Genomic DNA, 72089 nt, shown 5'->3' on the forward strand with positions numbered 1-72089 from the left:
TTCAAGATTTCAACTGTGATCGGGCTTTAAACAGGTGGCTGACCTGTTCAGATGAGTGTAACTGCTACTGGTCAAATAATGTGAAATAGCATTTAATTTTACATGTATGCAATGCCATTTAAATGTATTTATAGATAATAATAATAATAATAATAAATACTGTGTAGTGTTGTAAATAGTCAACGGGAAGAATTTTAGTAAGATATAAGCCATGAGCACTACACAGCCAGAAAAAAACCTAGGCAGGACAAGTAAAAATATTGGGGCAAGTAGATTTGAGAAGTCAGGCAAGTAGAAAAAAACCTTAACGTTGAACCCTGCATGTGTTGAGCTGCTGCCGCTTAAGGTTAGACGGCACTGTACATAGAGCGGTTCTGCTCGTTAGTAATAAATTCTAATGTTGGATGTTCACTCCTTCTCACAGATGAGTATAGAAAAATATTTTCAACAGCCGAAAAGGGCTCGACTTGGAGAGGAGGTAGGCCTACAGTCCGGACCACAGGTGCGACCAGTTCAGCAGCAGCAGGAGGAGGAGGAGGAGGAGGAGGAGGTTGACTGACTGTGGCAGGACACCTCTGCCTCTGTTTCACTTCATGTTGCTGGTAAATAATATGGTTGTAGTAGTAGGCTAAAGTTAAATTATTTAGTATTCACTAATTAAAGGGGCAGAGCTTTAAGAGACATTTTAGCTTTTATATTTTATAAGATATATTTTTTGTAAGAACCACAATTAATAAATATATTTCAGCAAATCACTAATTGTTCAAATCTGTATATAAATATGTACATACAATGTTGTAATTATATTCCAACTCCGCGTTCTTCTTGGTCATCGCCGCTGCCGCCGCCGCTACCACCGCCGCTGCCGCCGCCACCGCCCTCAACCGCCGCTGCCGCCGCCACCCCCCGCCCCCTGACCACACCACCACAAATAGATGCCTGTCCTGTGGGAAACACTGTATTCTAACAAATATTTTTTGAGTATTTACATGACACTTTATAACAAAAACGGCTCTTTAAGACAAGTCACAAGGAGAATAGAAAAAAAGAACACATACAAATATATGTATCAACAGAATTTCTATTTTTTGTATGTACAAACAACATTTAGTGTATTTGTATGTGCAATTAAACAATGGAATGACAAAAGCAAATACATGACACATTGTGCAGCTAATGAGTCACCCAAGTGTTTGCTCTTACAATAACAATGTCGTTACAGCTTGGTCATTATGCAGATTCCGGAACGAAAATGAAGTATTGTTGGCAGTTTTTGGATATATTTTTAGACAGATTTAGAGGCAGAATTAATTGCTACGATTAGTAACATTGCTAAACACCTAGAACAAGTCAATTTATATTATAAATTAGAATGCAAAATAATTAAAAATACATATGTGTTCTTGTCTCTCATAAGGATTGTGAAAAATAGGCTTTTTTTTTTAAGTGTTGTTTCCCTTTAAGTTCACCATTAAAAGTCATGATTAACGCAGCGATGATTCTATGATTATTCAAAGCAACTGTGGACATAAAAGTTTGTCTTTGTTTATCCAACTGAAAGTGAGCTTGTGTTATTGTGTGTTTATGGTGAGTAGGTCAAATAATACAGTAAAATATTATTGGACTGAAGTGAGAAATTAATACTGCCAGGGCAAATGCATAAGTTTGAATGCCTTAGTTTATTTTTTAAATGTTAAATCATATGTTCTTATTGGCCAACAGGTAAAAAAAAAAGTGGAGAAATGACATGAAATAAAATATTTTAATTTAGGTGTAACTCCACCCATAACGCACATGAAAGAAGCTGAAAACAATTATCTCTGATTTATTTAAATTATATTTGATGTGTAAAGTCAAGGAAAATGTAAAGTAAATATCATTGACTGTTTATTTTTTTAACCAACCTGTTAGACCAATAAATATTTTGTACTAAAATATACTTTTTCCAGGGTTTTTTGTATGGTAAGTGATCTAGCTCATATTGTAGTTATATTTACAATAACGAAATACCCAACAAGTATACTATCAGAATGTAATTATAAGACACATTAAATATCGTGGTTAAAATATATAGTTTTTTCATCATTATCAAGTTTATTTTCTTGCCAGTTCAATTTGTTTAATTGAAGTAATAGTCTCCTGGTTCAATCCCTGCTTTTTTTGTTCCGCCCGGTACTCAAACCTGGGTTGCCGACATGACAGACGAGCGTGTTAGCTACCAAGCTAAAAGCTTAAGCTATCAAACTGATAGCTAGCCCTGGTCTTGAGATCGTCAGGGAGTGAGGTTTACGATCATACATATGGCCCATCATACATATGGCAGGCCTCTGTTACACTTTCCCCCTAAACCTCACGCTCATCCGGATCATGGTACGAACTGTAATGGGCCTGGGCTTTAGTTATTTTTTAAATAATAATGAAAACATCAAATTATTAGACTTACCTTCATTAAATGTTTTTATTCCAATTCAAACAAATCCAATATTTTCTTAAGTACCTAAAATCCAGTATATTTTTTTAATTGGCTAATAAGATATTTGTATACAACGAAAGTATATATAACTAGCCATGGCCTGAAAATCCTCTACCTACATAAACTGTCAGTAATTATTTGTTTGAACTATTTCTGATTGTTTGCTTCATGTTCATCAGGAGGGAGGAACCATAAAAAACAGGGTTTGTTCAAGGAAACCTGCCAGTGAACAGGTAAGGTAGAGTTCATTACCATGGTAACTGACATTGACTAACCTCTCTTTTTTCGAATAAAAAACCCTCAATTTCCCTCATCTCAGAGGTTTTACTTAACCTGCTTTCTGGAATATACCTCAGCACACTACTGACTTTTACCCTGGCACGTATCAGAGAATCTTTAACACACACTGCAACTCAACACATTCTCTCACTGTGTGTTCTCATGTGTTTTTTAAATTTTACTTTTTGTTCAAAACCTTCACCACACAGAGAACAGGTAAGCATTTTCTATTGAGTGTGTATTTTAGTGTGCGTTTTCAAATTTCCTTTCTGAGTGAAACTTTTACCACAAACTGAGCACACAAATGGTCTGTCACCAGAGTGCGTTCTCAAAGGTTTTACACACCGTTTCTCTATAGTGTGTATTTTAAAGTGTGTTGTCAAATTTCCTTTGTAATAGAATCTTTTACCACAAATTGAGCACATGAAGGGTTTCTCGCCAGTGTGTGTTATTGTGTGTCTTACAAAACTTGATCTGTCAGAAAAGCTTTTGTCGCAGCTGGAACATGAAAAAGGTTTCTCTCCAGTGTGTATTCTCATGTGTTTTGTTAAAGATCCTTTCTGAGCAAAACTTCTACTGCAAACTGAGCATATGAATGGTTTTTCTCCGGTGTGTATTGCCATGTGTTTTGTCAGATGGGATTGTTGTACAAAACCTATACCACACACTGAACAGGTAAACTGTTTATCTCTTGTGTGGATTCTTGTGTGCTGTGTCAAATTTCCTTGATGAGTGAAACCTTTACCACACACAGTGCATATGAATGGTCTTTCACCAGTGTGTATTCTCATGTGCCTTCCAAGATTTGTTCTGTCACAAAAGCTTTCATTGCAGCTTGAACATGAAAAAGGTTTTTCTCCCGTGTGTATTTTCATGTGTTTGGTCAAACTTGCCTTCTGGGGAAAACTTTTACCACAAACTGAGCACATGTATGGTTTCTCTCCAGTGTGTATTATCATGTGTGTTTTCAGTAGGCTATGATATTTAAAAGTTTTGTCACAATGAGAGCATTTAAAATGTGTGTTGTCAGTGTCACGTGTCATACCAGCTTGATAGTCTTCATCATCGGTGTCAAAAGAGTGTGATGTTGTGTCCTCACTCTCTGATAGTGGAATTAAGAGGTTATCTGCTTGTGATCCACCACAGTGGTCTCCATGAGCTTCTGTTATGTGTCGAGTTGAGCTGCTGCTTGAAGGCTCCACCTCTCTCTTCTCACTTTCAACTTTGATCTCATCACCCTCACTCTTCACAATGTCACCAATCACCCGGAACTCCCACAACCTATGCTCTCCCTCCTGACTGATGCTGGGTTCCTCCTCTTCCTTTTTGGTATGGGGGGGCCATGGTTCATCCTCTTCTTCTTTAATATGGGGGGACTGTGGCTCCACCTCTTCAAAGTAGGGGTTCTGTGGCTCCTCTTCTTCCTCTTTAATCTGAGGGGGCTGTAGCTTCTCCTGCTTCATGTTGGAGGTCCACTCCTGCTGCTCGGGAGGAAGATGTTCTTCACTGACGTCTGCAGGACACAAGAAGACAAAGACATACTTAAGAAAGTTTTGCTTAGTTACATGAGACATTGTCCTGCACCAGCATACATTCTCTCAATGTCAAAGAGGATTTCACAAATCACCACATTGACGTTCACTCTATGGGGTGACAAGGGGAGAAATTTTACTCCTGTACTATCCCACAGAAAAAAAGTTCCCCGTCAAACTCCTGTTAAAATGACAACCGCTTAGGGATTGATATTGTTCTGCCCTTTATTTTCTAAAGGTACAATTTGTTTATTCTTTTTTTACATGCACTGTGACATCAAAGAGCTAAGTGGTCATCCTAAAAATTGACATCAAAGAGCCTGGTAGCCAAGTTGAAATCAGTTTCTCAGTCAAATGTCTGCTGAAAGCGGCATTTTTCAACTTTTTGTAAGCTTTGTGCTTTTGCCCCTTCAAAAGCATTGTCTGTAAGTATTTGTATGTGAAAGTAAAGACATATATACTTCATTTTCTGTTGTGCTACCTTATGTAAAATTGTGAAGTTTGTAAATGTTTATTTCCATCACGATTGCTTCATGTTTTGTGCCTTTGAGGAGCTTCCAAATGATTTACCTTTGTATTTCACTTGTATATAAGAATTGTACTTCTATGCAGTCATTTATCTGTGTGTATTTGTTAATTTTCTTTAGTTTCACTCTGATTTATACTGGATTTGTCAGTGTCGCCAAATAAATAACTTTGATGCTACTTCTAAATTCACACACAAGGGGAACAGTACAATGAAAATATGTGTACGCAGCTGGTCTGAACAACACTCTGTAACATTACATACAGGCAATCCAGCTAAGTCCACTCTGAGTTCTTGGCAGCTTGTTTGCCCACCAAGTGTTTGAGCCGGTGCGGAGTCTTCAACAGGACAGGATGTCACGTGGAACAAAAAACTCCTATTTATTTGCCTTAGTCGGTTGGTAATACATTGACTTTCTTCTCTTTCTTTTTTTGAGTACTTTGTGTTCTGTAGTTGTTATTTTTGCTCAAAATATATGGCAACAATAAGAGATCATCTGTGGTAAAATAGGATATATAATGACACAGATTTGACAACCCTAGTAATAGTTAAGGCTGTCAAATTTAACGAGTTAACAAATGATCTCATTACTCATGTATAGTTGCAGATTAATCACCCAATTTATTTTGACCGCACATGCTCTTTTAGCTTAAAGGGGAACTGCACTTTTAAAAAAAAATGTTGCCTATCGTTCACAATCATTATGAGCAGGGGTCACCAAACTACGGCCCGCGGGCCGGATCCGGCCCCCCAGCATCCAAAATCCGGCCCACGGGAAGTCCCAAGTTAAATTTGTATTTATTTATTTTTAATTATTTTTTTTTTATCTTTCTTTTCTAATCCATTTTCTACCGCTTGTTACTCTCAGTGTCTCCTAGCCGCTCAGGCAAATAATATTGTCTAAAAATGAATTTTCCCATCGATAACGTGACAACGTTAAATGTTGATGAACATTAATGTTAATTGATGTCAAATGACAAAACGGATTAACTCGTTGGAATATAAAGACAATGTATAAATGTATATACACATATATATATATATATACACATATATATATATATATATATACATACACATATATATATATATATATGTATATATATATATATATATACACACAGGTAAAAGCCAGTAAATTAGAATATTTTGAAAAACTTGATTTATTTCAGTAATTGCATTCAAAAGGTGTAACTTGTACATTATATTTATTCATTGCACACAGACTGATGCATTCAAATGTTTATTTCATTTAATTTTGATGATTTGAAGTGGCAACAAATGAAAATCCAAAATTCCGTGTGTCACAAAATTAGAATATTACTTAAGGCTAATACAAAAAAGGGATTTTTAGAAATGTTGGCCAACTGAAAAGTATGAAAATGAAAAATATGAGCATCCCAAACCATCACTGATGGTGGAAACTTTACACTAGACTTCACTGATGGTTTGGTTTGCATTTCCTTTGGAAATCGAGGTCCCAGAGTCTGGAGGAAGACAGGAGAGGCACAGGATCCACGTTGCCTGAAGTCTAGTGTAAAGTTTCCACCATCAGTGATGGTTTGGGGTGCCATGTCATCTGCTGGTGTCGGTCCACTCTGTTTCCTGAGATCCAGGGTCAACGCAGCCGTCTACCAGCAAGTTTTAGAGCACTTCATGCTTCCTGCTGCTGACCTGCTCTATGGAGATGGAGATTTCAAGTTCCAACAGGACTTGGCGCCTGCACACAGCGCAAAATCTACCCGTGCCTGGTTTACGGACCATGGTATTTCTGTTCTAAATTGGCCCGCCAACTCCCCTGACCTTAGCCCCATAGAAAATCTGTGGGGTATTGTGAAAAGGAAGATGCAGAATGCCAGACCCAAAAACGCAGAAGAGTTGAAGGCCACTATCAGAGCAACCTGGGCTCTCATAACACCTGAGCAGTGCCAGAAACTCATCGACTCCATGCCACGCCGCATTAACGCAGTAATTGAGGTAAAAGGAGCTCCAACCAAGTATTGAGTATTGTACATGCTCATATTTTTCATTTTCGTACTTTTCAGTTGGCCAACATTTCTAAAAATCCCTTTTTTGTATTAGCCTTAAGTAATATTCTAATTTTGTGACACACGGAATTTTGAATTTTCATTTGTTGCCACTTCAAATCATCAAAATTAAATGAAATAAACATTTGAATGCATCAGTCTGTGTGCAATGAATAAATATAATGTACAAGTTACACCTTTTGAATGCAATTACTGAAATAAATCAAGTTTTTCAAAATATTCTAATTTACTGGCTTTTACCTGTATAATGGTCAATGCTGGCCTTGGGGGCGGGCGTTGACCTCTCTTCATGCTCCGGACTAATGGGCTACTGGCATTTGTTGAGCTTCTGGACATCGCTTGTCTTTCGGCTCGGCTTCAAAGTGTTTGGTAGAATTCGCAAGCAATAGCAATTATCACTTGGCAGGGGTTGCGACGTGGACGCTTCTACCATGACCACCACCGGCCAATCAAAAGTGGTTAAAGGAAACAGCAAGTTTGTGTGCACCAATAACAAACAACACGAACCCGAGAGGGACAAGTGGTAGAAAATGGATGGATGGATGGACTTCAATGTGTCATGGGTCATCCTCGATGAAAAGTTGACATGGAAAGCTCATATATTGCGTGTGAAGTGAAGTGAATTATATTTATACAGCGCTTTTTCTCTAGTGACTCAAAGCGCTTCACATAGTGAAACCCAATATCTAAGTTACATTTAAACCAGTGTGGGTGGCACTGGGAGCAGGTGGGCAAAGTGTCTTGCCCAAGGACACAACGGCAGTGACTAGGATGGCGGAAGCGGGAATCGAACCTGGAACCCTCAAGTTGCTGGCACGGCCACTCTACCAACCGAGCTATACCACCCCATGTGAAAAATAAGGTATCTAAAAGCTTATTTATTTTCAACAAAGTTAAATACAGTTACCCATATAATACAATGAGAATGTTATATTGCTCAATTATTCTACCTTACTTAAATTACTGTGTATAAATATGGGGAAATACATATCACAGCAACATAATGCCTTTATTTCTTTTACAGAAAAGAGCAATTTGTATTATTTTTAAAGTAGGATATAGATCACACAAATGCACTCTTCATTAGGTCAGGATTATTAAAACTAAAAAACATTGCAGAATTGCACACTCTATTAATGATGTTCAAAGCTAGAAATAAAGTTCTTCCGAAGGACTTACAAAAGTTATTCGTTTTTTATTTATTTTTTAATATATTTTATTAATATTATTTTTGAATTTTCCCCCTCTCTCAGGGGGGAAACTCGGCGGGGCGGTTGCTGGTTGTTCCATCTCCATCGTTGGGGTCCCTGCAGGTGGGGTGGGTGGTTCACGTGGCCCCGTGCCGGGTGGTCCTGCGGCGGCCAATTTGGGTGGGGTGGCCGGGGGATGGCCTCGCCGCGCTCTCCGGGGGTGGGGGGCAGGCTCGTGGGGGCCCGGTTGCCGGTGGGGCGGGGGAAGTCTTCCCGTCTGGGTCCCTCGGGCGGGGCGTCTCGCCTTTCTACCCGTGTGGGGTGTGGTCTCTCGCTGGCTTGGGGTCTGGCTGTCCCCTGCTTTTCTCGTGCCCTGTCCTCTGCCGGGTGCGTCTGTCTGCGGCCTGCTGCTGGCCCTTGTGGGCGGTGCGGTGGGCCGGGCTCTGGGGTTCCTGTTGCTGGCCGGCTTGGCTGCGTGGGGGCGGTGGTCCCTGGTTCCCTGGGCACCACACCTACTGTTTGTGGGTTGGGCTCTCGGGTGGGCTGGGGCCGTGTTCTGGCTCCCACGCACTCTGGGAGTCGAATATATTGTACATACAAATTCACATATGCTCACATACATATATAGGTACCTACGCTCCCACATACATACACAAATACAGTACATATTTACATACTTAAAGTTCGTACACCCACACGCACATTCAATATACAAACATACACATACTGTACATATACACTCACTGTACAAGCACATATACACATTCTGTACATATACATTCACTGTACAAACACATATACACATTCTGTACATATACAAGTACATATGCATACATACACTCATGCACATAATCACGTTTCATCAAACATATATTAACGTTGTTGCCCTAGGGTAAACTGGGTATAACCAGAGGTGGGTAGTAACGCGCTACATTTACTTGAGTAACTTTTGGGATAAATTGTACTTCTAAGAGTAGTTTTAATGCAACATACTTTTTCTTTTACTTAAGTATATTTATAGAGAAGGAACGCTACTTTTACTCCGCTACTTTTACTCCGCTACTTTTATTTACATTCAGCTCGCTACTAATTTTTATCGATCTGTTAATGCACGCTTTGTTTGTTTTGGTTTGTCAGACAGACCTTCATAGTGCCTGCCTTACTGGTGACGTTTCACTTCGTTCCACCAATCAGATGCAGTCACTGGTGACGTTGGACCAATCAAACAGAGCCAGGTGGTCACATGACCTGACTTAAACAAGTTGAAAAACTTATTGGAGTGTTACCATTTAGTGGTCAATTGTAGGGAATATGTACTGTACTGTGCAATCTACTAATAACAGTTCCAATCAATCAATCAAAAGTGTGAAGGAAAAAAGATAATTTTTTATTTCAACCGTACATCCTGTCAAAAGCCTAAAGACTGACCGCACATGAGGACGTTCCTGTCTTCACAATAAAAGTGCCACTCCATCGCGCCTGCGCTTTCAAAATAAGAGTCTCCGAAAGCCAGCGCAAACAAGCTGGCAAGCTACGGAGTTTGACGCCAATATATTTATTGTAAAGTATATAAAAACGAATATGGAAGCTGGAAACTTTCATGTGGTATTAGACAGAAAGGAGGAACTTTTCTTCTCCTCCATTTGAAAACGTGGACGTTATCATCACTGCTGTCTGATTACAATCAACGCAAGTCATCAGAATCAGGTAATACACCAACTTATATTCTAGTCTTCATGAAAGAAAGGAATCTATATGTGTTAAACATGCATGTATATTCATTAAAACACCTTTAACATGTAAACAAAAACAGCAAAATAAATACATATAAATGATATACTGTATATATCAATGTATATGTATCTATGTATATATATATATATATATATATATATATATATATATATATATATATATATATATATATGAGTGTGTATGTTACTCATCAGTTACTCAGTACTTGAGTAGTTTTTTCACAACATACTTTTTACTTTTACTCAAGTAAATATTTGGGTGACTACTCCTTACTTTTACTTAAGTAATAAATCTCTAAAGTAACAGTACTCTTACTTGAGTACAATTTCTGGCTACTCTACCCACCTCTGGGTATAACACATGGCACACGGACAAAGCTTAACCTATTGATACTATAACAATCTACAAGGTTAATGTAGGTTGCTTCTCTTTCTCCCCCTCCATTTTTCTGCATTCTTTCATATCTCAAGTTATCATTACATATATGTATTGTTGCATTTGAACAACTGTATTGTTGATAATAAAGGTAAAGTATTGGTATTGTTCATTATCAATAGCGCTATTTCTATTGGTATTTGTATTGCTCCATTTGTAGTGTAATAATGCCATTGTCATTTCTGTATTATTTTTTATTTTCGCTGACTGCTTATTTGCTATTACGTTTACCATCATATTTGTACATATCGTATTTGCTGATGTTGCTCTATTGTTGTTGTTGTTGTTGTTGTTGTGTTTGCTGTTGTTGTTTTTCTCTCTCTGTCTAATCCCCCTCTTGTCCCCACAATTTCCCCCTCTGTCTTCTTTTTTTTCCTCTTTCTATCCCCTCCTGCTCCGGCCCGGCTGCACTAAATGATAATATAAATACATTTAATAAAGTCAAATACAAATAAGGCAACAAGAGAAGTATCCTACACTTCTCTTTTGTAAAGTAAATCTGAACAGCCCACATGGGCATCTACATCAACTATATGATTTGCCTGAGAAGCTGGAGAGGACAAAAAAAATAAAAATAATAAAAAATAAAAAATAAAAAGTTATTCGTGTTCACGTCTGAAGATGAGAATCACAGAAGGCCGTATGACTTTAAACATCCAAGAGCGCGAACAAATTTGAAACAAATGCACGGATTTATCTAAAGAAAGACTTAAAAAGTTGTAAGAATAGTTTTGAACTTAAAAACAGTTACAAAAAGAGACGACTGGCAATATATATCAAACTGACCCCAAAGGGGACAAGCGGTAGAAAAAGGATGGATGAATGGATGGATTTTTGATTTTGATTGGTGTCATTGTGAAACTGCTTAAACGAAAATTAAAAGTATGTTGGAGTTCTGGTGTTGGTGGAGGGAACAGTGATAAAGTCAACTAAAATAATTTGTGTTAAAAAAGGGGGCAGATAAATATAAGAATATTATTCTTCCATTTGCTCCTTTTTGATCATGGAAATGTATAAGAAACAAAAAAACAATGAAAGTGTGAACTGTACGTGGCTTGTATATATGCATTTTCATGAAAGGAATAAAAAGAAATGATGATGATGATTGTAGCAATAGGAATTGCTTGTATGTGTGTTGTTCCTACCGGGAGGGTTTAGAGCAGGGGTGCTCAATACGTCGATCGCGATCTACCAGTCGATCGCAAAGGTAGTATTAGTAGATCGCATTACCATATTTAAAAAAAAAAAAAAAAAAAAAAAAAAAAAAATTATTTTTTTGGTGTGTCCTGTCTAGCTTCTCAGGCAAATCATATAGTTGATGTAGATGCCCATTTCGGCTGTTCAGATTTACTTTACAAAAGAGAAGTGTAGGATACTTCTCTTGTTGCCTTATTTGTATTTGACTTTATTAAATGTATTTATATTATCATTTAGTGCAGCCGGGCCGGAGCAGGAGGAGATAGAAAGAGAAAAAAAAGAAGACAGAGGGGGAAATTGTGGGGACAAGAGGGGGATTAGACAGAGAGACAAAAACAACAACAGCAAATAACAACAACAACAACAATAGAGCAACATCAGCAAATATGACATGTACAAATATGATGGTAAAAGTAATAGCAAATAAGCAGTTAGCGAAAAATAAAAAATAATACAGAAATGACAATGAGCATTATTACACTACAAATGGATCAATACAAATACCAATATAAATAGCGCTATTGATAATGAACAATACCAATAATTTACCTTTATTATCAACAATACAGTTTTTTAAATGCAACAATACATATACGTAATGATAACTTGAGATACGAAAGAATGCAGAAAAATGGAAGGGGAGAAAGAGAAGCAACCTACATTAACCTTGTAGATTGTTATAGTCACAATAGGTTAAGCTTTGTCAGTGTGCCGTGTGTTACACCCAGTTTACCCTAGGGCAGGGGTGCTCATTACGTCGATCGCGAGCTACCGGTCGATCTCGGAGGGTGTGTCAGTCGATCACCAGCCAGGCATTAAAAAAATAGTCCTAAAAATGAGCGATCATAAATCTTTACAATGACGTCATTTTCGTCACTTGATTGACATTCACGGCACCCGAGGGTCTTCTGAGATGACGCTGGCTGCTGCCAGCTCATTAAAATTACCGACTGGAAGGCGAGAAACACTTTATTTCAACAGACTCTGGCGCCGTACCTGTCGTCAAAACTCCAAAGACCGACTGCACAGTTGCACAGTTGCGCTAACAAAATAGGAGTCTCAGAAAGCTGGCGTGCACAAGCTAGCAAGCTACGGAGTTTGCCGACAATGTATTTCTTGTAAAGTGTATACAAAGGAGTACGGAAGCTGGACAAATAAGATGCCAAAAACCAACCACTTTCATGTGGTATTGGACAGAAAGGAGGACTTTTTTTCTCCTCCATTCGAAAATGCGGACCTTATCAGCACCACTGTCTGATTCCTATCAATGCAAGTCATCAGAATCAGGTAATACACCAACTTATATTCTTGTCTTCATGAAAGAAAGGAATCTATATGTGTTAAACATGCTTGTATTATCATTAAACACCTTTAACTTGTTAACAATATTAACTATATGTATTTAACATGCTTGTATTATCATTAAACACCTTTAATTTTTTAACAATATTAACTATATGAGTTAAACATGCTTTCATTATCTTGAAACACCCTTTACTTGTTAACAATATTAACTATATGTATTAAACACACTTGTATTATCATTAAACACCTTTATTGTATTAACAATATTAACTATATGTGTTAAACATGCTTGCATTATCATTAAACACCTCTAACTTGTTAACAAAAACATATATTTCATAAATAAGTAAATATAAATTATATATATGAATGAGGTAGATCCCCACGACTTGATCAATTGAAAAGTAGCTCGCCTGCAGAAAAAGTGTGAGCACCCCTGGTTTAGAGTGACGCACCGGGAGAAGCGTGCCGTATATGTTGAATGGCAACAGTTGAATAAAAGTTCCCTGTGAGTCGGGTAAAGTTCAACCGTCCAGTTTGTATAGTCATTGAAAGACAGAACAAGCTGAAACATGGTGGCAGCGGATCGTTTTGAGCGGTGAGGACAGACAGCGCAGGTACCGAAAAAACAGAGATCATTTTTCGAACGAAGCTAAAGGAAGCTCAGTGCTGTTAGCATAACAGTGAGCTACGCGACATGACCACTGAGCAGGCAGAAAATACAAGCTCAAGAGGTACGAGGATGGATGGATTAAAACCCCCTCAACAATGGTGTATGTATGGACTCTGTGAATCTTGCCAAGTCATGGAAGACCGGATGCAGAAGAAACCGCGCGGGTAAAACTTTTTTACTACCTCATTGGAGAATGGGGCAGAGAACTACCGTATGTGGAACGCTAACAGGCTCAAACACAAGAGTGACTGTTTCCAGTTTGATCACCAAGCTAGATGGACATTGCAGCCCCAAAGTGAATGAAACCGTGGAAAGATACAGATTTTTCGCACAAAACCAAACTGCGGGAGAATCAATCGACACATATGTGACCGACTTGAGATCGCTGGCAAGTTCCTTCAACTTTGGGCAATTAAAAGATTCGCTAATAAGAGACAGGATTGTTTGCGGCACGCATAGCTCCAGTTGGAGAGAAAGACTACTCAGAGAGGACAAGTTAGATCTGGACAAATGTTTACTAATTTGCTGGTCAATGGAGATTTCACGAGAGTTCAGACAGCAAAGCAATAGAAGGACATGGCACAGATGATGTACACGCAGTGAAACATGCAACAACCAGAAAAGTCAGGATTAATGAAATATCTTGCAAATACTGTGGAAAAACACATGAAAGGCTCAAGCAAAAGCGCCCAGCTTTTGGGGAAAAAATTTAAGAAATGTAGCAAGGACAATCATTTTGCAGTGGCATGCAGAAGCAGTACAGGTATGAAAGAATACTACCGTATTTTCCGCACTATAAGGCGCACCTAAAAACCACAAATTTTCTCAAAAGCTGACAGTGCGCCTTATAACCCGGTGCGCTTTATATATGGATAAATATTAAGATTCATTTTCATAAAGTTTAGGTCTCGCAACTACGGTAAACAGCCGCCATCTTTTTTCCCCGTAGAAGAAGCGCGCGGTGCATGCTGGGATATGTGACGTTTCATTTCCATTTGTGTGTTTATGTAAAGACCCCAAAATGGCTCCTATTAAGTGTGTTGTTTGTCTAATTATAAATAATGCAGACGAGGCGTGTTAACTGAGTTCTCAACGTTTTCTCACAGCGTGCTCATAACCACATTCGAACTCCCAGCATACAACAACGCTTCTCAGGGCTACCGCGCATGCTCGTAACTATCGTTGCATGCTGGGTAGTGTAGTTGTTATATTTGCTAGCTCATAACAGCACATTGAGAGACACGCTTACGCGCTTAATTCAATACTCGCCGTCATTCCGGGTGGATTGACAAAAGACCTCCAGCCGCTAGATATTGGTGTCAACAGGGCATTCGAAGCTAGACTGCTAACTGCGTGGGAACTTCTCAGGGCTACCGCGCATGCTCGTAACTATCGTTGCATGCTGGGTAGTGTAGTTGTTATATTTGCTAGCTCATAACAGCACATTGAGAGACACGCTTACGCGCTTAATTCAATACTCGCCGTCATTCCGGGTGGATTGACAAAAGACCTCCAGCCGCTAGATATTGGTGTCAACAGGGCATTCGAAGCTAGACTGCTAACTGCGTGGGAACAATGGATGACAGAAGGCGAACACACCTTCACTAAGACGAGGAGGCAGCGCCAGACGACGCCAACATCTGCCAGTGGATCGTAAATTTGCCCAACTTTTCACTTCGGACACCGAAGACGAAGGATTTACGAATGAAGAATAACTTCAGAAAGTGAGCGCTATGTTTATTTTGTGTGTTGTGACATTAACGTTCGAGCAACATTATGTTGCTATTGCTCTGCACTATTTTGAATTTTACTATGTTTGTGATTGCACATTTGCGTACATTTTGGGAGTGAACAGAGTTGTTAGAACGCTGGTTTTTAATATATTATTAAAGTTTGACTGACCTATCTGACTGTTTTTTTGACATTCCCTTTAGCGCAGCGTAGGCGCGGCTTATAGTCCGGGGCGGCTTATTGGTGGACAAAGTTATGAAATATGCCATTCATTGAAGGTGCGGCTAATAATCCGGTGCGCCTTATAGTGCGGAAAATACGGTACATGAAAAAAGTTCACACAATAGCAGAGACTGATTCAGATTCATGTGAAGAGATAATGACTGTCACAGCAGTAACAACAAAAGCAGCAGAAGTGAACCAAATAGAGAAACAAAACGGCAAAACAGAGCAACTGTTTGCTGGGATGAAGATTAAAGAAAACATTGTGAACTTCCAGATTGACTGAGGTGCAACTTGCATCGTCATTTCAATCAACCTGCTGTATCCAGATGTGAAATTGGAGCACACTGACAAGGTGTTGGTAATGTACAATAAGTCTAAGTTGTGTCCGTTAGGAAAATGCAAAGTTAAGATGACAAATCCAAGAAATCAGAAGAAGTACAAAGTTGAGTTTCAAGTTGTAGGAGCAGACTGTAAAACTGCACTTCTTGGCCGCAGCGCAAGTGAAGACATGAAACTCATTCAGGTCCTATACGACAACATTTATGCAATGTATAGTATTGTGACAAAAGAGCCGGTGACAGGAGACACTTGGCAGCTGGACGACATAAAGACTGAGTTTCAGGACGTGTTTACAGGCGACGGCTGCTTACAAGGTGAATATAAACTGGCTGAATGTTGCACTTAACTGCTCAGCAATGCATGATATGTCCACGTTCATGAAAGGATTAGAAATGAACGACACACATGGCTCAAGCTGATCCAGGTCACAAAACCTGTTCCCAAACTCTTGCTCAACTCTGTTTATGACCTGAGAGTACTTTTCTGCAACTTTGTCAAAAGCCTCAGATGCAGAAGCATTGTCTTTCAGCACCATCTGCACAGAGGGAAAGTGCGGCACTTTTTTTCTCTGTAAATGCCAGCTCACTGGTAAGTGCTGCTATTTGAGCTACAGTATTTTCCGCCCTATAAGGCGCACCGGATTATTAGCCGCACCTTCAATGAATGGCATATTTCATAACTTTGTCCACCAATAAGCCGCCCCGGACTATAAGCCGCGCCTACGCTGCGCTAAAGGGAATGTCAAAAAAACAGTCAGATAGGTCAGTCAAACTTTAATAATATATTAAAAACCAGCGTTCTAACAACTCTGTTCACTCCCAAAATGTACGCAAATGTGCAATCACAAACATAGTAAAATTCAAAATAGTGCAGAGCAATAGCAACATAATGTTGCTCGAACGTTAATGTCACAACACACAAAATAAACATAGCGCTCACTTTCTGAAGTTATTCTTCATTCGTAAATCCTTCGTCTTCGGTGTCCGAAGTGAAAAGTTGGGCAAATTTACGATCCACTGGCAGATGTTGGCGTCGTCTGGCGCTGCCTCCTCGTCTTAGTGAAGGTGTGTTCGCCTTCTGTCATCCATTGTTCCCACGCAGTTAGCAGTCTAGCTTCGAATGCCCTGTTGACACCAATATCTAGCGGCTGGAGGTCTTTTGTCAATCCACCCGGAATGACGGCGAGTATTGAATTAAGCGCGTAAGCGTGTCTCTCAATGTGCTGTTATGAGCTAGCAAATATAACAACTACACTACCCAGCATGCAACGATAGTTACGAGCATGCGCGGTAGCCCTGAGAAGCGTTGTTGTATGCTGGGAGTTAGAATGTGGTTATGAGCACGCTGTGAGTAAACGTTGAGAACTCAGTTAACACGCCTCGTCTGCATTATTCATAATTAGACAGACAACACACTTAATAGGAGCCATTTTGGGGTCTTTACATAAACACACAAATGGAAATGAAACGTCACATATCCCAGCATGCACCGCGCGCTTCTTCTACGGGGAAAAAAGATGGCGGCTGTTTACCGTAGTTGCGAGACCTAAACTTTATGAAAATGAATCTTAATATTTATCCATATATAAAGCGCACCGGGTTATAAGGCGCACTGTCAGCTTTTGAGAAAATTTGTGGTTTTTAGGTGCGCCTTATAGTGCGGAAAATACGGTATGTTTAGAACAGGCCAGCGGGCGACTCATCTGGTCCTTACGGGCTACCTGGTGCCCGCGGGCACCGCGTTGGTGACCCTTGGTTTAGAGTGACGCACCGGGAGAAGTGTACCATATATGTTGAATGGCAACAGTTGAATAAAGTTCCCTGTGAGTAGGGTAAAGCTCAACCGTCCAGTTTGTATAGTCATTGAAATACAGAACAAGCTGAAACAATGACGACTGTACATTATTATAAACAGAGATTTAACCCAGTTCTTGACTGTGCAGCCTAAATGCTACACAACGTGCAACGCTTTAATGACCATTTCAAAGACGCAATATTGTTGCAAATCGCACAGAGTAAATACCACATTCATTTAGATAAAATATTATCACAGGTCCTCGTGCTATGGTCAAGATTGCACTATGACGTCACTCCTAAGGCTGCATGGACGAGATAATCGCCTTTGCCACCACAATATACAATACACGCAATGAATAACACCAAAAAAAGATAAATATCAGCCGTTGATAAGTATTTTTACTCACCGTCGAGTCAATGTATGTGAGTTGTATGGCGTCTCACCTCGCCAGCTCGGTGGAAATGTTCAGCACGTACGTTGTTCTACAATTTAAACACAACACATATAGCGATTGTCGATAGCCAAATATCATCCGGAATGCGTAAACATATATTCAATAACTATGTTGTCTCTTACCCAGTAACTGGAATAGATTACACCTTTCCTCATCGATCGATATGATTAGCACAGCAACACGGAAATAGCAATAGCAAGACGTGTCGACAGGAGGTGACGTAGACCATGAGATGTACTACAAAAAGACACGTTACCGCGCAAGCGCAGTTAATGTATGCGACATGCCTACGTGTCGGCCATCTTTGCAGGGGCCACTTTACAGTACAATGTGTTGTATATTGAAAATAAATTATGACTTTCTCATTTCCTCACGTTTTCATGCAGTTTACTCTGTTTACAGCATAAATAACAATGTATTTTTGGAAGAAAATAAAATCTAAGTAAGATTGTGTTGTATGTAAGTACATATAACCACAAGAGCATAGTCCATTAAACTTGAGAGCGAATATATGAAATAGGAATAATCTTTCAACCTATGAAAAATGAATTCCGTTGTCGTTTTTTCTGATACCCTGACAATAGCCTGACAGTTTGCCCCTACTAGCTTAGGCTCATCATAGACATGCAGGTGATGATTTTTTTAAATTTAGTTTGGGATATGCTCGAGAGGGACAAGCAGTAGAAAATGGATGGATAGTTTACTTCCATTGTGGAAGAAAGTAAATTAATGAAAAAAGATGTAAATATATCTCAGTAAGTAAATGAAAACAGAGCACATTGGTGGTAGAGGGCTTGGGCTTTTTGGTAAAGTATCCCAAAATGCATTGCTGGCAGCCATATTGAAAGGCTAGAGTCATGTAATATTTCCGAACTGCAGATTTTTCTACATTTCCCACCAATGCATTTTCGTTGGCTGTATTAGATAGCTTTGTTTGTAAACATGCTTATTGTTGCTGATCATTCCCCCAGCGACACTGATAATGTCGAGGATGTCCGCGATTGTCAACTGCCACAATCAAAGTGGGAAAAGTATTACTAGCTTTTATCAAATTCCCAAGCGGAATTCTGGACAGACAAAAGCGACTGAAAAGAAAAGTGAACAGCAAAGGCAAGCATGGATTGCTGCACTCCACCAAATGATGACGTAAATTCAAATTCAAATTCAAATTTCTGTTTGTTCAAATTATTTCATTTCAGGTAATTAAGAACATTTTTGTGGTGATAGTTGTTGTACATAATGGAGCCACTAGATAGCACACTAGGAGCAAGTGTGTGGGTGACTGCTTTAGTAATATATATACAGGTAAAAGCCAGTAAATTAGAATATTTTGAAAAACTTGATTTATTTCAGTAATTGCATTCAAAAGGTGTAACTTGTACATTATATTTATTCATTGCACACAGACTGATGCATTCAAATGTTTATTTCATTTAATTTTGATGATTTGAAGTGGCAACAAATGAAAATCCAAAATTCCGTGTGTCACAAAATTAGAATATTACTTAAGGCTAATACAAAAAAGGGATTTTTAGAAATGTTGGCCAACTGAAAAGTATGAAAATGAAAAATATGAGCATGTACAATACTCAATACTTGGTTGGAGCTCCTTTTGCCTCAATTACTGCGTTAATGCGGCGTGGCATGGAGTCGATGAGTTTCTGGCACTGCTCAGGTGTTATGAGAGCCCAGGTTGCTCTGATAGTGGCCTTCAACTCTTCTGCGTTTTTGGGTCTGGCATTCTGCATCTTCCTTTTCACAATACCCCACAGATTTTCTATGGGGCTAAGGTCAGGGGAGTTGGCGGGCCAATTTAGAACAGAAATACCATGGTCCGTAAACCAGGCACAGGTAGATTTTGCGCTGTGTGCAGGCGCCAAGTCCTGTTGGAACTTGAAATCTCCATCTCCATAGAGCAGGTCAGCAGCAGGAAGCATGAAGTGCTCTAAAACTTGCTGGTAGACGGCTGCGTTGACCCTGGATCTCAGGAAACAGAGTGGACCGACACCAGCAAATGACATGGCACCCCAAACCATCACCCAACCATGCAAATTTTGCATTTCCTTTGGAAATCGAGGTCCCAGAGTCTGGAGGAAGACAGGAGAGGCACAGGATCCACGTTGCCTGAAGTCTAGTGTAAAGTTTCCACCATCAGTGATGGTTTGGGGTGCCATGTCATCTGCTGGTGTCGGTCCACTCTGTTTCCTGAGATCCAGGGTCAACGCAGCCGTCTACCAGCAAGTTTTAGAGCACTTCATGCTTCCTGCTGCTGACCTGCTCTATGGAGATGGAGATTTCAAGTTCCAACAGGACTTGGCGCCTGCACACAGCGCAAAATCTACCCGTGCCTGGTTTACGGACCATGGTATTTCTGTTCTAAATTGGCCCGCCAACTCCCCTGACCTTAGCCCCATAGAAAATCTGTGGGGTATTGTGAAAAGGAAGATGCAGAATGCCAGACCCAAAAACACAGAAGAGTTGAAGGCCACTATCAGAGCAACCTGGGCTCTCATAACACCTGAGCAGTGCCAGAAACTCATCGACTCCATGCCACGCCGCATTAACGCAGTAATTGAGGCAAAAGGAGCTCCAACCAAGTATTGAGTATTGTACATGCTCATATTTTTCATTTTCATACTTTTCAGTTGGCCAACATTTCTAAAAATCCCTTTTTTGTATTAGCCTTAAGTAATATTCTAATTTTGTGATACACGGAATTTTGGATTTTCATTTGTTGCCACTTCAAATCATCAAAATTAAATGAAATAAACATTTGAATGCATCAGTCTGTGTGCAATGAATAAATATAATGTACAAGTTACACCTTTTGAATGCAATTACTGAAATAAATCAAGTTTTTCAAAATATTCTAATTTACTGGCTTTTACCTGTATATATATATATATATATATATATATATATATATATATATATATATATATATATATATATATATATTTTAGGGCTGCAACAACTACCGTAATCGATTAAATCGATTAAAATCGATTATAAAAATTGTTGGCGATTCATTTAGTCATCGATTCGTTGGATGCTATGCGCATGCGCAGAGGCTACGTTTTTTTGTGGGTTTTTTTTAACCTTTTTTTAGAAACTGCAACATTTACAAACAGCTGAGAAACAATAATCAAAATTGTAAGGGTGTAAAGGTACGTGTATTTGTATCGAACCGTTTCGGTACGGGGGTTTCGTTTGGTGCGGAAGTGTACCGAACGATTTTCCACACGGACATATTAAGTAGCGTACTGCACGTTGTATAAACAATACTCAAAATACCGGACATTTGAGACATTTATGAAACTCCGCCCTGACAGCTCCGCAAAAGAGGACATGTCCGGTGAAAAGAGGACGTATGGTCAGTCTATCCTAGCCCTGTAATGATAGTGTTTGACCACATGGTGGTAGTAAGAGTCTACAAATGACTAGGAACCAATATATAGTATGTGTCAGGTAGGACTCTTTAGAGAGGTACACACCTTGTACGCACGAGTGTTGAAGTAGCGTTTGTAATACATAGTTTTCACGCCCGACTGATTTCCCATGATGCTCCGCGCGATCCGCCATTTTGAAAGGCAAGCGCACCGGTACAACATCAGGAAATTCATATATACGAACCCGTTCACAAACGTATGCATAATGGCCGAGAAACCAGCAAAAAAGAAGTATAAAGAAGGCTTGGACAACCAGACGTTGGAAAGATACAACCAGAAGACACAATGCATAGGCGTTGACCCGTACGAAGTGCCGAAACAAAGTTTCACGTATGACCACAAATGCCTCCCGGCCATAACGTACATAGACATTTTGAACTACCTCGTCAATTACACCAGTGCCTATACAATGGAGGAATTGAGGGCATTCAAGTCTCTGGAGGCGTACAACCAGTTTATTAACGGATGGGTCAGCGACGTTAAAAGCATGACTGCAAACGAGAAAGTGCTTGTAGTGGGCAGGGTATGTATATATAACGTACATTAAAACCATGTGTTTAGCGAGGACACGTCGGACTCCTTAGGATAAGGGGAGTCTGCCCAAGCCTGTCCTCTCCCATCCACTTATATTTATTTATATATGTGATAAATGTGTTAATTTATTCAATTTGTTAGTTTTGATAATGCCCAACTGAAGAGTATAAAATATAATTCACGAGTATGACAATTTTTTTTCACTTAAATCCCAGATTGAAATGGAAAATATATGAATTTAAAGTATGCCCCCTCTCAATAACCCCCAGCCCACACACACCTTGTTATGCGCCTGTATAGCATACTAAGTGGGTTACTGGTGGTGTATGGACTACTTATGTATATACACTGATGGTGACTGAATGTATTCGAAAAACTAACAAATTATTTATTCTGTATTTTCAGGTGCGTCATTCTCAAAGGATGAACGAAACAGCATTGCGGCCATGGATTATAGCATCACCAAGTGGGATTGTAGACAGTGCTCACTGTGATTGTATGGCAGGACTGGGAGAATCCTGCACACATGTTGGAGCCCTTCTGTTCTATACCATGGAAGCATATCGAATCAGTAAAGAGAAGACAGCTACACAAGAGAAATCTTACTGGTTATTACCAACCACCGTAGACAGGGTGAACTATTCAGAGGTCAGACACATTGATTTTACAACTGCAGAAACATTAAAGAAACAATTGGACAGTGCACGAAATGGGGGCAGTGTCAGCAAAAGAAACAACCTGAAACTTCCATGTGTTCCTGAACCGTCGCCGGATGAAATTAATAATTTCATGGACTCCTTATTCAAAACAGGATCAAGAGCTTCGGTACTATCCGTCCGGAAAACATACCAAGAACACTTTGTTCCAGACGTGCTAAAAGAAGGCTATTTACCGCCATCATTTTTGACCAGTGTTTGCTCGAAGCTATTGTCAATAATCGTGAAGCGTGTCAACTAGGCCAGGTGTGTTTTGTTTGCCTCCCAAGATGGCGGATGACCCGGGATAACCCGGATGTGTGACGTCACGTAAACACCATGTATTGGCGCACCTTCAAGCAGCAGTTCCAGCTGTACATGGCGGCTATGGCACTGCAGGATAAGCCGGATGCAAGGAAGGTAGCGTTACTGCTTACAATAGCAGGCCCACATGCCATTGAAGTTTACAACACTTTTGTGTTTGATAATCCAGATGAAAAAAAACAAGTTGGATGTTGTCATTGAAAAGTTTGATGCTCATTGCTCTCCCAAGAAGAATGAGACATATGAAAGATATGTGTTCCGTTCAAGAGTGCAAGCTCATGGAGAAAGTTTTGACAGTTTTGTGACTGATTTGAGGCTGAAAGCACAAACTTGCAACTTTGCTACACTGAAGGACTCTATGATAAGGGATCAGATTGTATGTGGCATAGAAGACAAAAAAGTCAGAGAAAGACTGTTGAGAGAGACAGAATTGTCGTTGGAGAATGCCATTAAAATTTGTCATGCAGCAGAATTGTCACAGATGCACGTCAAGACGTTTGGTGAAATGGCGTCCACCGCAGCCATCAGCGTGGGAGGCGACAATGTGCATGTCGTGTCAAGGGGATGGAAGTCGCAGCCTGCACAGCAGAAGAGTGACGTCATGTTCCAATGCAAGCGCTGTGGATCGCAGCACAAGCCAAAGCAGTGTCCCAAATGCTATGGAAAAAATCACTTTGCCAAACAATGTTTTGCTAACGGAAAACCATGCGCTAAAAAGGAAAAATCTGTCAATGTAGTGGAGGACACTGATCTGGGTGAAACATTCTTTGTTGGCCTAGTGAACAGTGAAAATAAAACTGAAGAAGTAGTCAATGCTGTTGAAAAAGACAAGTGGATTGCACCGCTACAAATAAATGGAACTCGAGTTAACATGAAACTAGATACTGGTGCAAAGGCAAATTTGATCAACATGTCAGACATCAAGGAATTGAGAGAAAAACCGAAAATCCACAAAACAACAGTTGTACTGAAAGACTACAATGGTCGTAGCATTGACAGTCTGGGCACATGCAAATTGAGAGTCACTGTAAAAGGAAAAGTGCACTACCTGCTATTTTCAGTTGTCACTGAAGAACGTGAGTCAATATTGGGTGACAAAGCATGTGAAGTTTTAGGACTGGTGAAAAGAGTGTATCTTGTGAACACAGATGTGAGCGCTCAAAAAATTGAAACTGATTCAATAGTGCAGAACTACGCTGGTGTGTTCACTGGTTTTGGTGCTTTACCTTTTACATACAAAATACAGCTTAAAGAGCAGGCACGTCCAGTTGTCCATGCAGCGCGAAGAGTTCCAGCAGCACTTAAAGAGCATCTCAAAAAGGAACTGGACCGGATGACAACACTGGGTGTAATAAAGAAAATTGAGGAACCAACAGATTGGGTAAACTCCATGGTCTGTGTGAAAAAGAAAAATGGCGATCTAAGAATATGCATGGATCCAAAAGACTTGAATGAAAACATAAAACGTGAGCACTACCAAATACCAAAACGTGAAGAAATAGCCAGTGAGATGGCTGGGGCAAAATATTTCTCAAAATTGGATGCGTCAAATGGCTTTTGGCAAATCAAACTAGACGAAAACAGTAGCAAATACTGCACTTTCAACACGCCTTTTGGTCGCTACTGCTTCCAACGCCTACCATTTGGGATCAAATCTGCATCAGAAATATTCCATAGAGCAATGTAACATATCATTGAAGGCTTGGAAGGCGTGCGAGCGTACATCGATGACATTGCTGTGTGGGGAAGAACAGCAAAAGAACACAACGAAAGGCTGACCAAAGTGTTGGAAAGAGTACAACAATATGGACTCAAATTAAACAAAAAGAAGTGTCAGTTTGGAGTGTCAGAGATAATTTTTCTGGGAGACAAGCTCAGTGCACATGGCGTTCAACCTGATGATGAAAAAATACACGCCATACAAAGAATGCCGAGTCCCACAGACAAGACAGGTGTACAGCGTATATTGGGCGTGGTCAACTATATTGGCAAGTTCATCCCAAACCTTGCTGTGAAAACATCCTGCATTCGTGAACTCCTTCACAATGACACAGAGTTCAAGTGGACGTCCAGGCACGAGAATGAGTGGCAGAGACTGAAGGAAACACTCACTACTGCACCTGTGCTGACGTTCTTCGACCCTACAAAGAAAACAAAGGTGTCAACAGATGCTTCAAAAGATGGACTGGGTGGAGTTTTACTACAGGCTGATGATGAACACTGGAAACCAGTAGCCTATGCATCACGATCCATGACACAGGCTGAATGTAGGTATGCTCAAATAGAAAAGGAATGTCTAGGGTTAGCATATGGCCTGCAGAGCTTCCACAACTATGTTTATGGTCTCCCTACCTTCACTGTAGAAACAGACCATCGCCCACTAGTTTCCATCATCAAGAAAAACTTGAATGACATGACACCACGAATACAACGTTTCATGATGAAGATGCAGCCATATGATTTTCAGCTCATCTACACACCTGGAAAGCACTTGATACTGGCTGATGCACTCTCCAGAGCACCCATGAAAAACAGCGTCAGTGCTACTGAAGAGGATGTACAAAACCATGTGAATATGGTGTCAGCTACACTTCCAGTGTCAGACATAAAATCACAACAAATCGCTGAGGAAACGGCAAAAGATGAAGAGTTGCAGCGTGTTATTACCAACATGCAGAATGGATGGCCTCCACGTTCCAGCCCACGGTTCTTCCATGTTAGAGGTGAACTAAGTGTTGTGGATGGACTTTTACTGAAGCGAAACCGAATAGTCATTCCACAAACATTGAGGCAGGATATACTACAAAGAATCCATGAAGGTCATCTAGGGATTGAAAAGTGCAAGAGACGAGCACGCGACACTGTATACTGGCCTGGAATCAACAAAGACATTGACAACATGATTGGCAGATGTGCAACATGTCAAAAATACAGAAACCTCGGACTCAGCTGTTGCTTGGTTTGAAACAGTCGGTGTAGATGAAACCTCGGACTCGGCTGTTTCTTGGCTTGTCACCCTCTGAACTACTGATGAACAGAAAGCTTCGTACTACACTACCAAGTATGTCTACACCAACGCAGAGTCAAAAAGTACAACGGAAGCTAAAGCAACAAAAGCTAAAGCAGAAGTCGTTTTATGACAAAGCAGCCAAATCGCTCCCATTACTATCACCAAGTGACACAGTGAGAATTGAAAGTCCTGATGGTTGGAAAACCAAAGCTACTGTTCTTCAAGAAACATCACCACGATCATATACTGTGAGGAGTGAAGAAGGACAGATACTACGTCGCAATCGTCGCAGTTTGCTGAGGGTTCCAGAGACTGTTCCAAACCAAGAAACAGCCGAGTCCGAGGTTTCATCTACACCGACTGTTTCAAACCAAGCAACAGCTGAGTCCGAGGTTTCATCTACACCTACTGACTGTGAAACAATGCCAATGCAGCACATGAATGAAGATGTGACTGACGATCCTGAACCTGTGTTGAGAAGATCTACAAGGCAGATCAAGAAACCTGTGAATGATGACTACGTGTATTATTGAACTCGTATAATATCAAACTGATTGACAAGCTAAAGAGTTCATGTTTTTTTAAAATATTTTAAATGTTTTCTAATACTGTGGTGCATGGATAGTTTTTGAAAATATTGCATATTCATGTGGTCAAGATAGAAAAACAAGTTATTTGTTTAATACATGACATGGTATTAGCAATGGGTGCTTAGTTTAGAAAGGGGGATGTAATGATAGTGTTTGACCACATGGTGGTAGTAAGAGTCTACAAATGACTAGGAACTAGAGATGCGCGGATAGGCAATTTATCTCATCCGCAACCGCGTCAGAAAGTCGTCATCCATCCGCCATCCACCCGATGTAACGTTTGATCAGAACTGCATCCGCCCGCCATCCGCCCGTTGTTATATATCTAATATTAATTTAAAAAAAAAAAAAAGGGTGAAAACTACGCGAATTGCACCTTGTGCAGACAAAATTTTTCGATCGGACACGGAGGAATTAGCGATGTAAAAGACCACGTTGGGACAAAAAAACACAAGTCTAATGCCGTTGCTAGCGATACAAGTGGAAAACTTTCAACGTTTTTCGTCGCCCAAACAGATTCTTTGGAAGTGATAAATGCCAAAGTTTTATTTACGGAGGCAATAATTGAGCATGGACTTCCAATCGCACTGGCTGATCACATGGGACAGTTAATAATGTAATGCAACCTTTAAAAATCATTACGCGGTGATCGCGATCCCAAAAATAAACTTTTCTTGCATGATAATGTCCAGAAAATTTCGCTTTATATTACTATAGAGTCCTTTTAACGAATGAGTTTGATGGTTTATCACAAACTTTAAATGAAATTCCATGGCCACCGTCCTGCTCTCTATATCAACCAGGGTGAGCCCCACCCCTTTCGTGAGCGCACTGCGCGTGGAGTGACCCCTGTTACGCGCCCCCGGCAACAGGGGTGGCAAGCAGGTAAGCTGCGCGGGCGGAGCGCGCGGAGTGACCCATGTTACGAGCCCCCGGCCACGGGGGTGGCGGGCAGGTAAGCTGCTTACCTGCTGCGCGTGACGCCGGCCGCGGCGAAAGCGGACGAGGCGGGGTGTCGGTGCGGTGGGCGCGGTAGTGACCCTGGACGTGCGTCGGGCCCTTCTCGCGGATCGCCTCAGCTACGGCTCCCGGTGGGGCCCTCTCGGGGGAAGGGGCCTCGGTCCCGGACCCCGGCGAGGCGTCCCTTCTCCGCTCCGTAAAAGTGTCCATCTCTTTTCTTTTTTTTTCTTCTGTTGTGGCATATGCAGCAGGTGCCTGCTCGTTTTTCGTATGTGGGTAACAACATTTAACTATGTATATATATTTCCCAATTGGTTTAACTGCCACCCGCAAAAAAGAAAAAAAAATCTAATTAATCCGCCCGACCCGACCCGCGAGCGGATAAAATCTTATTTTTTTTAATTTCATCCGCCCGATCCGCGGATAATCCGCGGACTCCGCGGTTGTGTCCGCAAACCGCGCATCTCTACTAGGAACCAATATATAGTATGTGTCAGGTAGGACTCTTTAGAGAGGTACACACCTTGTACGCACGAGTGTTGAAGTAGCGTTTGTAATATGTGATCGTGATTAAAAGACAGTTCTGCAAGTCATCCAACGATGTGTTATTCAAAACAATAACATAACAAGCCCATTAGCTGCTAGCATGCTAGCAAAAGAGGACTAGCAGCGATCGGTTTCACCGGACGTGAATCGGGCTAGGTCCTGACCATACGTCCTGTTTTACCCGGACATGTCCTCTTTTGCGGGGCTGTCGGGCGGTGTTTCTTAAATGCCTCAAATGTCCGGCATTTTGAGTTAGGGTTGCGTGTGTTTTCAATATACGTTCAGGGTTAAGAAGGTTAAAAACACAACCAATTGTGTGTGCAGCAGCATTCGTGAGGGAGGGGGAGAGACAGAGAGAGCGAGAGAGTTGTGATAAACGCGCATACGTCGTGAGGCTCTGCTTTTTATCGATACATTTATCAATATACATGGTGTTTACGTGACGTCACACATCCGGGTTATCCCGGGTCATCCGCCATCTTGGGAGGCAAACAAAACACACCTGGCCTAGTTGACACGCTTCACGATTATTGACAATAGCTTCGAGCAAACACTGGTCAAAAATGATGGCGGTAAATAGCCTTCTTTTAGCACGTCTGGAACAAAGTGTTCTTGGTATGTTTTCCGGACGGATAGTGCCGAAGCTCTTGATCCTGTTTTGAATAAGGAGTCCATGAAATTATTAATTTCATCCGGCGACGGTTCAGGAACACATGGAAGTTTCAGGTTGTTTCTTTTGCTGACACTGCCCCCATTTCGTGCACTGTCCAATTGTTTCTTTAATGTTTCTGCAGTTGTAAAATCAATGTGTCTGACCTCTGAATAGTTCACCCTGTCTACGGTGGTTGGTAATAACCAGTAAGATTTCTCTTGTGTAGCTGTCTTCTCTTTACTGATTCGATATGCTTCCATGGTATAGAACAGAAGGGCTCCAACATGTGTGCAGGATTCTCCCAGTCCTGCCATACAATCACAGTGAGCACTGTCTACAATCCCACTTGGTGATGCTATAATCCATGGCCGCAATGCTGTTTCGTTCATCCTTTGAGAATGACGCACCTGAAAATACAGAATAAATAATTTGTTAGTTTTTCGAATACATTCAGTCACCATCAGTGTATATACATAAGTAGTCCATACACCACCAGTAACCCACTTAGTATGCTATACAGGCGCATAACAAGGTGTGTGTGGGCTGGGGGTTATTGAGAGGGGGCATACTTTAAATTCATATATTTTCCATTTCAATCTGGGATTTAAGTGAAAAAAAATTGTCATACTCGTGAATTATATTTTATACTCTTCAGTTGGGCATTATCAAAACTAACAAATTGAATAAATTAACAAATTTATCACATATATAAATAAATATAAGTGGATGGGAGAGGACAGGCTTGGGCAGACTCCCCTTATCCTAAGGAGTCCGACGTGTCCTCGCTAAACACATGGTTTTAATGTACGTTATATATACATACCCTGCCCACTACAAGCACTTTCTCGTTTGCAGTCATGCTTTTAACGTCGCTGACCCATCCGTTAATAAACTGGTTGTACGCCTCCAGAGACTTGAATGCCCTCAATTCCTCCATTGTATAGGCACTGGTGTAATTGACGAGGTAGTTCAAAATGTCTATGTACGTTATGGCCGGGAGGCATTTGTGGTCATACGTGGAACTTTGTTTCGGCACTTCGTACGGGTCAACGCCTATGCATTGTGTCTTCTGGTTGTATCTTTCCAACGTCTGGTTGTCCAAGCCTTCTTTATACTTCTTTTTTGCTGGTTTCTCGGCCATTATGCATACGTTTGTGAACGGGTTCGTATATATGAATTTGCTGATGTTGTACCGGTGCGCTTGCCTTTCAAAATGGCGGATCGCGCGGAGCATCATGGGAAATCAGTCGGGCGTGAAAACTATGTATAAAATACTGGAAAGGATAGAAATGTAGTTTGTCTCTTTTATCCGATTATTAATCGATCAATCGAAGTAATAATAAACAGATTAATCGATTATCAAATTAATTGTTAGTTGCAGCCCTTATATATATATATATATATATATATATATATATATATATATATATATATATACATATATAGTCTGTCATTAGCTGATGTCCTACCTGACGGCATTAAAGACGTATTTGTGAATAATCAAATGATTGTCGTACACATGTTTTCACGGGAAACATAACAATTTTGTAAGTCGAAATGAGTCTAAATAAAAGACAGCCTCACTTTGCAATAACTTGATGTGCTTGGTCAAATAACTTTTCACAATAGTTGTATTGGATACTGTACTCCGCATTGAGTTTAAGATTTTAGTCCTGAATTTCCGTGCGTTGCATGGTGGGGCCCCTCAGTACATCGCTGACTTGGTATGCCCCTACTCTTTAGGGCGCAGCCTCCGGTCTTCAGGCCAGGGTCTTCTAAAGATCCCAAAAACTAATTTTAAAACCTGTGGAGACCCGGCATTCCAGGCTATAGTTTCCAGACTCTGGAACAACTTGCACCAGTCCCTCCGTGATCTTGGCTGTTTTGAGACTTTTAAGAAACATTTGAAAACTTCTCTTTTTAGTAAAGCTTTGAGTTAATGCACCTTTTAACTATACTTTTTAATCCACTTTCTATCCTTTTTTTGATGTAGCCACTGTTGTTTTAATTGAATTGTTGTTATTGTTACTTACGGTACTCACCTCTCTCATCCGGACTAACATTGCACCAGCTGTGATACGAGGGAGAAATAGTGTGAGTCTTTGGATTAAAAGTCCCTATGTTGTTATAAGGAAAAAAAACAGCCGTAATGTAAGGATCTGTACCAGTTTGACAAGTATGAGTGTAGCAGAGAACACGTCATGGTTTCATGCGTTTTATACCCTGACTTTGTGAATTATCAAATTTTACAAGCCGACCCATTTTACACTTTGAAGGACTTTCAAAACTATTGGAGCCTTGAGAGCAAAGACAGTCATGTTTGTGGATGATTTGGTGACATTTGTGTTTATCTGTTTATACCGAGTGGACATCGTGTTGTCAAGGCATCACGTCGTCGGCATTATCAGTATCACAAGATGAATGATCAGCAACAATGAGCGTGTTTACAAACAAAGCCTGCTAATATGGCCAGCGGCAATGCATTGTAGGAAATGTAGAAAAATCAGCTTGTACCTAAAAATCTTAAAAGCCGTATTGTGAAACATGTCAGATTCATCACTCATTGAAATAAATTAAAATAAAAGTATTCCCCAACAGCACAATTTTAACATGTATTATGCTTTTTAAATGAAAACTGTTTTTTTTGATAATGTAGCGTCCAGACCAGGGGTGGGCAATTAATTTTTACCGGGGCCGCATGAGCAACCCGAGCACTGCTAGAGGGCCACATCGACAATATTTCAATTCAATTTTGCTCAATATTATTTTTGATATACCGTAAGATAAATAAAAATAATAATAATAATTAATAATAATAATAATACTTTCATTTAACCTAACTTAACTTTATACAAAAGCAGATTGCTTTTGATGGTTTTATTTTTAACACTGTCTTACACTACACTTCCTGATGTACAATACAATGAAAAAATGTCAATTTCTGCACAGGGTTAATTTGAAGTTTATCCTGCATCCTCTTTAAAAGTCCAACATTTTTCCCCGTCAGATTTGGACAACCATCTGTTGTCAGACCTGCCAGCTTGTCCCATTTCAGTCCTAACATGTCCAAACACGCATTTACCTATGTGAACAAGTCATTACCTGTGGTTGTCTCTTTAATTGACTGCATGGCTGCCAGCTCCTCCGTGATTTGAAAGTCAGCAGTTATCCCACGTAAAAAGATGAGCAGCTGGGCGGTGTTACGTACATCAAAGCTCTCATCCAAAGCCAGCGAAAAACAGTCAAAGTCGGTTGTTCTGTTCTTCAGCAGAAGCTCCAAGTTTCAGGTGTTATGCCGGATAATGCACCCCCTGACGGGAGTGTTGTATCAACTAAAGCCCATTGATTGATTGATTGAGACTTTTATTAGTAGGTTGCACAGTGAAGTACATATTCCGTACAATTGACCACTAAATGGTAACACCCGAATAAGTTTTTCAACTTGTTTAAGTCGGGGTCCTCTTAAATTGATTCATGATACAGATATATACTATCATATATATACTATCATCATATATACTGTCTGGTCCAGACAGTCACCCAGAGTCTGATGCTCTTTTTAACTTTTGTATGCCAACCTTAAGCCAACAATGGACAACATTTCAGAACAAATCTTCCCTTTTGCACACACATCTCTTTCTCTTCTAATTGCACAGACACATTAACACTTCCTCATTCTTCCCCGCAATAACTTTTAAAGCCCGGTGTGTTTACCAACAAGGAACTCTGGACATCATTAAACTGAACTAAACTGAATTATATTTATATAGTGCTTTTTCTCTAGTGACTCAAAGCGCTTTACATAGTGAAACCCAATATCTAAGTTACATTTAAACCAGTGTGGGTGGCACTGGGAGCAGGTGGGTAAAGTGTCTTGCCCAAGGACACAACGGCAGTGACTAGGATGGCGGAAGCGGGGATCGAACCTGCAACCCTCAAGTTGCTGGCACGGCCACTCTACCAACCAAGCTATACCGCCCTAACAACAATTGCATTATTAACATAAACATTAACAAGGTTGTTACACTATCTAGTCGCATGTTCCTCCCATTGTGTTTGGCGCTGCTCAGCCACACGTGCGCACATGGGCCTAATGTCACCAACCTCCACTTGTCAAAAGGTTACTTCAAGTAAACACCAGCGATTTACCTTCATCCTGTTTTTGTTGCAACGCAGCACCATACTGGGGCCGCAAGCCAAAGGGCGCTCATGGGCTTTTTTGAAGTTTGAATAATTTTTTTTCTGTTATATAAATATGTAAGTCATGAAATAAATATATATTTAGCCATGAAGGTTCTCAATAATAAGGGTGTTTGAATCAAATTAAGAATGTCTGACTGCCTACATCTCCTATCAAAAGGCAAGATAGTTCTTTACAACTGGATGGCATAAACCCAGCATGAAACACGTCACTCAACACAGACGTCATAACATCATCAAAGTTCACATTTAGCACCAACATTTTGCAACAAGGATTAGGTGATAGAGAAAAGGTAAAATATAATAAATCTATCGATGGCAGTAGAAAGTTACGTACAAGTTTCACTTTTGCATCTCATTGCACATAACTATGGTGCATTCAAAGACCCCTGATTGAAGTTAGAAACATAGTCGTCACTAGTTGGTTTTTTTTAAAGGCAAGAAGAAACTTAAGCCCCTGTAGATTCAGTAATAATATGATTGTTGCGAGCACATTCCTGGTGGTTGCTGAGTTAGTTCCAATTTGAATGACCCCTGATTCCTAATCAAATACGCTGGGATCCAGAGTGATTTTAATAAAGTAGTTGGCGAAGTAAACAGATTTGGTTAATGTTATGATTTAATAATTTAATAACACCTCTTAACATTTGACAACAAAAGTATTACACAAAGCGACTCGATAAAGAATCTCTGTATTATCTTTGACACGACGCTCTCATTTGAGTCACACATTAAGAGTGTTACTAAAACAGCCTTCTTTCATCTCCGTAATATCGCTAAAAGGCGTCCCATTTTGTCCACCACCGACGCTGAGATCATTATTCATGCGTTCATTACGTCTTGTCTCGACTACTGTAATGTATTATTTTCGAGTCTCTCTATGTCTAGCATTAAAAGATTACAGTTGGTACAAAATGCGGCTGCTAGACTTTTGACAAGAACAAGAACGTTTGATTATATTACGCCTATACTGGCTCACCTGCACTGGCTTCCTGTGCACTTAAGATGCAACTTTAAGGTTTTACTACTTAACCTCTTAAGGCCCAAGCTGTTTTTTTTTTACATGCTTTTTTTTATTTCTCTTTGCTATTTGGGCTTATTGGACCCAAATGTCCAGTATTATTATGTATTTTACAATGTACTACTTTTATATTTCCTTTGAACTGTTTTATATTTTAATTTTTTATCCTGTAAAGCGTCTTTGTGTACTCTGAAAAGCGCTATACCAAATAAAATGTATTATTATTATTATTATTATTACTACTTTGCTGCTGCCAAAAATGGATTCCAAGTAATATTTATAAAGTCCAGACTAGATCTGACCAATCTAAGTCTATGAGCACGAACTGATGAAGCCTACTTGGATGAGAGGCAAAACGTCTTCCAAGACATCCATCCATTCATTTTCTACCGTTTGTCACTCTCGCCAAAAATCAAGGTGGAACATTTTCTCTCATTTTATTGTCCTTTGTTCAAAATATATCAGTGAACTTGTTTAATATGTTGTATTATGCTTCAGCTCAACCCACTGATGTATAAATACATTTTGGGGGTCATCAATCGAGGACACTACTGGATTCTTGTGGTAATACCTTTTTGATCTCTCTACAGAATACATTTAAACTCACTGTAGGATTCCCTAAAAAATTCTCATTAATTATACCAAATATGTACAATGATTTAGGGGGTTATCAATAAAGCATTTTGCATATCTTAGCACTAGCAAAATTGCACAGTCATTTTCTGGAAGCGCACTTACTTAATATAGTTATCCGTCCATCCATCCATTTTCTCCCGCTTGTCCCTCTTGGGGTCACAGGGGGTGCTGGAGCCTATCTCAGCACTCGGGCAGAAGGCAGAGTACACCCTGGACAAGTTGCCAACTCATCACAGGGACAACACAGATAGACAACATTCACACTTTCACACACTAGGGCCAATTTAGTGTTGCCAATCAACCTATCCCCAGGTGCTTGTCTTTGAACGTGGGAGGAAGCCGGAGTACCCGGACGGAACCCACGCAGTTACGGGGAGAACATGCAAACTCCATCCATCCATCCATCCATCCATCTTCTTCCGCTTATCCGAGGCCGGGTCGCGGGGGCAGCAGCCGAAGCAGGGAAGCCCAGACTTCCCTCTTCCCGGCCACTTCGTCCAGCTCTTCTCAGGGGATCCCGAGGCGTTCCCAGGCCAGCTGGGAGACATAGTCTTCCAACGTGTCCTGGGTCTTCCCCGCGGCCTCCTAACGGTCGGACGTGCCCGAAACACCTCCTTAGGGAGGCGTTTGGGTGGCATCCTGACTAGATGCCCGAACCACCTCATCTGGCTCCTCTCGATGTGGAGGAGCAGCGGCTTTACTTTGAGCTCCTCCCGGATGACAGAGCTTCTCACCCTATCTCTAAGGGAGAGCCCCGCCACCCGGTGGAGGAAGCTCATTTTGGCCGCGTGTACCCGTGATCTTGTCCTTTCGGTCATAACCCAAAGCTCATGACCATAGGTGAGGATGGGAATGTAAATCGACCGGTAAATTGAGAGCTTTGCCATCCGGCTCAGCTCCTACTTCACCACAACGGATCGATACAGCGTCTGCATTACTGAAGACGCCGCACCGATCCGCCTGTCGATCTCACGATCCACTCTTCCCTCACTCGTGAACAAGATTCCGAGGTACTTGAACTCCTCCACTTGGGGCAAGATCTCCTCCCTAACCCGGAGATGGTACTCCACCCTTTTCCGGGCGAGAACCATGGACTCTGACTTGGAGGTGCTGATTCTCATCCCAGTCGCTTCACACTCGGCTGCGAACCGATCCAGTGAGAGCTGAAGATCTTGGCCAGATGAAGCCATCAGGACCACATCATCTGCAAAAAGCAGAGACCTAATCCTGCAGCCACCAAACCAGATACTCTTAACGCCCTGACTGCGCCTAGAAATTCTGTCCATAAAAGTTATGTGTGTGTGTGTGTGTGTGTGTGTGTGTGTGTGTGTGTGTGTGTGTGTGTGTGTGACTATGTGTATGGTTAGCTGAAGTGTGTGTTACCAAGTGTTGAGTCGAGCGAGAGGAGGGACAAAGCAGGAGGGGCAGTCCGTGGGGCAGGCAAATGATCAAGGGCGAGAGAGAGAGGCGTCAGAGTCTGTGTCCATGCGAGGGGGTCGAGATCCGGGGAGAGGAAGTACAAGGGAGCAAAACACACAGCTCGAAACTAAGGCGACGGAAGGAAAACACTGCGGGCACAAGGAAGAAGACAGTCTAAGCCTGGGCCCCTGGAGAGGGGGTCCAGACTGAGGCCAAGGGGGGGGGGGAAACTACTCATAGCCATAGCACACATAAGCATGTGTGCTGTAAGACCCAAATATAGAAAAAAAAACAAAAAAACGATTTGACCTTTCAGATGTTGTTGTAGGAGGCATTTGATGCAGAAATTGAAGAGTTAAAAAAAAATGTTTATGTATGTTTTTAGAGAAATGTTGTAATTGTCATGTCTGTGATCATGTTTTGTTTAGTTATGTTTTGCTTGGTTTTTGGACACTTTTTAGTTCTTGTCTTCACTCCCTTTGTCACCATAGTAACCATTAGTTTCACCTGGTTCACATCGTCATGTCACGCACCTGTCTCACGTTTTCACATTTTGAGTCACGCACCTGTTTTCACTAATCATGTCAACACTATTTAAGCCTGTAGTTGCCAGGCAGTCAGCCTGGCGACATCACTCTTGACACACTCCTGACACTCTGTTTCATGTTCATAGTCCATGCTGCCCTGTTCACGTCATGTCAAGTAAGTTTTTTTCTATTTTTGCGACAGTTAGCGACTTTTGTTCATGTCCATAGTTTTTTGCCCACGTGCAAGTATTTGTTTCATTAGTCAAGTTTGTACTTCCGCCTTGAGCGCGCTTTTTGTTCTTTTTTTAGTGTAAAAATAAAAATGTATTTACCTTCACGCCATGTCCGGTCCAAATCATTTGCACCATGGGAAAACAAACCACGCCAAAGTCCAAGTCGTGACAGTATTGCAACATTGGGCTTTGATGGGAGCAGAATTTCTGTATTTGTACTCGCGTTGTCTGAACAACTATGGGTTCATTTGCAGGGTTGATTGCTTACTTATCCCTATAACGGTATATACCATTATTAATAATGACACAGTTATATTTTTATGAAGTCATCTATTTACAAATATAACAAATATGAAACAAGATAAAACTCTTAAAAACGCTTTTCCCCCCTCTTTTTTTCTTTTCATGACATTGGTCATGAAGACTTTCATTGGTGGTGAAAGTCCTAAAAACAGTCCCTGTCGTCTGTAAAACAAAGGCGAACATCACACTTTCTGCATTGTGTGTTGGTGTATCCTGTATTGCAGTGTCTGCAGCATCATAATAATAATAATAATAATAACTGGGATTTATATAGCGCTTTTCTAAGTACCCAAAGTCGCTTTACATGTAGAACCCATCATTCATTCACACCTGGTGGTGGTAAGCTACTTTCATAGCCACAGCTGCCCTGTCATCATCTCATCCACAGAGTTGTGCTCTTCTGGTACCACCTGCAGGCATTTCTCTCTGAATGAATCACGCCAGAGTCTTTCTTTTCCGTCTCAGATACTGACATGTTGTTTACAAAATGTAATGACGTCAACAGGGATTGGAATCTGTTGAGTGGCATCACATCAGCAACAGGTGGTGGACCAAGTGCTGAGGGTAGACAATAGTGTCTGCCTGGTGAGTCGCTTTGGACACAAGTGCCCAAATTCCATCAATGTAAATGTAAATGGATTAATGGCTCTAATTATCATACTAAAAGGAAAACATGCATACCCCCATTACATCCTTGGACAAAGTAATAGAATTTTAGGTCAGGCTGATCAATTAATTACATTTTTTAGAGATAAAACTTTTAAATCAGTCACCAGAACACAACACAAGGGTAGAATGTATACTATCCATGTATAGAGAAAATACTTCAGGCAGTGATGTAGTGGAGGGAATACAACCTGTTTGAGCCCACTGTAACAAGCCAGCTATTTTGACTAGCACATTCACCCAGTGTTGTATAATTGCAACAATTATATAACAAGCTCCAAATGAAATTTGATGCATCTGTTCCGCAATAACTACATATGTACATTCTCTAGACATTGTAATAACAACCCAAAAAAATATAAAGGACATTTTACTTACTTTAATCTGAAGAATCCAGTCCAATGAAACAAATAGATGTTGTTCGAAGGAAACCTTGAGAGGTTGTGTGAGTTCATGGCGAGAAGGCGTGACTTATAAACAAATGTACAATCCAATAGTCTTGTGAGACTGAACAATAGGACCCAATGACTATGTAAATGTGGTAAAAAAAAAAATATATATATATATAACAGATTGTTTTTTAGGATGGTTAAAGGTAACATTGTAATTTTACAACAAGAGGTGTTACATGGTTAAAAGAGCAGAGCTGATGCAACCAGCCATTTCTACATACAAAAGTAAAACAACAACACAAAAAACATATACACTGTGGTGGCCTCTGCGGTGTTCCACGCCATCGTCTGCTGGGGTGGGGGGAGCATGACCAGAGACAGGAGCAGACCCAACAAAGCAACCAAGAGAGCCGATTCCACTCTCGGCCGCCCACTAACTCAGCCAGTGTCCAGTCCGCATGGATGAGCGAGGATGCGTCTAAGGAGACCGAGGTATCCGATACCTGCTCATTCAGCCAAGACACAGTGAAGCGTGTCCGTCCCGGTGCTCAGCGCTAGCTCCGCAGCCCTGTGTCTTCATCCGCATCTCTTCCAGTCTCTCCAAACGGACTCTGGTGTGGCAGAGAACCAGCAGCTGGTCCGCATTGCCAAAAGGCTCCCGGGAGGCAGATCCAGAAGTTTACAATATAGTCCATAATATAACTCAGTTAAACATTGATTTAACAAAACTCGTATTTTGATGCATATCTGTTGATAATAAGCAAAGCTGCTAGCATTGTGAATACATCAACAGCTAAATTGGCTTGATCACAAATCATTGTACTCACAGATGTTCAGTTGTTAATATGTTTCAGTAAATGCATATTGAGACTTGCAGCTAGTGAATTAAAAGTTAAAGTTAAAAAATAAAATCCCAATGATTGTCACACACACTGGGTGTGGTGAAATTTGTCCTCTGCATTCGACCCATCCCCTTGATCCACCCCCTGGGAGGTGAGGAGAGCAGTGAGCAGCAGCGGTGGCCGCGCCCGGAAATCATTACATGTACATTCTGTGCAAAAAAATCGCTGGTCAACGATAAACCTATAACATTTGTTTTATAGCATTATTGTGTCATTTGTAAGCTAAGTCAGTGTTAAGGAAAATGAACGAAGTCTTAGCTCATACTTGTACACACTGGCACTAAACATACAGTAGCTAACTAAGCTGGCAACAATTTTTCTAGCGGGCAAAAATACAGTACAAAAATCTCATATTCACAAAATATAACCAATAGTAATGTTTACTCTTACTTGTGAGAAGCAATCCCCCGTGACCTGTTTTCCACGGTCCGCCGATTTGTGCAAGAATACGCAGCATGATACTCTGCCAATGTGTTCTTCCTTGTTCTTTCTTCTGCTCAAAGAGGAGGAGACGACCGGTTTAAGATGGCTGCCAAATGTCCTGCGCCACAGCACCCAATATGGCATCTATTCACATCTATTCATATATTATATCTATGGTACTACGAGGCCGCCTTGGATTTTACTGATTTCACGTCCGGCTCTCGTCCAGTCCATTAAATATGCGTGGTGGTCAAGCTTGCTCTGTTGTCAATGGATATTGGGCGGTATTTAGCCTTTCTCGAAAAAAAAAAAGCCTTATGCTTGTGTTGTTTTCGGCTGTACAAATCGTTCAAATCGCGAAAAGGATAAATGTATCTTCAGAGTTCCTCGAGAGGTAATCAAGAAGGGTGGAAGAGTGCAAGATTTAACAAAACAACTACCGTATTTTCCGCACTATAAGGCGCACCTAAAAACCACAAATTTTCTCAAAAGCTGACAGTGCGCCTTATAACCCGGTGCGCTTTATTACGATTCATTTTCATAAAGTTTCGATCTCGCAACTTCGGTAAACAGCCGCCATCTTTTTTCCCGGTAGAACAGGAAGCGCTTCTTCTTCTACGCAAGCAACCGCCAAGGAAAGCACCCGCCCCCATAGAACAGGAAGCGCTTCTTCTTCTACTGTAAGCAACCACCCGCCCCCGGAAGAAGAAGAAAAAACGCGCGGATATCACCGTACGTTTCATTTCCTGTTTACATCTGTAAAGACCACAAAATGGCTCCTACTAAGCGACAAGGATCCGGTTCATAAAAAGACGCAATCTCTCCATCCGCACACGGATTACTACCGTATTTCACAGCAACTGATATTCCTGTGAACCGCACTGTGGAACGGGAGCACGTACGGTGAATATTCGCACCACAGGGAATGAGAAGTCATCCTTCACTGTGGTTCTAGCTTGCCATGCTAACTTCCACCCATGGTGATATTCAAAAGGAAGACCTTGCCAAAAGAGACCTTTCCAGCCGGCGTCATCATAAAAGCTAACTCGAAGGGATGGATGGATGAAGAAAAGATGAGCGAGTGGTTAAGGGAAGTTTACGCGAAGAGGCCGGGTGGCTTTTTTCACACAGCTCCGAAGGCGAACACACCTTCACTAAGACGGGCAGACAGCGCCGGACGACATACGCCAACATTTGCCAGTGGATCGTAAATGCCTGGGCAGATATTTCGGTCACAACTGTGGTCCGAGCTTTCCGGAAGGCAGGATTCACAGAACTACTGGACAACAACAGCGACACTGACTCCGATGACTTCGACGAGACGGAACCGGCCATTTTGGATCCCACGCTTGCGCAACTTTTCAATTCGGACACCGAAGACGAAGAATTCGAAGGATTTACGAATGAAGAATAACTTCAGAAGGTGAGCGCTATGTTTATTTTGTGTGTTGTGACATTAACGTTCGAGCAACATTATGTTGCTATTGCTCTACACCATTTTGAATTTTACTATGTTTGTGATTGCACATTTGCGTACATTTTGGGACAGAGTTGTTAGAACGCTGGTTTTCAATATATTATTAAAGTTTGACTGAACTATCTGACTGTTTTTTTGACATTCCCTTTAGCGCAGCGTAGGCGCGGCTTATAATCTGGGGCGGTTTATTGGTGGACAAAGTTATGAAATATGTAATTCATTGAAGGTGCGGCTAATAATCCGGTGCGCCTTATAGTGCGGAAAATACGGTACGAGAAAACAGCTCACACTCCAGTCCAAGGGAGCAGAGTCAAAGAATGCATGAGTTTGCAGTAATCACTTTGTTAAAAGTTTGTTTGATATACTTTTAAAGTTGATTATTTTCCAGTTAAGTTTTATCTTGATATTTGTATTTCTTAAACACACGTTTGCTACGAGCGTTTCGAAAAGCACCAACTCTGCAAGTCTAAATAAAAGAAAGCAAATGTGAGCAAAACCTAAAAGGAGTTGAGCAATAATAAATGAAGCTTTGAGCACATACCCAACGTTGACACCTATAGTTCTATTTTGATAAAGACGGGGGAAAACACGCTACTCCTAAACGGCGTGTGCAACAGCAACAAACATGGCAGTAGACGCAAAGTTAAACCACTAAATGCAACCTTACCCGAGTAAAAACAATGCATATTTATCTGGGAGAGTCTTGATACCAAATTCCTTGACCCAGCCACACACATAGAAGTTGTAGACCTCCATGCTTTTCTAAGTTTCCATCTGTTTTGTCGTGTAGAATAGCATATATGTCTGGTAACTCGACTGATGTAAAATCCTTGATATCACTCCACAAATCTATTCTATTGCATAGTTAAATTTTTTGCTCATATCTGCTGTTTGCAAACTATCTGAGTACAAAAGAGGCTTTTGTACTCAGATAGTTTGCGTGCAGTTTGCTGTATCAACAGCCATCCTGGCTTGGTTGACCATTACTGGTTTTCATTTTCGGGAGGAAATCACGTTACGAAATATAAGCAATACAAATACAAACAAAGCCTTCTTATATGGCCAACGGCAATGCATTGTGGGAAATGTAGAACAATTCAAACCCCTCTGTACACAAGATTTTATTCAAAAACTAGATAAGGCAATTCCTGAAGGAATTGCGTGTGTACCGTATTTTCCGCACTATAAGGCGCACCTAAAAACCACAATTTTTCTCAAAAGCTGACAGTGCGCCTAATAACCCGGTGCGCTTTATTACGATTCATTTTCATAAAGTTTCGGTCTCGCAACTTCGGTAAACAGCCGCCATCTTTTTTCCCGGTAGAACAGGAAGCGCTTCTTCTTCTACGCAAGCAACCGCCAAGGAAAGCACCCGCCCCCATAGAACAGGAAGCGCTTCACCCGCCCCCGGAAGAAGAAGAAAAAACGCGCGGATATCACCGTACGTTTCATTTCCTGTTTACATCTGTAAAGACCACAAAATGGCTCCTACAAAGGACAAGGATCCGGTTCATAAAAAGACGCAATCTCTCCATCCGCACACGGATTACTACCGTATTTCACAGCAACTGATATTCCTGTGAACTGCACTGTGGAACGGGAGCACGTACGGTGAATATTCGCACCACAGAGAATGAGAAGTCATCCTTCACTGTGGTTCTAGCTTGCCATGCTAACTTCCACCCAGGGTGATATTCAAAAGGAAGACCTTGCCAAAAGAGACCTTTCCAGCCGGCGTCATCATAAAAGCTAACTCGAAGGGATGGATGGATGAAGAAAAGATGAGCGAGTGGTTAAGGGAAGTTTACGCGAAGAGGCCGGGTGGCTTTTTTCACACAGCTCCGAAGGCGAACACACCTTCACTAAGACGGGCAGATAGCGCCGGTCGACATACGCCAACATCTGCCAGTGGATCGTAAATGCCTGGGCAGATAGTTTCGGTCACAACTGTGGTCCAAGCTTTCCGGAAGGCAGGATTCACAGAACTGCTGCACAACAACAGCGACACTGAATCCGATGACTTCGACGAGGCGGAGCCGGCCATTTTTGGATCCCACGCTTGCGCAACTTTTCAATTCGGACACCGAAGACGAAGAATTCGAAGGATTTACGAATGAAGAATAACTTCAGAAGGTGAGCGCTATGTTTATTTTGTGTGTTGTGACATTAACGTTCGAGCAACATTATGTTGCTATTTATTGCTCTACACCATTTTGAATTTTACTATGTTTGTGATTGCACATTTGCGTACATTTTGGGACAGAGTTGTTAGAACGCTGGTTTTCAATATATTATTAAAGTTTGACTGAACTATCTGACTGTTTTTTTGACATTCACTTTAGCGCAGCGTTTTTTTGACATTCACTTTAGCGCAGCGTAGGCGCGGCTTTTAGTCCGGGGCGGCTTATTGGTGGACAAAATTATGAAATATGTAATTCATAGAAGGTGCGGCTAATAATCCGGTGCGCCTTATAGTGCGGAAAATACGGTATGCTCCATTGCTAAAGTTGAACTGAAATGCTGACAGAATGTAGTCTGAATGTAAGAATAGTTTGAATGTAGGAATGGTTTGAATGTTGAAGGGTTTAAATTTCCAGGAAAAACGGAATTTGGTTTGGAACTTGGGAAATTGTTAGTTGGCTGAGTGGAATATGTTGATCTTGGAATAGTTTGAATAGGTTGAAAAATGTGGGAATTGTGCAACTTGGAAAAATGTCCCATTCATTTCAATGGGAACCTCCTGGAAATTTGGGAATTTTGGCAAAAGCGTGATTTAAAAAAAAATGATTAGGAGCATGAATGTCCTGAATAAGCTGAATTGGTTGGTGTTGGAATTGTTTAAACGGTCAAGAAATGTTGAAGTAAAAAGTGTTTTACTTGAAAAATTGTATTATGGAATTCCTGAAATCTCAGGAAAACCGGGAATTTTTCTCGTTCCTAAACCAACTTTTTTTTTTTTGTCCTGACTAAGAAAAAATGTTTGACGGTGGAACAGTTGAAATGGGATGAAAAAAGGAAAAGGAGTAGTCAAATGAAAAAGGTTGGAAATAGGGTTAGAAAAAAACTTGAATTCCTGGAAATTTGTTGAAAGTGGAAAAATGGTAGTTTGAATGTCAATGCCTAGTTGAATGTGTTGAAGGTGGAATGGTTTGAATCGGTTGAAAAATGTGGGAATTTTGGAAGTTTGAAAAATGAACAATTCATTTTGAATGGGGAAAATGAAAAAAAAATAAAGGAATTATGCGAAATCCGGCAATTGTTTTTTAGAATTGTTGAAGTACAGCACACAATTCTCAAACAGGCTGAATATTTTGAAGTTGGAACAGTTTGAATCAGATGAATAATGTGGGAATTGTGGAACTTTGAAGAATGTCCCATTGATTTCAATGGGAATTTCCCCACAATTTGGGAATTTCGGGAAAAGCGGGAATAAAAAAAAAACAGAAAAAAAAACAACTTGAATGATCTGAATGAGTTGAAATGTTTGTTGTTAAAATTTTTCAAAACGGTCGAGAAATGTAGAAGTAGTAACATTTTTAATTGAGAAATAATATTACAGAATTCCTGGAATTTCGGGAAAACGGGGACATTTTCCAGTTCAAAAAACAACTTAGTTTTTTGTACTGATTAAGAGGAATGTTTTGACAGTGGAATGGTTAAAGTGGGTTGAGAAATGGGGAAGTTGACATCTATAATTAGATCTGACAGAGTGACCATCGGGTTCTTGGTCACCTCCCTCACAAGACTAAGATGAATGCAGCAATGTGCAGAGACATCCCTGATGTAAACCAACGCTCTCCATCCAACCTGATGGAGCTTGAGAGGTGCTGCAAAGAGGAATGAGCGAAACTGCCCAAAGATAGTTGTGAAAAGCCTGTGGCATCGTATTAAAAAATACTTGAGGCTGTAATTGCTGCCAAAGGTGTATCAAAAAAGTATTGAACAAAGGTTGCAAATAATTATGTATGTGTGATTTATTTATTTTTTTTACCATAAATTTGCTAATTAAAAAAAAAAAAAAATGTTCAAAGTCATTATGGGGATTTTTTCTATAGAATTTTTAAGACAAAAAAGAATGTATTCCATTTTGCAACAAGGCTGTTACATAACGTGGAAAAATTAAAGCGCTGTGAATACATGTATACATACATGCATAGGTACTGTATGTATGTATGGATCATATATCTATACATACATAAAAATAAATACATTTATTTACATATACAGTATTAAATAAATCATAACATAATTAAAAAATAATGTATATATGTGGGGATTTGGTTGAGCTTCTGAATCCAAACAAGCAAAAAACAATTGCCAACTTCAGTAGAATATCATGATAATCTTTACTCATGATCTTGATGATAAAACAAAGAGCAGCTTGTTAATCAGTGATATTAATTATGACTGATCTCTATTATATACAATGAAAACTCTAAATAAATAAATACATTTCATATCTTAAGTTATAATTTCAAAGAACAAACCAAGGAACATGTAGATAGTGAAAAAGTTTATGAATATTTTTTGAGTATTTACATGACACTTTATAACAAAAACTGCTCTTTAAGACAAGTCACAAGGAGAAAAGAAAAGAAGAACACATACAACAACAACAACAGAACAGAATTTCTATTTTTTGTATGTACAAACAACATTTAGTGTATTTGTATGTGCAATTAAGCAATGGAATGACAAAAGCAAATACATGAAACATTGTGCAGCTAATGAGAGTCACCCAAGTGTTTGCTCTTACAATAACAATGTCGTTACAGCTTGGTCATTATGCAGGTTCCGGAACGTAAATGAAGTATTGTTGGCAGTTTTTGGATTAATTTTTAGACAGATTTAGAGGCAGAATTAATTGCTACCATTAGTAACATTGCTAGCCACCTAGAACGAGTCAATTTATATTATAAATTAGAATGCAAAAGAATTAAAAATACATATGTGTTCTTGTCTCTTATAAGAATTGTGAAAAATAGGCCCTTTTTTTTTTTAAAGTCTTGTTTCCCTTTAAGTTCACCATTAAAAGTCATGATTAACGCAGCGATGATTCTATGATTATTCAAAGCAACTGTGGATATAAAAGTTTGTCTTTGTTTACCCAGCTGAAAGTGAGCTTGTGTTATTGTGTGTTTATGGTGAGTAAGTCAAATAATACAGTAAAATATTATTGGACTGAAGTGAGAAATTAATACTGCCAGAGCAAATGCATACGTTTGAATGCCTTGTTTATTTTTTAAATGTTAAATAATATGTTCTTATTGGCCAACAGGAAAAAAAAATTGGAGAAATGACATGAAATAAAACATTTTAATTTAGGTGTAACTCCACCCATAACGCACATGAAAGAAGCTGAAAACAATTATCTCTGATTTATTTAAATTATATTTGATGTGTAAAGTCAAGGAAAATGTAAAGTAAATATCATTGACTGTTTATTACTTTTTTAACCAACCTGTTAGACCAATAAATATTTTGTACTACAATATAAAATATACTTTTTCCAGGTTTTTTTTATGGTAAGTGACCTAGCTCATATTGTAGTTATATTTACAATAACGAAATACCCAACAAGTATACTATCAGAATGCAATTATAAGACACATTAAATATTGTGGTTAAAATATATCGTTTTTTCATCATTATCAAGTTTAATTTCTTGCCAGTTCAATTTGTTTAATTGAAGTAATAGTCTCCTGGTTCAATCCCTGCTTTTTTTGTTCCGCCCGGTACTCAAACCTGGGTTGCCGACATGAGAGACGAGCGTGTTAGCTACCAAGCTAAAAGCTTAAGCTATCAAACCTATAGCTAGCCCTGGTCTTGAGATCGTCAGGGAGTGAGGTTAACGATCATACATATGGCCCATCATACATATGGCAGGCCTCTGTTACACTTTCCCCCTAAACCTCACGCTCATCCGGATCATGGTACGAACTGTAACGGGCCTGGTTCAGTTCCTGCTTTTTCTGTTCCACCCGGGACTCAAACCTGGTTATGAGAGACGAGCATACTAGCTACCGAGCTAACAGCCCATGCTATCAACCCGATAGCCAGCACTGCTCTTGATGTCGTCAGGGAGTGAGGTTTACAAACGTACACATGGCCCAGCCACACAGGCTGGCATCAATTACACTGAGAAGCTGCGTCCTAAACAGTGGACATTATTGCATTAGTTTGGAGGATGCTATGGCTCTCAGCAGGATATCGTAAAGGCTTTAGTTATTTTTTAAATAATAATGAAAACATCAAATTATTAGACTTCCCTTCATTAAATGTTTTTTTTTTTTCCAATTCAAACAAATCCAATATTTTTTTAAGTACCTAAAATCCAGTATTTTATTTTAATTGGCTAATCAAATATTTGTAAACAACAATAGTATATATAACTAGCCATGGCCTGAAAATCCTCTACCTATATAAACTGTCAGCAATTATTTTGGTTTGAACTATTTCTGACTGTTTGCTTGATGTTCATCAGGAGGGAGGAACCATAAAAAACAGGGTTTGTTCAAGAAAACCTGCCAGTGAACAGGTTAGGTAGAGTTTGTTACCATGAAAACTGACATTGACTAACCTCTCTTTTTTCTAATAAAAAACCGAAAATTTCCCTAATCTCAGAGGTTTTACTTAACCTGCTTTCTGGAATATACATCAGCATACTACTGACTTTTACCCTGGCACGTATCAGAGAATCTTTAACTCTTTAACACACACTGCAACTCAACACGTTCTGTCACTGTGTGTTCTCATGTGTTTTTTAAATTCTACTTTTTGTTCAAAACCTTCACCACACAGAGAACATGTAAGCATTTTCTCTTTAGTGTGTATTTTAGTGTGTGTTTTCAAATTTCCTTTCTGAGTGAAACTTTTACCACAAATTGAGCAAACAAATGGTCTGTCACCAGAGTGCGTTCTCATGTGAGTCGCAAGGCTTTTTCTGTCACAAAAGCTTTTTTGGCAGCTTGAACAGAAAATACGTTTCTCACCAGTGTGTATTCTCTCGTGTTTTACAAGATTTCTTCGTTTATTGAAGCCTTTGTTACAGCTTGAACATGAAAAAGGTTTTACACACCGTTTCTCTATAGTGTGTATTTTAAAATGTGTTGTCAAATTTCCTTTGTAATAGAATCGTTTACCACAAACTGAGCACATGAAGGGTTTCTCGCCAGTGTGTATTATTGTGTGTCTTACAAAACTTGATCTGTCCGAAAAGCTTTTGTTGCAGCTGGAACATGAAAAAGGTTTCTCACCAGTGTGTATTCTCATGTGTTTTGTTAAAGATCCTTTCTGAGCAAAACTTCTACCACAAACTGAGCATATGAATGGTTTTTCTCCAGTGTGTATTGTCATGTGTTTTTTCAGATGGGATTGTTGTACAAAACCTATACCACACACTGAACAGGTAAACAGTTTCTCTCCAGTGTGGATTCTTGTGTGTTGTGTCAAATTTCCTTGATGAGTGAAACCTTTACCACACACAATGCATATGAATGGTCTTTCACCAGTGTGTATTCTCATGTGCCTTCCAAGATTTGTTCTGTCACAAAAGCTTTCATTGCAGCTTGAACATGAAAACGGTTTGTCTCCGGTGTGTACTTTCATGTGTTTTGTCAAAGTTCCACTCTGAGTGAAACTTTTACCACAAACTGAACAGGTAAAGAGTTTATCTCCGGTGTGTATTTTGGTGTGTGTTTTCAGATTTCCTTTCAGAGTGAAACCTTTACCACACACAGTGCATATGAATGGTTTTTCACCAGTGTGTATTCTCATGTGCCTTCCAAGATTTGTTCTGTCACAAAAGCTTTCATTGCAGCTTGAACATGAAAAAGGTTTCTCTCCGGTGTGTTTTTTCATGTGTTTGGTCAAAGTTGCCTTCCGGGGAAAACTTTTACCACAAACTGAGCACATGTATGGTTTCTCTCCAGTGTGTATTCTCATGTGTGTTTTCAGTAGGCTATGGTATTTAAAAGTTTTGTCACAATGAGAGCATTTAAAATGTGTGTTGTCAGTGTCACGTGTCATACCAGCTTGATAGTCTTCATCATCGGTGTCAGAAGAGTGTGATGTTGTGTCCTCACTCTCTGATAGTGGAATTAAGAGGTGATCTGCTTGTGATCCACCACAGTGGTCTCCATGAGCTTCCATTATGTGTTGAGTTGAGCTGCTGCTTGAAGGCTCCACCTCTCTCTTCTCACTTTCAACTTTGATCTCATCACCCTCACTCTTCACAATGTCACCAATCACCCAGAACTCCCGCAACCTTTCAATATGCTCTCCCTCCTGACTGATGCTGTGTTCCTCCTCTTCATTTTTGGTATGGGGGGGCCGTGGTTCATCCTCTTCTTCTTTAATATGGGGGGACTGTAGCTCCACCTCTTCAAAGTAGGGGTTCTGTGGCTCCTCTTCTTCCTCTTTAATCTGAGGGGGCTGTAGCTCCTCCTGCTTCATGTTGGAGGTCCACTCCTGCTGCTCAGGAGGAAGATGCTCTTCACTGATGTCTGCAGGACACAAGAAGACAAAGACATACTTTAGAAAGCTTTGATTAGTTACATAAGACATTGTCCTGTACCAGCATACGTTCTGTCAATGTCAAAGAGGATTTCACAAATCACCACGTTGACGTTCACTCTATGGGGTGACAAGGGGAGAAATTTTACTCCTGTACTATCCCACAGACAAAAAGTTCCCCGTCAAACTCCTGTTAAAATGACAACCGCTTAGGGATTGTTATTGTTCTGCCCTTTATTTTCTAAAGGTACATTTTGTTTATTCTTTTTTTTACATGCACTGTGACATCAAAGAGCTGGGCGGTCATCAAAATCGGAGTAGTAAGCAGCAGTGGTCATTGCTTCAAGTCCGGCAAATACGTTTAATAAAAGTCCATCCACCTCTCGTAGCTTCTCGTATCAAAATTAAGTTTGTAAAAATAATAAACAACATTAAACTGCATAGATAGAGTTTAGAGACTACGGCTGACCAAAAACTTTGATCAGTGTTCTTCAGCACAAAGATGCCTCACAAAAGTTGCTGCAAGTCGAAAGCTCCTTTCGCTCTTCTTTCTCTTTGTTAAGTTTGTTGTAATAGAAATACACGAGAAATAAGAAATTAACAAGTCTCCGCAATGGCGGTCATGTGTTTGAAAAATAAGTTTTAGGAATGCCTCCAACGGTGTTCAACTAATCAGCGTTTGACAGCACAGCTCGCCCCCACAAAGTTTGAGGGTAGCTTCAAAAAGTGCCACCTAAGAGGAACTCCGAAAGGTTCCTGAAGAACTAAATATATCTTGGTAGTTTTTGTTGGAAATACAGGAGGAACTTTATTTACCCGTAAGTGGGAAAGTTCCTGAAAAAATTCCTGCGGTGGATAAGGGCCTTTTGAAACACTTCAATAAAGCAGTGAATTTAAAAGTACATGGATTCAGTTTTTATTTGTATCTAATTGTAGTATCAGATAAGTATGGAAAATTGTTTTTCTTTGGTCTCTTTTTTTAGGCACACTAGTACAAAACACACAATAATGTCTGATAGAATGCTAAAAAGAATCAAATCAAATCAAATCAACTTTATTTATAGAGCACATTTAAAATTTACCACAGGGGTAGCCAAAGTGCTGTACAATGAGCAGGTTAAAAGATAAAACGAGTACCGAGCAAACACAACACAACACAAACAGAACACGATAAAAAATAAATAATTAAAAAATAGAATTAATAAAAACATAAAAACATAAAAACAGGATCACAGCAGGTGTATTATGGGGCGCCATTGCAGGATGGATATCACTCAGTGTTAAAAGCCATGGAATAAAAGTATGTTTTTAAGAGAGATTTAAAAACAGGAAGAGAGGAGGCTTGTCTAACACTCAGGGGTAGGTCGTTCCAGAGCTTGGGAGCAGCAACGGCGAAAGCTCTGTCACCTCTAAGCTTCAGCCTTGTGTCAGGGACCGTCAACAGCAGCTGATCGGCTGATCTTAAGGATCAGCCGATCCTTAAGAACAGACAAACCTAAAAAAACCTATGTAATATTACTGAATGCGACATCCACAAAGTACACGATGATAAAAAAATTGGGATTTACAATATTACCTATGAATGTTAAAACACTGAATATTAAGAACATACAAATGTCGCTCATCTTTTACTTCCCAGACCACATCCCCTATTGACACTTTTTACAATCAAGCAAAATGCAACAAAAATGCAACAAACACAGAAAAATATGAACGCAAAGGGTAAAGAACACAGACAATCTGAAATAATATCACTTTTCTGCAGAACTTTGTTGTACAAATCTGCTTCCGTGTCTGTCCCTGACACCAAAATGGCACTGCACATTCATAGTTTTGATGTTAAAGCTTTTAAAAAAATGATTTGTAAACGGTCAGCGGGCCATATTCAAAAGCTTAACGGACCACATTCGGTTTGCGTGTCGTATTTTGCCCACGTCTGATCTAAACAATTAGTAGATTAATCGGATTATTATGAATAGACATTGAAATATTAATTACCACAATAGGTTGTATTCAACTGACATCGTGTCCGGCTCAAGAAATATGCAAGCCACAAAATGGTGGTTAAGTCTGTTGTCAAAGCGTTTTGGGCAGCATTTTGTTTTCTGGAAGAAAAAGGCCCAATGCGTGTGTTGTTTCAGGCTGATGTAACTTCTCAAATCGTAAAAAAGATAAACATTTCTTCAGAGTTCTTTGAGCGATAATCAAGAAGGGCGCGAGATGCCAAGAATTTGTGAAATGACGACAAAAAAAGTGGCTCTCAAATATACCGTATTTTCCGCACTATAAGGCGCACCTAAAAACCACACATTTTCTCAAAAGCTGACAGTGCGCCTTATAACCCGGTGCGCTTTATTACGATTCATTTTCATAAAGTTTCGATCTCGCAACTTCGGTAAACAGCCGCCATCTTTTTTCCCGGTAGAACAGGAAGCGCTTCTTCTTCTACGCAAGCAACCGCCAAGGAAAGCACCCGCCCCCATAGAACAGGAAGCGCTTCTTCTTCTACTGTAAGCAACCACCCGCCCCCGGAAGAAGAAGAAAAAACGCGCGGATATCACCGTACGTTTCATTTCCTGTTTACATCTGTAAAGACCACAAAATGGCTCCTACTAAGCGACAAGGATCCGGTTCATAAAAAGACGCAATCTCTCCATCCGCACACGGATTACTACCGTATTTCACAGCAACTGATATTCCTGTGAACCGCACTGTGGAACGGGAGCACGTACGGTGAATATTCGCACCACAGGGAATGAGAAGTCATCCTTCACTGTGGTTCTAGCTTGCCATGCTAACTTCCACCCATGGTGATATTCAAAAGGAAGACATTGCCAAAAGAGACCTTTCCAGCCGGCGTCATCATAAAAGCTAACTCGAAGGGATGGATGGATGAAGAAAAGATGAGCGAGTGGTTAAGGGAAGTTTACGCGAAGAGGCCGGGTGGCTTTTTTCACACAGCTCCGAAGGCGAACACACCTTCACTAAGACGGGCAGACAGCGCCGGACGACATACGCCAACATTTGCCAGTGGATCGTAAATGCCTGGGCAGATATTTCGGTCACAACTGTGGTCCGAGCTTTCCGGAAGGCAGGATTCACAGAACTACTGGACAACAACAGCGACACTGACTCCGATGACTTCTACGAGACGGAACCGGCCATTTTGCATCCCACGCTTGCGCAACTTTTCAATTCGGACACCGAAGACGAAGAATTCGAAGGATTTACGAATGAAGAATAACTTCAGAAGGTGAGCGCTATGTTTATTTTGTGTGTTGTGACATTAACGTTCGAGCAACATTATGTTGCTATTGCTCTACACCATTTTGAATTTTACTATGTTTGTGATTGCACATTTGCGTACATTTTGGGACAGAGTTGTTAGAACGCTGGTTTTCAATATATTATTAAAGTTTGACTGAACTATCTGACTGTTTTTTTGACATTCCCTTTAGCGCAGCGTAGGCGCGGCTTATAATCCGGGGCGGCTTATTGGTGGACAAAGTTATGAAATATGTAATTCATTGAAGGTGCGGCTAATAATCCGGTGCGCCTTATAGTGCGGAAAATACGGTAGGTCTCCAGTAGAAGAAGGGAGTCGAAGAATGCACAAGTGTGCAGTATTTACTTCGTTCAAGTTTTTTTAATATACTATTAACGTTTAGTATTTTCTATTTAAATGTGAGCGTGAATGTTGTCTGTCTATCTGTTTTGTCCAGCGTGTACCCCGACTTTCGCCCGAATGCAGTTGAGATAGGCTGCAGCACCCCCATGACCTACGACAAGCGGTAGAAAATGGATGAATGGATGGATTTCCCATTTAAGTCTTATCTTGATATTATTTGAAATGTTATCTTGTGGTTAAAACACATTTTTGCTATTAGTGTTTTGTAAAGCAACTGGGCGAGTCTAAATAAAAAGGAGGAAAATGTGAGCAAAACCTTAAAGTTGAAATACCAGTAGAGTGTAAAAACAAGTTGCCTCTATATTGAAGCTATTATCATATATATATATATATCTGATGTATGACACCGAAAGACTTAGAAAGTTTGCAAGTAAATAGCTATGACCAAAATAATATCAATTTCACAGAGATTCCTGAGCCATTTTGAGAGATAATGAGGAAACCAGTCACATGCTCGCGTGACATAGCGGTAGGAACCGCAGATCCCTTCCCCACCAACAACAATGAGAATGATGCAGACTTTAGATAACTTTGGGAAAAATTATGAACCAGAACATTTTGTTGATCCTGAATATAAGGAGGATGAGCTACAAGTTTTAGATGTTCTGCTGAACAAATCCAGCTTTAGTGAAACACTAAGCATCATGTAGCAGTATTGCTAAGTGCTAAACAAGAAACACAAACTACAAACATAATAAAACGATAGCTTGCTGCACAATGTCTGCTCTTACTTCGATGACAACTGATAGATGTCCATATTTTCCCGTTTATATGAAGAATTAATCATGATGCACACCAAGGGACAGCAAGGAAAAGTCTCCCTGCACACACTGTCTTCGGTTGTATGTGTTTGTCCCCATCTCCGGATATAAATTGAATGTCACAGATGAACAACTTTTGGATTTATGGCTAAATCCTCCTAATATCCAGGTGAAAGGCATAATTTATAATCTAGAATAACTTTGACAAGCAGAGACGAGATGATGCAGCTCACAGTAAAGCAGCAGAGGGCTACTGAGCTGTTTGTATCATTGCGCTGTCTGCTAAAATGTGGTAAATATTCAGGTCATGTTATGTATATAGAGTATTGTTGGCGGGTTTTGAATGGTTTTTTAGAGGGTTTTGTTGGCAGATGAGAGACTATGTATTTATTTACGACTTAGAATGCATTAAAAAAAAGAAAAACATATGTGTTTATGTCTTGTATAGGGATTGTGAATGATAGACAGCACATATCTCTTCAATTTGTGCATATTTCAAGTATGACTGATATAAATTCTATGATCAGAGTGCAGTAGTGTTACTCCAGTGTAGTCAATCTACGGAAATTAGTGAAGGCATTCGGAGCGGAAAATTCAAAATGGTTTACTGAATTTGTGGCATTTTGTGATGTTTAGACAGTATTTTCACACACGGATTGTAAATACAATTGAATATGGTTTAATGCAGGGCTATTCAACTACATAATGAAGAGGGCCAGACATCGAAATGTGGATGTTTCGACAAAAAGTGTCTCCGCAGGTTATATTTATTTGAGACTGTGTTTTCTTAATTGCAAAGTAAACACATTCTTTATTCTGCCCTCGCTACTCGTTTCCAGCGTGTACAGCTAGTTAACAGTAAGAAGAAAACAGAAGCTTCAGTTTTTGGTGAGGGTTGATGTTCCTTATTTTAAATTATTTCCCGTTCTTAGTTTTATTTCTTTACACTTCTTCATTTAGGTTTGTAAGACTGAAAATGTAAACATAAATTAAACATAACAAAAGTATAACCTCCATTGTGTATTTTACACAAATAATGTCCAGTGTGTACTTTATATAAATAAAAAAAGAAGGTGTTAATATATTCACACAAACTACAAATGTTTACACAAATAGAAATTACAAATCATTCACACACCAAAAGATGTATGTGATGTATCACTATTAGCCTCGTCGCCTCTCATAGTCAAATTTAGCACGACATATATTAACGAGGTTTGATCGTGACTCTCAGACAAAAAACAACACGACCACAAATACAAAAGACATCACGAAGTCAGCAATTTCAATATAAAACAAATAAATATATTTATGTGTGGCGGCGCCCTGCTCGGCTGTGGATGCAGAGACTTGTGGTAGTAATGGAAGTTTTTTGGCAAGTCTAGTCTATGTACAAATTTTATCTACTTAAAAGTGTTTGACCAAGTTTCGTAATGAAGCTTGCATGCTGGGATTTCTACCATTGTTGCAGCTTGTCTGGAACAATATATCCGTTGTTTAAAAGGTCCACCAGAAAACAATGACTCAAGCAATTGCTTGGGGTAGAACCTTTTTTTTTTTTTACTGCTTGCGCTGTGGAAGGCAGCTGCATCTCCAGTAGCTCTGTAGTTCTAGATCTTTTAAACTTATCTTTTATCTTTATTTACTATTATTATTTATTAGATCTTATAAACTTATCTTTTATCTTTTATCCTTTATCTTTTTTATGTTTTCCTTGAAGACATAGTGAATTCCTGTACATGTCCAATGGATACTTTTGGCAGTTTTAAAAGACCAGGAGCCAGCTTTCTTTCTTATTCGAGAGAGGAGCTGCTCACTCTGAAAACAATGGGGCGTACTGGTGTACGACACTCCATTCCAGCCCAGCTGAGGAAAACTCATCGGGGCTGCAAAGCGGGAGCTAAGCTAAAGGCTAAGCGAGAGGAAAATCGACGGCGCTACAAACCATCCATTCCTTCCGTCATCATAGGGAATGTGAACTCGCTGCCGAACAAGATCGACGAGCTTCATGGACTAAGAAGCCAGTGTGCATATCGAGACAGCAGCCTTCACAGAAACGTGGCTAAACCACCCGGTACCGGATGCTAACGTGGACCTGCAGGGATTTACCGCAGTGAGAGCTGACAGAGACACTAAAGCATGCGGGAAAAGCAAAGGTGGGGGGCTCATCATATATGTTAACAACCACTAGTGTAACCCGGGACACATCTCCGTGAAGAAAGTCTTGTGTTGCCCAGACCAGGAGCTACTAGCTGTTAGCCTCCGGCCATACTATCTGCCGAGATACGTGATCTCCCTCTGTGTTTACATTCCCCCGAGGGCAGATACAGCCAATGCATGTGAGATGATCCACGTCATCACATCAAGGCTACAGACAAAACATCCTGAGGCTTTTTTCATCATTTCTGGGGACTTCAATCATGCTACTTTGGACTCAACGTTAGCTGCTTTTTACCAGGCTGTGGATTGTCCCACGAGAAACAACAGGACAATTGACCTACTCTATGCTAATGTCAGGGATGCATACAAGGTCACACCCTTCCCCCCACTAGGGAAGTCTGACCACAATCTTGTACATTTGCAGCCAAAATACACCCCCCTGGTCCAAAGACAGCCTGTTAACACTTGCTCTGTGAGGAGGTGGTCCCCTGTAATGGAAGATGCCCTCAGGTACTGCTACAACACCACAGACTGGGATGTGCTGCTTCCACAGGGTGAGGACATTGATGGACCGACTCACTGTCTCACGGATTACCTCAACTTCTGTGTGGACGTGACCTGCCCTGCTAAGAGTGTTCGGTGCTACCTTAATAACAAACCCTGGGCAACACAAGAGGTTAAAGCTGTCCTCAACAAGAAGAAAGCTGCCTTCAGGAGTGGAGACAGGGAGGCAATGAGAGCAGCACAGCGGGAGGTGAAATGACGCGTGAGGGGGGCTAAAGACAGCTACAGGAAAAAGCTGGAGCAGAAGCTGCAGCAGAACAACATGAGGGAGGTCTGGGAAGGTGTGAAAACCATCACAGGCCACAAGACAAAGACCAGAGCTGTTGGGGGGACAATAGAGAGGGCCAATGAGATGAATAACTTCTTCAACTGGTTCAACCAGCCCGTGTCCTCTCCACCCCCCACTCCCCATCGCAGCCACTCCTCTTCTTCTCCCCTCACCCTGTACACCGCTCACTTCTGCTACAACTCAGAGCTGTGTCACATCCAGAAGTATGCGGATGACACAGCCATCGTCGGCTCCATCAGGGACGGCAGAGAGGAGGAGTTTCGGAGCCTGGTGAGGGACTTTCCTGACTGGTGCCACAGGAACCTCTTGCAGCTCAGTCCGTCAAAGACCAAAGAACTGGTCATTGACTTTGGGAGGTGGAGTCCAAGGTCACAACCTATTGTGATCGAGGGAGTCGAGGTACAGACCGTGGACTCATTCAAGTACCTCGGGGTTTGGATGGACAATAAGCTGGACTGGACTGTTAACACGGACCACTTGTACAGGAAAGGACAGAGCAGGCTATACTTCCTGAGGAGGCTGCGCTCCTTCAACATTTGTAAAAAAAAACTATTGTGGATGTACTACCAGTCTGTGGTTGCCAGTGTTCTGTACTACATCGTAGTGTGCTGGGGGGGCAGTACATCTAAGAAGGACAGCTCCAGACTGGAGAAACTGATCAGGCGGGCTGGTTCTACGATCGGAATAAAACTGGACTCACTGGTGACGGTGGCAGAGAAGAGAACTGTGGAAAAACTAGTGAGCATCCTGAATGATACCAGTCACCCTCTGCATATCGTTGTCAGTAGCCAGAGGAGCCTGTTCAGTGCGAGACTGCTTCATCCCAAGTGCAGGACTAATAGACTCTAGTGATGATGCTCGAAACCGGTTCTCCCGGTTGTTCGATAAGAAAAGAACCGTTCGATAAGAAAATAATCGATTGCATGGACTCAAATCCCTTATTGAGAACCCATTACCGTTATCGAGGCCACTATAGTAAAGAAAAAGAGTTGGTTCTTTATTCGAATCCCTGGGAACGAATCCCGTCCCACAAGAAATGCCCTGTGGGACATCACAGGAAATGACGTAGCTCAGTCATAAATGACGTAGCTCAGTCTAATTTCCTGTGATGTCACACAAGCAGCAAAAATAATGGACTGGAAAAAACGCCTCAAGGCATGGCTATTTTACAAAAAAATACGACGAGGAAACGGCAAAATGCAATTAGTGCCAGGCTTCGCTCTCATGTAAGGTGGGGAAGTACAACAAGCATGTTGAAACATTTTCAGGCTGCACATAACCTGAACGTTCGAGAACTGTGTCGTGTCTTCGACACGTGGAGAAGCAGCGACAGAGATGACGAAGCGCGCCCCTCTTCCTCTGCTTCAAACCTGCAGTGGCGGTGAGTAACTAACGTTAACTGTTGCCGGTTAATTTCCATATTTGCTCACTTGTAGCCTTTAGGCTAAAATAAGGTTACCGTATTTTCCGCACTATAAGGCGCACCGGATTATTAGCCGCACCTTCAATGAATGGCATATTTCATAACTTTGTCCACCAATAAGCCGCCCCGGACTATAAGCCGCGCCTACGCTGCGCTAAAGGGAATGTCAAAAAAACAGTCAGATAGGTCAGTCAAACTTTAATAATATATTAAAAACCAGCGTTCTAACAACTCTGTTCACTCCCAAAATGTACGCAAATGTGCAATCACAAACATAGTAAAATTCAAAATAGTGCAGAGCAATAGCAACATAATGTTGCTCGAACGTTAATGTCACAACACACAAAATAAACATAGCGCTCACTTTCTGAAGTTATTCTTCATTCGTAAATCCTTCGTCTTCGGTGTCCGAAGTGAAAAGTTGGGCAAATTTACGATCCACTGGCAGATGTTGGCGTCGTCTGGCGCTGCCTCCTCGTCTTAGTGAAGGTGTGTTCGCCTTCTGTCATCCATTGTTCCCACGCAGTTAGCAGTCTAGCTTCGAATGCCCTGTTGACACCAATATCTAGCGGCTGGAGGTCTTTTGTCAATCCACCCGGAATGACGGCGAGTATTGAATTAAGCGCGTAAGCGTGTCTCTCAATGTGCTGTTATGAGCTAGCAAATTTAACAACTACACTACCCAGCATGCAACGATAGTTACGAGCATGCGCGGTAGCCCTGAGAAGCGTTGTTGTATGCTGGGAGTTAGAATGTGGTTATGAGCACGCTGCGAGTAAACGTTGAGAACTCAGTTAACACGCCTCGTCTGCATTATTTATAATTAGACAGACAACACACTTAATAGGAGCCATTTTGGGGTCTTTACATAAACACACAAATGGAAATGAAACGTCACATATCCCAGCATGCACCGCGCGCTTCTTCTACGGGGAAAAAAGATGGCGGCTGTTTACCGTAGTTGCGAGACCTAAACTTTATGAAAATGAATCTTAATATTTATCCATATATAAAGCGCACCGGGTTATAAGGCGCACTGTCAGCTTTTGAGAAAATTTGTGGTTTTTAGGTGCGCCTTATAGTGCGGAAAATACGGTACCTCTTATGTCAACCAGGAATGTAGTAATGTTAGCTAGACTAACGTTACCTAAGCATAGTCAGCGGCTAACGGTTACGTTAAAGTTAGCTTTTTTGTATGTGTCTGATAACGTTAACGGTTTCTTGTAGCCTACACCACTCCAGAGTTTACAGGTCTGTTTAATAAACTAGTGCCTTCTTTCTTTCTTTAGTTTATTTCGTGCACGAACACACTTACAGCAAAACACAACACGGTTTCATAACATTTCACTTTACATTTTTTGTACCATGAATTGATTACGTGGAGCCCGACTTAAACAAGTTGAACAACTTATTAGGGTGCTACCATTTAGTGGTCAATTGTACAGATTATGTACTGAACTGTGCAATCTACTAATACAAGTTTCAATCAATCAAAAAAAAACATCATGTCCGAAAAGGAGTAGGAAGAAGTAAAGCTTATTTAATCCTACCCCTTTCCCACTTCAGAGCGTTTACAAATATATACATCATTTACTGACCTTTTTATAATAAAATAACATCTGTGAATTAGTATATAAAATAGTTGTGTAATATGCAATTAATTAAGTCATTATTAATATACTGAGATGAAGAATATCTTATTTTCAATAAGGTTGAAAGTATTTCTCATAATTCTTCTTTGTACTTTGTAAGCACTATTAATTTAAACAACCTCTTAAAGTGGATCATATCAGTACAATGTTTAACTTCATTACTTAATCCATTCCATCAATTAATTCCACATACTAATGCTAAAGACTTAATAACAGACACCCTAGTCTTCACATTCAGCTAATTTCCCACCTAATTCTATGCTGTGTCTGTCCCTCATTTTCCCTCCAGGACAAAGACGTGCAGTCATTCCTGGAGGAGGCCACACTGATGGACCCCAGAAGGATGTTCCAATAGCAGCAGAAGTGCACTTTTTGGAGAGCTGTATTATTTTCAGTTGTGTGCCCATGGGACTGATTTTATTTAACGCTATATTATTATTTATACACCTATAGCAGTGTTTCCCACAGGACAGGCATCTATTTGTGGTGGCGTGGTCGGGGGGCGGGGGCGGCAGCGGCGATGACCAAGAAGAACGTGTTGGAATATAATTACAACACTTTATGTACATATTTATATACAGATTTGAACGATCAGTTATTCACTGAAATATATTTATTAATTGTGGTTCTTACAAAAAATATATCTTATAAAATATAAAAGCTAAAATGTCTCTTAAAGCTCTGCCCCTTTAATTAGTGCATACTAAATAATTTAACTTTAACTTTATCAATAAAGATACTAAACTTACAGTGCTGGGTGTTATACAGCCATGACTTAAATTGTGGCATTTTTAGCCATTCTGGATCGAACCCAGTCATTCTATGTTTTGTCGTGGTCCTCTCTATAAGGCACATAAGAATATAAATTAGGACCCTTTTCATGAGAAAAGTGCATTTTTGATCTGACCCTGCTTTATGTTTCAGTGTTTGCTGAGTCTCACCTGTTGCCTCCGCCCTAGCTGGCTCTACATGCTGCCTGTCTTCCTCCTCTCCTACAACATCTCCCTGCGTACTTACTATCCCTTCCTCCTCACCCTCTCTTACTGCCTCAGCTGCGCCAGCTGCCACAGCTGCGGCACTAGTTGAAGCCTGGAAGTATTGGAAGCAAATTAATTTTCACACTGATGGACTTCTGTTCACTTTCCTTATGAGATTTCTAAGTGTCTACACCGTTTTGATAATACCTCCTGTGGTCCGGACTGTAGGCCTACCTCCTCTCCAAGTCGAGCCCTTTTCGGCCGTTGAAAATATGTTTCTATACTCATCTGTGTGAAGGAGTGAACATCCAACATTAGAATTTATTACTAACGAGCAGAACCGCTCTATGTACAGTGCCGTCTAACCTTAAGCGGCAGCAGCTCAACACATGCAGGGTTCAACGTTAAGGTTTTTTTCTACTTGCCCGACTTCTCAAATCTACTTGCCCCAATATTTTTACTTGTCCTGCCTAGGTTTTTTTCTGGCTGTGTAGTGCTCATGGCTTATATCTTACTAAAATCGTTCCCGTTGACTATTTACAACACTACACAGTATTTATTATTATTATTATTATTATTATTATTATCTATAATTACATTTAAATGGCATTGCATACATGTAAAATTAAATGCTATTTCACATTATTTGACCAGTAGCAGTTACACCCATCTGAACAGGTCAGCCACCTGTTTAAAGCCCGATCACAGTTGAAATCTTGAAATGAAGGGCCTTTAATGGCCAAAACATTAACCTGGACAACATTTTAACAGCTGGTTGGCTCAGATTGTATTCTTTTCATTGCATTCACATGCTGCAGTGGACAGTGGATAATTTAGCTTCAGTATTAATGCAGTATCTGAAGCACCGTCTCCACGTGTGTTTATTGACAACAGGGTTATAACCTGGACACATTAGCTCGTCGGTATGGTAACAGGTGACTGTTATTGCGTGCGTCTGCCCCGGCCCCCGAGTCAAACAGCGGCGGTGTTAATGAAGCAGCGCTAGGCTGCTCACCGTCAGTGAAACGCTCGGTGTAATCGCGGATTAACGTTAAATATATGACGAGCCGCGAGCGATGCAGCTATAACCTATCTCACCTGGTAGAGCACCTGCTGCGGCGACCCAGTTCGATCCCACCTGACAGTCGCTTTGCTCCGCGTCAATCCCCTCTCTCACCCTCTCTCCCCCCTCACCCGTCTCTCTCCAGCTGTCCATTCAAAATAAATGCATTCAAATCCCGAAAATAAAAATTAAGAAAATCCGAGTCGGTGCTGCACACTGCACAGGTTCGGACCACTTTTGAACTTGTTTGCCAAGACGTCTTACCCTCGTATTTTGATCCGGTCGGTCCGTTCTTCTTTTACTTCGTTGCCGTCTTCTTCTTCTTCTTCTGGCCCACCAGGTGAATTAAGTGCTATTGGCGGAGTTACAATGCATAGTACGCTACCGCCACCTACTGCACCGGAGTTGTAACTACAAGCTACATTCACAGACAGAGTCCCATTGCTTTTATGAGCGAGTCAAAAGCCGAAAAATCTATTTGTGGCGGACATAATTCTTTCGTGGCGAGCCGCCACAAATAAATGAATGTGTGGGAAACAGTGTATAGTGATCACAGAGACAGGTTGTTTTCGTGTTACTGTATATATTTGTTTTTCTGAAAAATCCCACTTAATATACTTTGGGTAACAACAGTCAACATTTATTTTTTTTATTTTTTTAGGGGGGTAACAGTCAATATTTATTTATTTATTTTATTTTTATTTTTTTCTTATGAAATAAACATGAGCTTTTGTTAAACCAAATATTGTGGGTTTTTTTCCATATACAACAACCTGTCTGGATTCGACAAGAGAATCGATAAGGAATCGGTTCGATAAGAGGATTCGATAATGGGCTCAAACTCGATAATTTCTTATCAAACATCATCCCTAGTTAGACTCTAAAAACGTGTCCCACACGCCATTAGACTGTACAACTCCTCTCTGGGTGGGAGGGGGGTACTAGGATGAAAGGGGATGCAAAACAATAACAGTGCAATACTTTTTCATAACATGGTCACTACTGTCTAGTTTCTCTTGTTATATTCTTATTTTACTGTTATATTTTCATTCTCATTGTTGCTTTTTATTTGTATTGTTATTGTAATATTTTTCTATTTTGTTTCCATTTATACCCCCATTATTTACTTTTTAAATTCGATCTCAACTCTGTACACTGGTGCTGGAATTTTAATTTTCCAGAGGGAACTCTCCTGAAGTAATCAATAAAGTACTATCTATCTATCTATTCATACTTTGTTGTCTAGTCGTCGTTAAAAGTTTTTTTTTTTTTTCAGGTTTGAATGAGTAGTCTTCTTCTACTTAACCCACTGCTGCTTTACTGTGACACATATGCCTCACTGTTGGCCCCTGTGGAGTGTCAGGAGTACTGCCTACATGATCAACCCTAGTTTTAATGGTTCCATAAGCCTATTTGGGTGATGGTCGGTGGGCCAAATGAAAAGCTTTAGCAGGCCGGATGTGGACCGCGGGCCACCAGTTGACTAGACTTGCTTTACTGGACAAAATGAAACACAATTAATCATATAAAGTCAACTTGTTTTCCACTCCATCCATCCATCCATTTCCTACCGCTTATTCCCTTCGGGGTCGCGGGGGGCGCTGGAGCCTATCTCAGCCACTCCACTGATACTTAAATCGTTTACCAAAGGCTGCAATCATAAATGAAGCTTTCAGCACATAAACATTGAGATCTATAGCTACATTTTGATACAAACCGGTAAAACCACACATACTCCTTTTTTTTTTTTTTTTTAATGTCCTGTCCAGCTTCTCAGGCAAATCATATAGTTGATGTAGATGCCCATGTCGGCTGTTCAGATTTACTTTACAAAAGAGAAGTGTAGGATACTTCTCTTGTTGCCTTATTTGTATTTTACTTTATTAAATGTATTTATATTATCATTTAGTGCAGCCGGGCCGGAGCAGGAGGGGATAGAAAGAGAAAAAAAAAGAAGACAGAGGGGGAAATTGTGGGGACAAGAGGGGGATTAGACAGAGAGACAAAAACAACAACAGCAAACAACAACAACAACAACAATAGAGCAACATCAGCAAATATGACATGTACAAATATGATGGTAAAAGTAATAACAAATAAGCAGTTAGCGAAAAATAAAAAATAATACAGAAATAACAATGAGCATTATTACACTACAAATGGATCAATACAAATACCAATAGAAATAGCGCTATTGATAATGAACAATACCAATAATTTACCTTTATTATCAACAATACAGTTGTTTAAATGCAACAATACATATACGTAATGATAACTTGAGATACGAAAGAATGCAGAAAAATGGAGGGGGAGAAAGAGAAGCAACCTACATTAACCTTGTAGATTGTTATAGTCACAATAGGTTAAGCTTTGTCAGTGTGCCATGTGTTACACCCAGTTTACCCTAGGGCAACAACGTTAATATATGTTTGATGAAACGTGATTATGTGCATGAGTGTAAGTATGCATATGTACTTGTATATGTACAGAATGTGTATATGTGTTTGTACAATGAATGTATATGTACAGAATGTGTATATGTGTTTGTACAGTGAATGTATATGTACAGTATGTGTATGTGTATGTTTGTATATTGAATGTGCGTGTGGATGTACGAACATTAGGTAGGTAAATATGTACTGTATTTGTGTATGTATGTGGGAGCGTAGGTACCTATGTACGTATGTGAGCATATGTGAATTTGCATGTACAATACATTCGACTCCCAGAGTGCGTGGGAGCCAGAGCACGGCCCCATCACCCCCGAGAGCCCAACCCACAAACAGGAGGCGTGGTGCCCAGGGAACCAGGGACCACCGCCCCCACGCAGCCAAGCCGGCCAGCGACAGGAACCCCAGAGCCCGACCCACCGTACCGCCCACAAGGGCCAGCAGCAGGCCGCAGACAGACGCACCTGGCAGAGGACAGGGCACGAGAAAAGCAGGGGACAGCCAGACCCCAAGCCAGCGAGAGACCACACCCCACACGGGCAGAAAGGCGAGACGCCCCGCCCGAGGGACCCAGAGACTCCCCGCAACCGGACGGGAAGACCGCCCCCGCCCCACCGGCAACCGGGCCCCCACGAGCCCACCCCCCACCCCCGGAGAGCGCGGCGAGGCCAGCCCCCGGCCACCCCACCCAAACCGGCCGCCGCAGGACCACCCAGGCACAGGGCCACGGGAACCACCCACCCCACCCGCAGGGACCCCAACGATGGAGATGGAACAACCAGCAACCGCCCCGCCGAGCCCCCCCCCTGAGGGAGGGGAAAATTAAAAAATAATATTAATAAAATATATTAAAAAATAAATAAATAAATAAATTAATTAATTAATTAATTTAAAAAAAAAGAATTAAAAGAAGATCACAGACATGCTGACAAACAAGGTCACTACCCCAGCAACTGGCCGACTCGCAGCACCTCGGAATACCTTGCAGCACCAAGCTACCACAATAGACGCAGGGACTAGGCCCAACAGGCCCCAACCAAGACGGGCACCCGGAAGGGATGGACAGCGGGACCCAGGAGCTCCAGACACGCAGTTCGGATGCAGTAGCCTGAGGCGTCGACCCCCGTCTGACAGGCAGGCCCAGAGCGTACCCCCAGAAATATACATACATACATACATATATACATACACATACACACATACACGTATACATACCCACACATACACATATATACATATACATACACATATGTACACATACACATATATAAACATACATACATACACACACATATACATACATATACAGTTCGTCAGCCCCGACAGCCATCACGCGCGCGCGCTGCCATCAGTCACAACATCAGCCACACCCCTGCACCAGACCCAACCACACATACTCCTAACGGCGAGTGCAACAACAAGGTAACAAACAAATATGGCTCAGTTACACTGAACTGTGATCACTCCTCCGTTTTCTTGCACAACCAACCAGATCTTCAGTGGTGTCACCAGTTATCTTTGTGAGTGCTTAACATAATGTGAAAATGAAAAACAGTGACTCAGCGCTATCGAGTGCTGCTAGCAGTTTGTTTACAATGACACGTCCTCGCAAGACGAAAAGTTAAATCATGAAATGCAACCTTACCCGAGCAAAAACAATGCATAATTTATCTGGGAGCCGTACACAAAGAAGTTGTAGGCCTCCATGCTTTTCCAAGTTTTAATCCGTTTTGACGTGTAGAATGACGTCTGGAGCACTAGATAGTTCGTCATGTCTGAGAATGCGACCCACGAATCCTTGAGATCACTCGACAAATCTTTTTTGAATAACATATAAAGATCAATTTGATTGCAAAGTTAGATTTTTTTTTACCCGTATCTGCTTTTAACGGTAAGATCTAGATTCCTTGCATAGTCAGATAGTTTGCATACTGTTTGCTGCACAGTAGCCATGTTGGTTTGATGGACCACCACTTTATTTTGCTTCCATTCAACAGTCATGTGACTGAATACAACCTATAATCTATCTGCAAGAGGCTTTTGCTTGTATTTCCTTGGCCTACTGGCCAATTCTTCTTTTTGTGTCTTTGAAGCATGTGGTTATATGAGTTTCCCATTTCTTTACACAGTCTTTTGCATTGCCGTTGAACTCTGCGAGATCTTTTAAGCTGCACTGGTTGGGTAGCAGAGGACAGACAAGGCAGTGCTGCATCGTGTAGTCTTCTTCTCCGCATTCGCAGGTGGTTGGGCCGGTTTTGTAGCCCCATCTGGCCATAGCAGCTTTTGATTGCCCTGTTCCTGTTCTCAGGCAGTTTAGTGTCTTCCACTGGACCCATGGTGTTTCTGACCCGTGGGGCAGGTCTTCAGAAGGGGGGATTCCCATGGCAATAGGAGGGGGGTCTTTCTCTAGTCTTTGTGTCCATAACTGGAGTCTGGTTTCTTCCCGAGATGTTGTTAGGGGCTGGACATTGCTGAGGAAGCTTCTACTTGATTTCAGACGTTGGGCTGAGGGTTCACATCCATAGAGGAGGTGGCGTTCATCACTGGTAGATTTTGTGAACTCTACTCGGCTGGCAACTTCCCGTCTCACGTCTGCAGGGGAAACTCAAGCAAGGAGATGCAGGTTGTTCAGGTTGGTAGGCTTCAAGCAACCAGTGATCAAGCGACAGGTGTTGTTCAGTGCTGGGTCGAGTTTCTTGGCATGGGTTGATCTCTCCCATACAGGACATGCATACTCCGCCGAGGAATAGCACAGGGCCAAAGCAGTACATTTTAGTGTGTGCTGTGGCCCCCCATTTGGAATTTGTCAGTGTCCGTAAGATGTTGTTTCGGGAGCTAACTTTCAGTTTGGTGTTTTTGATGTGTTCCATGAAGGAGAGGGTGCTGTCCAGGGTTACGCCAAGGTAGACAGGGTTGGTTGGTTAAGTTCTCAGGTGGTGTTCCAGACCATTTGATGTAAAGAGGTCGGTTCGCATCCCGGTTCCTGAGATGGAACGAGCAGACTTGGGTCTTTGCAGGGTTTGCGTGTAGATGGTTTTGCTTGTAGTAGAAGAGTAGCTCATCTAGGGCTGAGGTGAGGTTTGCTTCTACCGTTTCAAACATACTCTCTTGAGATGTTACACAGAGGTCGTCAGCGTAGATGAATCATTCAGTGTTCTGGTCCATTGGCTGGTCGTTGGTATAGATGTTATACAGTAGTGGAGCCAGCACACTACCTTGAGGTAGGCCGTTATTCTGTCGTTGCCAGCGACTTTGCTTGTTGTTTAAAGTAACATAGAAGCGCCTGTCTTTCAAGAGGACTCCAATGAGGTCTGTGAGTGCCAGATCTTTTGTCATCTCCAGGGTCTTTTTTAGGAGGAGGCGGTGGTTCATAGTGTCGTACGCGGCAGACAGATCGACGAAGACGGCACCTGTTACCAGTCCATTCTGAAACTCATCCTCAATATGTTGGGTGAGATTCAGAAGTTGCCCTGTTGTGGATTTGCCAGGTCGGTATCCAGCTTGTTGGGGGATGATGGCAGGTTCAGCAACTGGGGCCAGCCTGTTGAGGATCAGGCGCTCAAAGAGTTTATATGGGTGACATAGCAGGGAGATTGGGCCGAAACTTTTTGCATGGGATGGATCTTTACGTGGTTTGAGAAGAGCTATGATTGTGTTTTTTCTCCAGATCTTTGGGATGGTTCTTGTCAGCATGCAGTCGTTCATCAGGTCGAGGATCCATTTCCGTGTCAGAGGTCCAAAGTGTTTGATCTCTTTAGTGAAAATGTTGTCCTGGCCGATGGCTTTACCGGTCTTAAGGGCATTGATGCTAGTATTGAGCTCTTCAGGGGAGAACGGCTCAGTCAGTCCGGTGGTTTGGGAGTACTGAAGTCGGTCTACCTTTGGTCTTGGCTGTTTGGTTTTGGATTTTCCATTGAGCAGCAGCTGATGAGCAACTTGGTTGGCAGTGGTGGTATACTGTTGCTGTGTTGGGGTTGACGGGTCATTGCTGATTTTTCGGATCAGGCTCCATGCCTTTTTGCTGTTTTTCGCCATATCAGTTGTCTCCATAAGGTTTTGCCATTTCCTTTGGCGGCATTCTGATAGGGAAGTCATGAGGCTCTCACCTACTTCGATGGTGCTTACAGCAAAGGGGTCAGATTCATAAAGCTGTTGGTATTGCTCATATAGTTTGCTGCTATGGGTATCAAGTCCAGGTATGTATTGAGTGCGGCAGCTTCTTGGGATGTTCTTTCGGACTGCCTGGTGCACGAGCTTAGTGAAGTTGTCATAGCTTTTGGGGTCCGCTGGGAGATGGGCAGTCTTCCTTTCGAGGTCTTCTTGAAAGCCAGGCCAGTTTGCTTTCCCGAAGTTGAATTTTCTCCGGAATGGGACAGTGGCTGGGGTGATTGCAGCGTTGAGTGTAATGCCAATGGGAAGGTGTTGGGTTTTTAGCAGGGGCTCCAATACCAGCTTCTTGCTGACTCTGGTGATGTTATGACTGACAAACACTACATCAGGGTTGTATCCCGCTTTCCATCGCCCGCTGTTGAATGACTTTGGTTGTTTGGCATCGTGGATCAGATTTAGCTGGTTTATTTCTGCCCATGCCTCCACTGCATTTCAATCTGCGTTGTTATTAGCATATCCCCATTGTGTGCTGTGGCTGTTGAAGTCTCCAATCACAATCTTTGGTTTTCCAGATGTTGGTATTTCTGGCATAATGAAGGGCGTGGGAGGTGGTTTGTAAACTGAGGTGATGATAATTCCTCCAAGCTCAGCAGTTAGGACTTCGATGTCATTTTCATCGCTCTATGATGTTGATTCGATGATCAGCCCATTTTTCGCTAGCATGATGCTTCCGTGTTTCTCATGTGGTCTTTCTGTGAAGGTGGTCATTCCTTCAACATGAGGGCGAGGGTGTTTAGACCCACGATGGGTTTCTTGCAGGCAGAGAATATCGCACTGATGCTCTCTACAGAGTTTTGCAATAAGTTATTCTTTAGTTGCAGAAAGTCCTTCAATATTCAGAGATATTGGCCTTGGGGCGGGCGTTGACCTCTCTTCATGCTCCGGACTGATGGGCTACTGGCATTACTGGACATCGCTTGTCTTTCGGCTCGGCTTCAAAGTGTTTGGTAGAATTCGCAAGCAATAGCAATTATCACTTGGCAGGGGTTGCGACGTGGACGCTTTTACCATGACCCCCACTGGCCAATCAAAAGTGGTTAAAGGAAACAGCAAGTTTGTGTGCACCAATGACAAACAACACGAACCCGAGAGTGACAAGTGTTAGAAAATGGATGGATGGATGGACTTCAATGTGTCATGGGTCATCCTAGATGAAAAGTTGACATTGAAAAGCTCATATATTGCATGTGAATAATAAGGTATCTAAAAGTTTATTTATTTTCAACAAGGTTGAATACAGTTCCCCGTTTAATACAATGAGAATGTTATATTATTCTACCTTATTTAAATTACTGTGTATAAATATGGGGAAATACATATCACAGCAACATAATGCCTTTATTTCTTTTACAGAAAAGAGCAATTTGTATTATTTTTAAAGTAGGATATAGAGCCAGGATCTTCAGCTCTCACTGGATCGGTTCGCAGCTGAGTGTGAAGCGACTGGGATGAGAATCAGCACCTCCAAGTCCGAGTCCATGGTTCTCGCCCGGAAAAGGGTGGAGTGCCATCTCCGGGTTGGGGAGGAGATCTTGCCCCAAGTGGAGGAGTTCAAGTACCTCGGAGTCTTGTTCACGAGTGAGGGAAGAGTGGATCGTGAGATCGACAGGCGGATCGGTGCGGCGTCTTCAGTAATGCGGACGCTGTATCGATCCGTTGTGGTGAAGAAGGAGCTGAGCCGGAAGGCAAAGCTCTCAATTTACCGGTCGATCTACGTTCCCATCCTCACCTATGGTCATGAGCTTTGGGTTATGACCGAAAGGACAAGATCACGGGTACAAGCGGCCGAAATGAGTTTCCTCCGCCGGGTGGCGGGGCTCTCCCTTAGAGATAGGGTGAGAAGCTCTGTCATCCGGGGGGAGCTCAAAGTAAAGCCGCTGCTCCTCCGCATCGAGAGGAGCCAGATGAGGTGGTTCGGGCATCTGGTCAGGATGCCACCCGAGCGCCTCCCTAAGGAGGTGTTTAGGGCATGTCCGACCGGTAGGAGGCCACGAGGAAGACCCAGGACACGTTGGGAAGACTATGTCTCCCGGCTGGCCTGGGAACGCCTCGGGATCCCCCGGGAGGAGCTGGACGAAGTGGCTGGGGAGAGGGAAGTCTGGGCTTCCCTGCTTAGGCTGCTGCCCCCGCGACCCGACCTCGGATAAGCGGAAGAAGATGGATGGATGGATGGATGGATATAGAGACAACACAAATGCACTCTTCATTAGGTCAGGATTATTCAAACTAAAAGACATTGCATAATTGCATACTCTATTAGTGATGTTCAAAGCGAGAAATAAAGTTCTTCCGAAGGACTTACAAAAGATATTTGTGTCTGAAGATGAGAATCATAGAAGACCGTATGACTTTAAACATCCAAGAGCGCGAACAAATTTGAAACAAATGTGCTTGTCTGTTGCTGGTGTGATAGCATGGAATACTCTAAAGAAAGACTTAAAAAGTTGTAAGAATAGTTTTGAACTTAAAAACAGTTACAAAAAGAGACAACTGGCATTATATCAAACTGACCCCAAAGGGGACAAGCGGTAGAAAATGGATGGATGAATGGATGGATTTTTGATTTTGATCGGACGTGTCATTGTGAAAATGCTTAAACGAAAATTAAAAGTATGTTGGAGTTCTGGTGTTGGTGGAGGAAACAGTGATAAAGTAATCTAAAATAATTTGTGTTAAAAAGGGGGCAGATAAATATCAGTATATTAATATTCCATGGTCCTGATGGCTTCATCTGGCCAGGATCTTCAGCTCTCACTGGATCGGTTCGCAGCTGAGTGTGAAGCGACTGGGATGAGAATCAGCACCTCCAAGTCCGAGTCCATGGTTCTCGCCCGGAAAAGGGTGGAGTGCCATCTCCGGGTTGGGGAGGAGATCTTGCCCCAAGTGGAGGAGTTCAAGTACCTCGGAGTCTTGTTCACGAGTGAGGGAAGAGTGGATCGTGAGATCGACAGGCGGATCGGTGCGGCGTCTTCAGTAATGCGGACGCTGTATCGATCCGTTGTGGTGAAGAAGGAGCTGAGCCGGAAGGCAAAGCTCTCAATTTACCGGTCGATCTACGTTCCCATTCTCACCTATGGTCATGAGCTTTGGGTTATGACCGAAAGGACAAGATCACGGGTACAAGCGGCCGAAATGAGTTTCCTCCGCCGGGTGGCGGGGCTCTCCCTTAGAGATAGGGTGAGAAGCTCTGTCATCCGGGGGGAGCTCAAAGTAAAGCCGCTGCTCCTCCGCATCGAGAGGAGCCAGATGAGGTGGTTCGGGCATCTGGTCAGGATGCCACCCGAGCGCCTCCCTAAGGAGGTGTTTAGGGCATGTCCGACCGGTAGGAGGCCACGAGGAAGACCCAGGACACGTTGGGAAGACTATGTCTCCCGGCTGGCCTGGGAACGCCTCGGGATCCCCCGGGAGGAGCTGGACGAAGTGGCTGGGGAGAGGGAAGTCTGGGCTTCCCTGCTTA

At 41.3% G+C, this 72089-nt stretch overlaps 2 protein-coding genes and 1 long non-coding RNA gene across 3 annotated transcripts in view; all 3 read right to left on the reverse strand.

The window, feature by feature from the left end:
* Nucleotides 1–931: 931 nt before the first annotated feature.
* On the reverse strand, nucleotides 932–18207 carry LOC133574265 (uncharacterized). The gene is made up of 3 exons (XM_061926368.1): nucleotides 18082–18207; nucleotides 17912–17987; nucleotides 932–4265 (listed from the first exon to the last, which is right to left on the reverse strand). Exon 3 carries the CDS (start codon nucleotides 4213–4215, stop codon nucleotides 2980–2982), a length of 1236 nt encoding a protein of 411 aa, XP_061782352.1. The 5' UTR covers nucleotides 4216–4265; nucleotides 17912–17987; nucleotides 18082–18207; the 3' UTR covers nucleotides 932–2979.
* A 4893-nt stretch (nucleotides 18208–23100) lies between these two features.
* LOC140677459 (uncharacterized) lies at nucleotides 23101–24214 on the reverse strand. Its single transcript, XR_012049254.1, has 3 exons — nucleotides 24188–24214; nucleotides 24010–24078; nucleotides 23101–23539 (listed from the first exon to the last, which is right to left on the reverse strand). It is a non-coding gene; the product is annotated as an uncharacterized lncRNA (long non-coding RNA).
* A 21105-nt stretch (nucleotides 24215–45319) lies between these two features.
* Nucleotides 45320–72089, reverse strand: part of LOC133574263 (uncharacterized) — a 27743-nt gene continuing 973 nt past the window's right edge. Inside the window, exon 3 of the mRNA XM_061926366.2 lies at nucleotides 45320–49422. Within this exon, the coding sequence (XP_061782350.1) occupies nucleotides 47645–49372 (1728 nt within the window). The 5' untranslated portion in view covers nucleotides 49373–49422 and the 3' untranslated portion in view covers nucleotides 45320–47644. The remainder of the gene's footprint in view (nucleotides 49423–72089) is intronic.

The sequence above is a fragment of the Nerophis lumbriciformis genome, linkage group LG31, assembly GCF_033978685.3.
Source record: "Nerophis lumbriciformis linkage group LG31, RoL_Nlum_v2.1, whole genome shotgun sequence".
Lineage (NCBI taxonomy): Eukaryota > Metazoa > Chordata > Actinopteri > Syngnathiformes > Syngnathidae > Nerophis > Nerophis lumbriciformis.

What these genes read in the sequence shown, in the direction of transcription:
- LOC133574265 (XM_061926368.1), bottom strand. Translation starts at nt 4,215, where the DNA reads ATGAAGCAGGAGAAGCTACAGCCCCCTCAGATTAAAGAGGAAGAAGAG.